Source organism: Ixodes scapularis, unplaced genomic scaffold, assembly GCF_016920785.2.
Source record: "Ixodes scapularis isolate PalLabHiFi unplaced genomic scaffold, ASM1692078v2 PGA_scaffold5__190_contigs__length_132052651, whole genome shotgun sequence".
NCBI classification, from domain to species: Eukaryota; Metazoa; Arthropoda; class Arachnida; order Ixodida; family Ixodidae; genus Ixodes; species Ixodes scapularis.
In genome coordinates, this window is record NW_024609880.1 from 32,449,618 (window position 1) to 32,521,706 (window position 72,089).

Here is a 72,089-nt window from a genome sequence, read left to right on the forward strand (position 1 = left end):
TCTTGTCGTTATTTTTTCCGAGAGGTTTTGCATTTGCTTTGAAATCACACAGTGCAGCATGCTTTATTTTATCTGGCAACATGCAGAAGAAGGCCTCAGTCCACAGTGGCGTTTCTGTGCCAGCGCTAAAATAGGATAATAATTGTATAACATTATACGTCTCTAAGAGCCAACAATAGTATTTGGACAGAAAATAAAGCTATTTGAACGTAATTTGTTAGCACATTCTCCTTGAGTTGCATAGTTATCATACCCGCAGCATGACTTTACAGTGTTGTAATGTGTTAATCAGGAGTAGTTTGCAAATAAGTCAAGTCTACCTAAGGAGAAACTGAAGTAAGGGTGAATGTTCGTTTATTAAGTTAGCTTTGAGTCTTGTAAGGCGACCACTTTCAGAGTAATGTTTCTCGCATAAAAGGAATAACTTTAGTAGCTTTTGGAAACAACACATATCGACATACGCTAGGGAGTTTCAACAAAAGTTGCTTTAGCTTTGGAATCGGCATTTGGCTCATTAAAACAAACACTCCACTTTCTTGACTCCTCTGAAGTTTTGTACACTGTGAATAAGCCCCCGTTATTGTGGCCAACACTGCAGGTCATCGTCAGAGCCATCAGTGTCTTATTCTGAGTAAGATATATCTATGAATCTATGACGATCCATCGAGAACATCGTGCATGATGGGGTTGACCTTCCTCAGTGCCGCTTTCTCATCAACCACGTGCCACACAAAATTCGCCAATTTCTCTGCAGTTACTTGATTAGTAGCTTCATCTAAAAGAGGTCCCAGTTGGGCCATCTTGAATTCCTTGTTAAGGCACGCAACATAACCCTTCATGTCCCCCATGCCAACTCGATCGGGTTTAGTTGGCAATGGTAAGACAGTGTGCCCGGCTGCAGCAGCAATCATGTCAATGCGATACTTTCCTCCGTCGCGCTTGGTTATGGTCACAATTTTCAACAGCTCGGCCTTGATCATGTCCGGACTCTAGGCCGTACCTTTTGCTGAGAGCCATGCCTGAATGTCTTTCTTGAGAGTTGACATCTTAGGCACTTTCTTCAGATTCACCGAATGGTGGGAAGCATTACACATTCCTACCACACTCGCTCGAGGTAGGACAGGTAGGAGCGTAGCGACAAACCACTTTTCATAGTGCTTTCCGTCCATCTTTTCATGGTAGCCACCACCTCTTTTTTTGCGCCGAAAACTTCCCCCGCGCCGTCAAGAAACCCGTTCTCGTTGCCAACATGGGTGGCGATCAGCCTCCCACATTTGACGCCGGAATTTTTCAACCCTGTGAAGAGTAAAGCCCCTTAAAGGCCGGTTCACACATACAGCGGAGCGCTTAGTAAGCGCTCCAAGGAGCGCTCATGTGGCGCTTCCTGGCGCGTGATGTAGCGCTCTGTTAGCGCTTCAGAAGCGCTTTGTTAGCGCTCTGTTAGCGCTCTCACGCCCCTTGTGCCGTGCTTGCTTCTGCGGAATAGCGCGTGCTCGGCGATTCCTTGGTTGTTCTATTTCCTTTGGCATTGAAAGAAGAGGAAGTAAAAGCCGCTCTCTAAGCAGAGGGTCGGGCCGGCGACCCGGAGTCATGGACTGTGAGTGACTAATTGATTGGGTACGACCTCATAGCTTTCAATTCGATAGGTGTGACGCTGGTTTCAAGGACACGCAGGTAAAAATAATCGCCTTCGAAAGAGCTCTGTGTCTCGGTTCCTCACCCTAGGAACAAGGTTCGGCGGGTACCCGTCGGTATCTCGGTGGCGAAAGATTTCGCGGACCCAAAAGGCTCTTCTGGGAGTTAAGCCGTCCACACAGATATGCACTAATCGCGTATGTAAGAGCATTTTTTGCATTTCTATTTCAGCATCCCACATGACCGCCATGGTGCTGCTGAGGCACACCCAACCACAGGGACCGAAACCGCAGTGTACCTGCTAATCCGCAGCACCGCGGTACAGGAAGCGCTAACGACGCGCTAACAGGGCGCTACTGAAGCGCTAACACGGCGCTACTGAAGCGCTAACAAGGCGCTACTGGAGTGCTAACTAGGCGCTACTGGAGCGCTAACAAGGCGCTAGTGGAGCGCTAACAAGGCGCTACTGGAGCGCTAACAAGGCGCTACTAAAGCGCTTACCACGCGCTATATTAGAACAAAGTCACGCGCTGGAAGTGCCACATGAGCGCTCCTTGGAGCGCTCACGTAGCGCTAACTTAGCGCTCCGCTGTATTTGTGAACAGGCCTTAATGTTCCAAAAGTAGCGCAAGCTGCATCGATGCACGAGGCGCGTGCAACGTGCAGCCCTTGGGAAGATGATCGCGGCATAGCGTAGCACTGAGCTAGATTTCAGACGCCATGTTCTTCTCAGAAGTGTCGCACGGCACGTGTCTCGAGCATTTCCACAACAATGAATGGAACCACTTCTCCCAGGATAGTGGGGCTTTAGTGTATAGGAGTCCGGAGCGCTTGACCTCACGCGCACTTATCACGGTGATGTCGGCACAGACTCTGGAGTGGGTGTGCCCGGCGTTCACTTACGTCTCGTCAGTGTAGAAAATTGGCCGCCCCTTCCTTCTAAACGCCTGTATCTGTTTCAGGTACTGGCACCACCACAGCACAATGTTCGCTGTCTTGATCAGAGGGCAGTTGCGAAAGCGGCACTTAAATATAAAGCCCAGCTTCTTGAGCATTCGGTAGAGGGTTGCTTCGGACACAGTGGGTAGCCCGTCGACATCGTTGAACCTCCGCTTAATTTTTGCAACCGTCGGAATTTTATTATCACGGAAAAACCTTCGAACCATTCTTCTCAAAACTCCCACGGCAAAATAGTCCCATTTTTTTTCGTCCCGCCGAGTTTTCTTTTTGGGACCACCTTGCTCCCCGCGTTCTATTTACTTTCCCACTTGTAGATAGCTCGCTTTTGCTGCAGCAGAAGTTGCAGCAAAACCGGGAGGTCACTTCCAGGGAGATCAGGATCTTTGTCCCGCCGAGTGCCTCACAACTGTGGGCTGACATGCTCCGAAAGGGACTCGACCCGGCAGCTGTTCCAGCAGAGCAGAACACCTACGCCTCCCCGGGCTCGAGCCTCCACCCGCAGCCAAAACCCCGATGGAAGGCAAGAAGCCAGCGCAGGCTGGAAGACCAACTCCCGAAAGAGACGCCCTACCGTTCTCATCCGCTGAATGACTATATTCGCGACTCCAAATAATTAGAGGTGGCGCCACTCATTTTCCAAGATGGCGGGTTTAGTGAGGGTCAGAGATGCGTGCCGCTGTTGAGCCTGTCTAGTGTGCTGGCTTCACTGAGCGACATGAATTATTTCTGGTAATACGAGGAAGCTAATGTTTTATAAGCGCATGTCACCTCTTTAACCTGAAAACAAGAGCGGTGTTTAGTGTATTAATTACGGAAGGATACGTGTTTCAGTTCTGGAGTGAAAGAGAAACTTACCTCTATTTTGGATTTAATTTCTCGATAGAGGTATTAATTTCGGATTCTTTCATGACTCAAGATGTGCCTCACATCTTAATTATTTACTTAGAACAGTTGTTCGCGGAAACTATTTTGTGACATACTGTTCGATCCGGGCTGATATTTGTAGTTCTGGAAAAAATCAGTGCTGATATCTGTGCGTTCTCGCCGTCTTTTTCTCGCTCACATAATTGTCATGGGAAATAATGACATTAATCCCAGCACAAGAATAAGAGAATAATCCAAATTTTTTAAAATATGTCCACGAAAAGCATGAACTAATAAACGCTGCTCTCACCCAAAGACGGAATCCAAGTAAGACAGCTGAAGCGTGTGTCTGTTTTTATAGCACCTCGTGACGCGTAGGACTTCATAATACATCCAGTGTTTGACTGTTTGTCTATCTTGATAACTATATCAGAGTTTTTCATATGCTGAAAAGAAAACAATTATACCTTTCTGGAAAGACTATTAGGGTTAAATAGCGTATTCTCGTGATCTTGGCGTTAATTGGAGGCATACACCGCCGCGATTAGTATTAATAATAATAATATTAAAATTAACCTATTTAAATAACTAATTCTTCAAGCTCTAATATAATTTGTTACTTATAATCTAATTTTAAACACGCGAAGAAGTATGACAATGAAAACTGTGGTAATTATCATCACTGGTTCCAATTGCTGCATTTTAATTACCAATAAAATAAAAGTAGTCTAAAATCAATGAAAAGATTCTAGCTAATGTGAAAAATCTATGTAAAATTACATTAATTGTGGGTAAAGTATATTGTTCTATCAAAGTCGCGACTTTCGACAGTCGGCGAAACGTCCAAAGTCGCCGCCAACATACTTCCAGACCAAATGCCCAAAAGTAAAAAACAAGCTTTTTTTTAATTAATAGTTTTTTCATAACACTTATTTACTTTTGTATTTGTTCGCCGTCGTTTTGCCATTCTCAGCCTTTCCAGTTCGAAGGAACGCCTACCTGCTTGCACGTCTGATCACTGCAGCACGTTTCGCTGGCTTTGGAAGCCGGTGAAACAGTAGTGAGTTTTAAGATTTCGTATACGAACGAACTCAAGCCCTGTGTGTTTGCGTTAGCTCTGCGTGTTCCACACTGCGCGTGCGCGGAGCCCAAAATTGCGGTCTTGGATGGCACACGGCGATGAGGCGCACGCACAACGTGGGGCACGCAACTCTAACCCATGCAAACGCACACCGTTTGCGTTTGATTCTATGCGCAATACTAAAACTCTCCAGTAAGGTACAATCCCATACCGGCTGCAGCACTACGTTGGGACAGTGAAGAGTGTTGTTTCCATTCGTAAACAAAATTTCGGGAGCCATGATCGCGAGCAGTTCCGCCATGGCCGCTGAGCAGAAGAATCGGAAGACCCTCACTAGAGCGCTTCCCGTTTCCGCCGTGGGAGGGCGAGCGTCGAGCTGGATACGCGAATAGGAACTGTCAGCAGTGCCAAGCGAGAATATACAGGTCGACATTGAGGGAGAGGAGGGTACGAGAGCGCGCGTGGACGTTAGAAGACTCCAAGCCTCGACTGAAATTATTAGTGGGTCGACCCAAAAGCTAGTTGTTTTTTTTTCTTTTTTTTTTTGTCGCTATTAGCGGCGAGATGGGCCGTTAATAGCGACCCATCTCGCCGTGGTGGCGTTCTCGTATGGTTATCTTTCGTGACGTCATCACCTCGCGAACAACAAGTTCGACGGTCTTTGTAATGAGCGTGATGGAAGCTTGAGATCATAGCGCTCTGAAACCAACACTGCCAACATCGTCCAAATTGGAGTTCTTGCATTCTTTTTATTTCTGGCGATGCGAAATCCTTTGCCGACGTCATAGTCAGCATCCGGCCAATTGTGGCAAGTCGACCACAGCGACGCTTTCAATCGCGCACTTCGCCAATACTCTGTCTCCAAACGCATTCGAACGCCGAATATGCAGATATCTCCGACAAAACATCCTTAGAGCTCGCGCTCGCGTGTCATGTCCGTAAAAAAACGCAGGCATCGATTCCCCGACGACGCGATGGTTCGACATTTACGTGTTTTTTTTTCGCTCTTCAGAGTACACTAGAACTGTTTACGGATTCAGCGACACGCAAACGGCTCGTCTGAAACTCGACTAAATGCTGCATACTACGAGCATTTCTGAGCGATTCAGTAGAAGTTTGTAATGAGAACATCGATACAGAGTGATGCTTCGCGCTCATCTCGCACTTCAATTTAGTTTTCTTTGCTCGCACGACAGTCACATTTCGAGCCGCTGATTATAGCCCTTTGCTCCTAGTTCTAAAACTGAAACGTAAAATGTGAACCTTTTTTTTTTTTTTTTTTTTGAAATGAATATTTTGGTCTAGAGTGGCGCGCACAAGTTAATGTAAGGAAAGTTTACTGTATTTTATTGTGAAGTCTACGTACACGATTTTATACTAGTTCGTGCCCCAACCGTTCCGTGTCCTTGTTGACGTCCCACGTCTCGCGAACTACAAACAGCAGAAAAGGGGCCGTGGTGTTGTGTTTCTGGTAATCTTGGTTGGAATCAACGGCTTGTTGCCTCCGCGGTGCTTCGAAGGCCTATGTATCGCACTTCCTTGGTCATTCGCAACGTAAAATCTTGTATATTCATTTTATTGCTCGCCCGCACTCGCACACGGCTGTCTACATAGGGTGCCGTTACTCTTCTGTAGACAGGTGCTTTAGGCGCTTCAAGATCTAGAAACGCAGCTGCCACAAGCTTAGACGCGAGTGGTGACCGAGTGCGTTATTTAGATTGCGTCTCATTTATTGTGTCGGGGGACGCTGGATTTAGCGTTCAGGTCCGATCACAAAAGGTTCTACAGCGGAGACCGAAACATGGCGCATGCCAATATTGTTCTTGGTGGGTGTCTGGGAAAAGGCTATGCGGGAGGCAAGTTTCGATCTGCTATCTTTGTGCAGGAGTTGTGGGGACCTCAGAACGCCGAGCTCCGGTTGCCTCTGATTGAGGGACAGTAGGTAGACCTCAAAGGAAGCTGCCTCGTGGTCTACCCACTATCCTTCAATGAGAACCAATCAGACCTCGGCGTTGTGACGGCACCACAACTCCTACAAAAGAAGCAGACGAACTTGCGCTCCACGTCGATCAACAAATCTTAAGACATATCGGTAGAGCATCTTGGGAATGAGGGAGAGCGTTTTTATTTTTTGGATAAATAATGGCCGACGGATTATAAACTACGTTGACATCAGCATAAAAATGAATTGCAAGAGCGAGACTTTATTTCGCGGGCGTGGCCATGGGCGGACACGTTCACTGAAACACGGAGACCTCCTCATGAGTACAGTGTTGATAGCGTACTTAATGCGAGGAGTCACACTTACCAGCAATGGGTCGTATGTAAATACCTATTGTCACGACCAGAAAATTCAAGCTTCGTAACGCACGCACCACAAAGTGGCCGACGTGTCGTAAACGACGCGTTCGAACTGAATCATTTGCGATCGTGACCTCCGGGGACCTTGATGCGCAATTTGCCAATCTTGCAGTTTACGACACATCGTGCGACCTTCAGATGTTTCGTCGTGGCGCATATGTGCTCCATTGGACAACCGGTTTGAAATTTTTTTACCTCTCGGGTCTGTAGCGGGTATTTCGACAAATCAGATGATTAACCACATTTTATGTACAGGGTGTCTCAAATAGCGGCGAGGCTGTTTAAATCAACCGCAAAACTCAGTTTCTTAACCTATCACGCTACATTTTTGTGCAGCGTTGCACACAAGTAGTACATTGTTTCTGTAAAATTTGCAAAGAGCGAACCTACCCGAGGAAAAAGTAAAAAAAAAAGCTTAACTCCTAAGAAATGCAGCGAAGCCACCGTACTTCAAACAAAAGAGCGCCCCATTGTTTGAAGGCCGGGGACTTCGCTGTGTTTCCATAAAAGTTAAGCCTTTTTTTTTTTTACTTTTTTTCTGAGGTAAGTTCGCTGCTTGCAGATTTTATAGAAACAATGCCCCACCTGCGAGCAACGCGCACAAAATCGTAGCGCGATAGGTTTAGAAACAGATTTTTCTATTGTATTTAAAGAGCCTGGCCGTTATTTTGAGACACCAGGTATTTGTATATATATATATATATTGAGAGAGAGAGAGTCCGGCCTTCGTCTTCCCGACGAAGGCCGGACTCCGGCCGACACGTCGAAGAATAAATCGTCCGTTTTTGCTGTTTCCACCAAGGTTTTTTTCCTTCTCAGTTATATATATATATATATATGTATATATATATATATATATATATATATATATATATATATATATATATATATATATATATATATATATATATATATATATAATTTTTAAATTTAATTCGTATCTGCAACGCTTTTTTTAAACTGGTTTTGGGCTTGGATTACCTATACGGTAACTTTCGTGCGATATTCAACAGTCATTGCACTATACTTTTTTACATTACGTCCAGACGGCAGTGACGCTTCACTTTAACGAATCCAATAAGGCAGCATCAAAAGTGCATCGTCACGGCGCTCGTTTCGTCCTTGTGCGTTAGATATCACCATCTTAACCAACCATGCGCAATAAATGCGCCAGATTCTGCGCGCTCTTTTGTTTTTTTCTTTTTTTTGCGTGGCTTATTGGTTTAGTCTATGATAGCAGCAAAAACACGACGAGTGCCTTCACGATGCCCCCATTACGTCTTGGCTGGATATACTCGAAGTCTGATCGAGGCTATAGCGTTGGTTGTGGTGAGACTTGACGTGAAAAGGCATAAATAACTGCCCGCGAACCGCACCACGGGGATGGTTCCGAAAGTCGTACTTTCGCTCCGCAGCGAATGAGATTGGAAATTAACAAATTAGGAGACGGAAAAAAAAAAAATCATGACGCGTAAATGTAAACCACGCGTTGCGTCTTTTTTTAGGTTGTGAATAAATACAGTAACGCGATAAAACATAATGCTATTACAAAGTTGTGTCATCTATAATGCGAAGAGCTAATATAAATCTAGAACATTATGCAACAGCGAGTTTGTTAGTGTCGTTATTGAAATATGCCATCTGAAATGACGAGGGCGTGAACGAAGCTACCACGAGCGATATGCTCGTTGTTGCTAAAATAGATTCGTTATAATGTGCACTACAGAGCAATGATCTCAAACTCATTTGAGTGTGGGGCCCACATTGCGCAAACCAGAAAGGTCGAGGGCCAACTTTAGACGAGTGTGGGGGGAAGGGGATTTAAAAGATATCAAGGAGGAAAGACCTCGTGCTCTATGCTTTATGATGAACTCATAATTTTTCGAGTAAACTTATTAGATTTGATTTGTTAATACGACACTCTGGGCCCTGGTCTGGTGTGATAACAAGAATTAAAATAACACCGCCCCTCCAACGTGCTGGCACTTTTAATACAACGGGAGAACAAGTGCACTGCCGTTCCTGCTCCATTCTCCCAGAAAATAACCGAGCTCAACATGTCTCTATAAGACAGTCAGTGAATTTGACAGGTCTTACTTTCCTGACGATTTTTATTACAACACTCTGAACAAATACTTATCTTTTAAACTTCTTTTTTTTTATTTCTATGGCGAGAGTTTTGAGGTTGTAGTTTTATCTTTGGCAGTTTCTCCTGCTGAACGAAAGTTCGCGGAGCCAAAATGCATCCATAGAGATCAGTGAATGCATCCTTCAAAGAAGTGCAGTCCAGTAGCGGAATTGTTGTACATGAAAAGAAAGCTGGGAAGCAAAAAACAAATAGAAACAAATGGCAATTGAACAGAGATAAATATGAACTATCTTAATACGTTAAAAGAGCAGAGCTACTTTCCGAGCGAAAATGAATTGGCGAAATGATGAGATTCCTATGGCGGATGTTATTTCTAGCGTTCGAAACATGTGAACGCGGGTTTCATAGCCGGTTGCCTGCGGTCGGCGTCCCAGCGAGTCGTGGTCGCATGCGGCCCGCGGGCCGTCTGTTTGAGACCCCTGCTATAGAAGTTATACTGGCGCTAGTGTGCTGTTGGAAATCGAAGCAGATAACTATTTCGAAAGTTGACTTCCGGTAATGTCTTGCTATGGGAAAAGGTTGAGTGCATTTTCGTCCCTGCACTTAATTTTGGGAAAGAATATCGCGAATAATTCGTACGTAATAGATAGTCTGGAGCAAAAATGTTGGTCGGGTTACGTCGTTTCTTTTTTTCCTTCAAATTGGTGGCATTGAATATGGTGCTAAAAGAACTTGATATCGGCATTTTTGCGCACTGTTGGATGCTGCTAGTGCAAACACGGCGTCGGCGCTTTTCAGCGTGGGAAATTTACGTACCAAACGAACGAAGGACATCTGTAAAACCAAATGGGACGGAGAGAACTACGCAGTGATCACTGAATAAGTAACTCCCTGTGCATGTAGACGATCAAAATAAATTGGAAGTCACGTAATATAGCCTTAAATGCAATAAGTACCGCTTTATACTTTCTGTCCATAAATATCTGCGAAGATGCTTGTTCTGCGTTCAAAACGTCACCTGCACGCTCCAAATTTTTGAAAATAAAAGACGGAAAAGATCTAGGGCCCATTAAAAGCTGTCCGGCCTAGATAATACTAAAAAGAAACACCTTTCATAGCCCACGTACTTTATACTTTGCCTTTTAAATGTTTTAACCGTTCGTAAAGATGCATGACGGGACCATATCCATATAGTGCAGGACGGGCATATTAGAAATATATAAGTGCAACCGGTATATTGGCGAACTTTGAACACACTCTACATTCCTTTCGATTGTTACATAGTTTAAAATAGTGGCTCTTTTTTACAGTCCTGCTATGGAATAGAGGTGTGGGCCTTAAATTGAGCGAAATTTAACAACGTACGCTGGTGAAGTAAAATATCGTAACAGCGATTACACGTTTACAATATTCATACAAGTACGTACGATTCGGTACAACCGAAATGACACAAGTGATCCATGTTATTTTCTAGCGAAGCGAGGAGATGCACGCGCGATTTTCCAAAGGAATGCGCAGGAGCACCGCAAAAGAAGACTAGTTGATGTCTGCTTTCATTTTCATCTCGGAAGTGGCATACACACCAGCGTTAGTTGAACCTCTAGCCTACGTTAAAATAACTCCGTCATTGTGTTACGAAGCCGGGGGTCTGTGGATTTAAGGGTGCTTCGGGCGATGTGAGCGAGACCCGCGAGCGAACACCCTTCAAAAATCAGTGACGTGCGCTTTTAAGGACAGTCCTGCCTCTGCACATCGTCAACAACGTCACCCTACGAATGGCGTCAGCATGATGTCAAGGAACAGCAATGTTTCACACTGATGGCTCCTTCATTTAAAATAGACTTTAGTTATCCCCCCCCCCCCCCCCCTCTACAGTGTCCTTTCACAATTCAATGGTGACTGGAACGAGTCTTCGACTGGAGTGTTTACTGCGTCATAAGAAGTAGTCCCTTGATTTCCGCCTCTTGACGTCGCAAAATTGTGATGATGTCGCCGGCTACGATCCTGGCGGTGCTACAGGAGTGGTACCACAGTGGGTGCCGCCGACACCTGTTCTGGTGCAAGTAGCTCTCTAGCTTGGCAGTCTACGGAAGCTTCGACAGCCGGCAGCTGGGATCTCGCGACGACGGCGACAATGCCGTACTCTCCTGCTTTTTTCTTTTTCCGAACTTTTGTTACCAATTGTTAGGATCGCGACCTCCGACAACGTGACACTTCAGATTTTGTGGCGTCATTTTTCACCATTTCGGGACCACTCTCGATGCGGGACGCGTTCCAGACACAAAAAAAATTCGAGCAAGCAAGATTCTTTTTTTTTTTTTTTTTTATTTAGTTGCTGTTGTTTTAAAAGGTTCTCTTGGTGCGATGAAACAGGCTGAGCGTAAACGGGGCCCTGTTTCGCCATCAGCATCCCGGGGACCTGACCTTCAAAGACTAAACGACCAACGCTCGAATTGCAACACCGTTTCCTCGAGCTCACCTCCTACCCGTGGTGGTGACGCAGGCACTGGGCAGCCGCTACAGCATAAATTAATCCGAAAGGTCTCGTCAAATGAACCACGCCAGGGGATTTGATGGCTTCATGAGGCTCACGGGGCTAGACTCAGCCTCTCCCCCCTCCCCGCACACACAAACAAACACTTATACGCACACACCGTCAGAACGCGCGGATGTAGTGCACGTGTTTTTACGCGATGGGGTCCGCGAACGCCCGGCTGATGACTCACCGCATAATTATTGCGCGTCGAAACAGGGCTTTCGATCCATTACTGCCTCGCTCTATCGCTTTTATGGATCCCCCCTCCCGTTCGTCGCCTCCTTTACTGCGTTCGCCCCTAAGCTGGCAGTGCGGTGGGAGCTACGCGCGCTCGAGGCACCAATCAAACGCCTCTATTTCATCACGTGACTACGCTCTTTATGCGTGCGCATACGAAAGGGAGCGTTATCACGTGACAAAATATACACGTTTGACTGGGCCAACACTCACGCAGCTTCCACCTCCCTGTCAGCTTAGGGGGGAACGGAGAACGACCCCTGCGGTAAAGGGACGACGTGTTGGTGCGTTTCAAGCCGCACTAACCCTAACCTTGGCCGCGGCGTCGTTTGGGGAACCGGGCCCGCAGTTGACCCCTGGAGTCACGTCTGCTCTGGAAGAACGTGTGCTCCTTCACGTGACTTGAATGCCGCGCGGCAGCCCGTGCGCCGCTAGATGCTCTGGTCCGCTGGATTTGGACTGGCTACTGGATTGTCGGCGGCGGTTGCGCTAATGGCATTATCGGGCTGGTGTTCCGACGCAGCACGACGCGATCTCGTCCCATACCACGTTTCACCTTACGATGGACGGCAGTGGACTCCACGAGACTTCCCGACCAATCCAATTCTGTGAATGTGTCGAGCGACCACGACCCCCGCGGCTTTTCCGAAATGTCCCCGTGGCACTCGGACGGTATTGGATAGGCTCCGATGGCCTATAGCGCTCGCTGCGGTCCACTGGAGGCTGAAAAGTAGTGTGGTCGTGTTTGCCTCGGCTCTTTGAGTAGGCTTTTCCTACAGAACGAGCAATCTGTTCGGAAAATGCTCGTTCACGCGGTTTACCATGCAGGGCAAATAACTTCGAGTCGTTGGTGTGTTTCAACGCTTCTCCGTTGGCAGCGTTTGTTGACAATATATTTGCGGGTCCGAATAGCATCTCGCAAACGTGGTCAACTTTTTTTTTGCGTATTTATTGGTTGTGTTTTGATCGGAGTGGTAAAAAGTCATGATTGGAAAAAATCAAATAAATGAGATTGGTATGCTTTAAATAAAATTTTTGTGACTTTAGTTTTTTTTTATTTTAATATTTCTTCGATTTAAATCACGTTAATTTGACTTCATTGACTGTAGCTCAACTAGTGACTGTTTATCGCTACATGTATTTATAGAAATGATAAATAGATTTTTCAACTGTCGGATCACTGATTACAATGCGGAAAAAGTAGTGTAAATTTAAAGTGCAGTTAAATTAACAATTTTTTTTTTGGTTTAACTCCAGCCATACTAGAAGAAAACAGCTTGTTTTTTCTAATTAGCTAAAAAGCCTTATTTGCTTTTTTCCGCGTTATGATATGCCTGCAATCAAATTACCTTTCTAGTTTTTGTTTCTTTTTTTTCACGTTCTGTTTCGCATGCACTAGGACGTCGTGTAACTGTTTTACAAGGCTTACGATAAATTGCGTGGCCGAATTGGTATAACTGAGTAATTTCTCGAAACGTGACGGCCGGATCCTTAAGTGAAGGCCTTACAAAGGCGGAGGAACGCACACTCCTCCGTCTTTACACCGAAACCCTGCTGTGCCAGGCAGTTTTAAAACACCTTGATTCTGCCTGTACAGAAAAAAAAAAAAAATGCCCGTATCGCGCGGAAAAGTTTTCGGGCATCTTCCACCTGGTGCGGGCATGCCAATCAACCACAAACCTCGCCTTAAAACCCAACCCCACCCGGGAACGACTGGGAGGTAGCCCTGCTCGGCTGCTCCCACCTGGCGAGCCAGAAGACTCTGGTCGACCGAACCCGAGCCGCGGCGGTCGCCAATGGGCTCCTGTATTGAGGAGCCTACCTAGCGTTTGTGAGAGGTGGCTCCCTCCTGCCCACCTTAAACTTCCTCCCTGATAGACCTGTAATAAAGTTTTTCAGACAGACAGAGTGTAACTGACTAACGAAGTGTAAGATAGAAAGAAAGCTGAATGATCCCATTTGCTTAAAAGAGCTGTGCATTTTACTAGAGTTCAGCCTGATAAAAATCTTTCTTGCGTGATAATTATGTCATTTAAATGCAAAACAAATGCACATATAAGGCACCAAAGCGGTAAATAAAAACTATTTTCGAAATTATTTTTGGGAAAGGTTTTATTTAAGTTATTGTAGTGAAACTGGTCTGATTTAAGTCGATTTAGATTAAGGTCTAAATAATGATTAAAATCCTCGTGATTATCGTGCTCCACTCTGGTTTTGATTACTGACAATTGTGAGGTGCCTGCGGGGGTCATTGTCACTCATCTTGTGTGGAGATGCCGCTCGAAACTTATCTTAAAAGAGGTCCGTGTTCTTTCGGTAATGATAGACCAGCATAAATGCGAGGGGTGTCCCACCCACAAGGCTCCTTACAGCACAGAAGATGGATCCTGCACTCTTTGCTAGCTTCGATTAAGTTGGTGGGTATCCGGAGACCCCATTTCAAGTAACCACGTGCCTATACCCGCACGAATCTTGTGTGAAACAAACTATAAAGTTTACATAAGTTCGCCTTATTCTTGCCGCTATCTCTGGTCCATTCTTTTGGTATTGGTGCTTCTTAAAGTACTCACTGTCGTATTTGTGCTAAACATATACTCTCTCCTTTTTTTTCTGACGCGCTGTCACATCACGCTTCGAAATACTTTAATACAAAAAATAATGAGGGTAATTAACGTTGACAAAACAAATATTAAAAAAAAATTTCTATGAAAGTTGTAGTGTGACAGTTTACGTTTTTATATGAGCCGTCTCGACTAAGGTGTCGCTTTGAAACTTGAAGTTTTTGGGGTTTTTTTAAGCTAGATTTTGTGATTTATCATGCAACTCTAAGCTAGATTTTGTGGTGCGCAAAAATAAGTAGGTGCTGATAGGACTGCATAAGAGGTAATTTCACAAATCCCTCTCCTGCTGCTTCTCTTTAAAGGGGTACGGAAACGAAATGTTTTTAACTTTTATTTCTTTGTTTAGATCTGGTCCATGCTTTGCCGGCCGTCCAGAAGCACTAGCCTAAACTAGTGTTTCTAGTTTGCCAGACAAAGAATTAAAAAAAGACTATTTTGAGAACGAAAGTTTTAAATTTAGTTTTCTTTTTAGCACAAAGCATTCTTTTCTCGCCGCCTAAAAACTAGGGCGCTGACGTCTAGGTTCCCTGAGAAAGGGTTCTTTGATGCTCTGTGCTACCAGATCCTCGCGCCCCAAATCTGCGACCGGGCACTCTATGGCTCCGTCGTCAACTTCCAGGCTTTTTGAGTCTAAAAGAGGCAGTGGCACAGCGCTCAAAGGGCAAATGTGCGTATGGGCCTTTCCTTTTGTTGTCGTTTGTAAGATAAACTTACAACGATCTGTTTGATGCGAGGGGTTTAAATATTTATAATGTGAACCCGTAGCATTAGATATGTCCAAGTCACAGACATTTGAAAAACAACAAAAAGCAAAAAAAAAAAAGAAAAAGAAACTGGTTCTAAGAAGGTAACTTGCAAAAATAACAAGACAAGCTTTAAAAAAAAAAAAAGGGGGGGGGGGGGGCTATGCATACGGCGTCATGCGTTTAGAAAGCGGCAGTTTTTTTTTTCTTTTTTGATTATTTTTGTTTACGCTCGCAACTCCTTAAAATGTTTCCGCAAAATTTATCGGGGAGATTAAATTCGTGCATAGTTTACGTGACGTCAATTCTTCAGCTGAATTTAGCGGGGGAAATTAATTCGTTTACGGTCACACCGTCGCGCCACCGACGGTATGGGCCCGGAACAGCTGCCGCTGTAAAAAGTATTCACTGTTTCCATTTTATCTGAGCGAACGCTCTTTCAAGAAAGAGCGGATAACCATCTTCGCAAAGCTCTCCACTCTTTCCAACTGACCAGAGCGAACGCCGGAAAAGGAGTTGTGTGGAGGAGATACACTGCTCTGTTGTGCAATCTCCCCACACTCTGGGTGACTCATAAGCCGTTGAGACGACAGTTTGTGACGCGCCCTCACGGCAAAACAGGGTTCATTTCGGGCAGACGGATTTTTGTCGAATATGGCAAACCGTCGTTGGCCGCCAGTAACTATAGGCATCCTGCGTTGCCCAGGAGGCGCTGCGAAAAACGACTTGTTAGGACTTGTTTTGGGTAGTACAAACTTGAGCGACTTAAACTGCTACACACATAGAAGCCTGCCTTCTCTGGCGGAGCACGATAACGAGGCAACTAGAAAATAACGAAAAATGTCGAAGAACGGGCCAAAGCTAGGACAATAAGAGCGTAAACCAAGGAACGCTGTATCACACGTCCCAAAGAAACATAAAGGGGAAGAAAAAATAAAAACGTCGGGACGCCAGATGTTTTAACGTGACCACTTAGAAATACGAGACGTGCACCCTAGCAGGGGTGGCATGAATCCGGAACTTTCGATTGTCTTCCGGCATTGAACGTATGTCGATTTCGGACGTCTAAAGGTGCTTTATCCGTTCTTCTGCACTACACAGAAGGAAACAAATCACGGCGAAGGCGCCAGAATATTAAGAGTCCCAACGAGGTGAGTTTATACTCCCCAAAACGAGGGCGCCAAAGTTTGTTCAAAGTTCATGGATGAGACCGTAACGCATCGACTTCAGTTAGGGCTTGGAATCCACCTTAACCACGGCGCTTACAAGAACTCGCGTCGACCGGTGACGACAGCTCATGTCGAATTATTACGATGCCACCCGCGTGACCCAGCGTGTGCCCTAGGTCGCAATGACTTCGCTGGTCTCGGTGATACCACCCAGGCCGGCGACGAGACGGTCTGGGTGGCATCATGAGAACGGGGGGGGGGGGGGGGGGGGGGGGATTTGATGGCCGTCGTATTCCTTCGCCATTCTTCTCCCTCTTTCATCACCGGCACTTTAGGATCTTGATCCCATTCGCTAGAGTTTACGAGAAAATCTCGATTTCGCTTGGAAATCTGAAACTATTTTCAAACGCCTTGATTCGCTTGGCAGGTGAATCAAGGCGTTTACATTGTACGATTAGATAGGCTAACTCGGTTTGGTGATCTACTGTCGAATCCTTGTAATTGCAGTCTAAAGTGGTTCACCGGGGGTGACAGTGCTTTTTATAGCGGCATCAATAATAGGCCAGGTGTTCGAGATGAGGGGAGGTGCATACTATTCTGCAAAAAAGAAGGAGTTCAACCATTACTTCCCATTTTGATTCACCGCGAAGCCCACCCTTCCCACCTAGCACAATGCAGAAAAGAAAGTATGTTTACATGTATCTGTATCTGTATACCGGAATGCCCTTTAGCCATGTTTGCAGAAACATCTCAGTGATATACGGTTGCAGAAAGGAGAAATGTACGTCAATATTTGTTATTTTGACCTTAAATAAGTGCATCTCAGTATCTGTATTTTTACCTCATCATTTTTTATTCGCGGATACATTTTAGAGTATCCCTGCCCAGCTCTGCATCTAACAAACTTCAACAATGAGCCACTTGAGCTCGAACGAATCTTGACACCGGTTTGAACCTGGACAGGCGTTGCGGAGGAATTTCCTTTGTCTTTCCCGCTGCGATTTTTGCTTCGGTCTGTCGCCCGTCTTTCTCCTGCTTCTGATTGGTCTCGCTGGAGTCCTTTGTACTCTGTCCGCGAGTCGAAGACACGGCCAAGTGGCCTCCCAAAGTGCGTCCACTTTGCGCCGAACGAGAGTGGTTACTTCCTCGGAGACGTGGTCGAGTCCGCGCACAAAGAGCACGGCTCCTTAAAGGCGCGGGGGATAGAGGGGAAAGGAAGCGACCAAGAGGGAGGCACAAAGCGAGGAAGCCACTGAAAGAAACCCACAAGACGCGAAGAGGGCCTCACTCCGACACAGAGACGAGACGACCAGCGGGGCACTGAACTGGATTGGACGGCCGCCCGTGCTAAGAGGTGGCCTGGAGGTGTCAGAACTCCGCTGCGCTGCGGATTTCTGCTTTCGATCATGCGATGTGCGGGAAGTCGGAGGTATAGAACTCGAAAGCTTCGATGAGTCGTAGACCTTTCTTTATTTCTTCCGCGAGGTTCGATGACTGGCGGATAATTGTTTCTGGAAACGAAGTTTCGTCCTAAAGAGCCGCGAGCTCAACGCATGTTTAATAGGGGAAAAAGCTACCACTGGCAATATTTTCTAGAGTGAAAAAAAAATATATTGAAAGTAAGCTAACTTGTTTTATTATAATGCGTTTTCAATGACGTCACTATAGTCGTAAACAGTTCGGATAAAAGCAGGGCGTCGCATATTATCTACTCGTTTAATGTTTCGAAACTAGGTCTTGGGCGTTTTTATAACAGAACGCACACACAAAAAATATCGCAATTGCATTGGCTGTAGGGCGAGCTGCTCGGGACAGGTCACTTTCGGCTTTTCGTAAGTGGCCAACGGCGACAGCGTATTCAAGTTGGGACATTTACATAATATTTAGAAACAATGACCCTCCACTAACGATGGTGCATAAATTAGGAAGAATAAAAAAAGGGGTCCTACGTTCTAGCGAACTTTTTTTTTTGGCAGGGGTACTTGACATAATTAGTCACACACTGATTTCAACATCAACTGCCTTATTCCTCCCCATAAGCATCATGCACCATTTACGAGGCAAACGGAGAGTTTGCTTTATTTCTTGTTAATTTAAGCTACCTAGCTAATTCTCTAAAACTCGTAATTGTTGTCTCGTTTGACAAATCGTTTGGAGCCAGGTGACGGAACGTCTGCGAATGAAATACGTTTCCAGTTTTGTTTTCAGACTAGACGTTTCACAAAATAGGATAGTGGCAGTTTTAATGCAAAAGCATTAATTGTCCCATGTTGTCTCTAACAGCGTTGTTTCTAACAGCGAAACGAGCCATAAATTCCCATTGTCTGCGACGCGTCATGTGGCTACATAGCAACGGCGTCATCGTTGCTAAGGAGCCAGGCGAACTGCTGGCTGCGCAGCGGGAGCAGAGACGCAGGTATGAGCTGGCCTGTCGTTACCACCTGCCGCTTAATCGCATGCTCGAGGACGACGCCGTCCTTGGCGTTGTCCTGGAGGTCGTCCTAGACGTCGCCCTCTAGGCGTTGTTCTTGACGTCGTCACAGACGGCGTCCTCAAGGTCGTCCTAGAAGTCGTCCCAGACGTCGTTCTTAACGTCGTCCTCTAGGTCGTCATCCTCGACGCCGTCCTCTAGGTCGTCATCCTCGACGTCGTCCTCTAGGTCGTCATCCTCGACGTCGTCCTCTAGGTCGTCATCCTCGACGTCGTTCTAGAGGTCGCCTTCGACGTCGTCCTAGCCATCGTCCTTAAGGTCGTCCCGGAGGTCGTCCTCAGCATTTTCCTAGACGTCGTCCTTGACGTCCTCCTCGACGCCGTCCTAGATGCCGCACTTGGAGTCGATCTCTAGGACGTCGTCCTCAAGGTGGTCCTAGAGGTCGTCATAGACGTCATTCTTGACGTCGCACTCGAGGCCCTCCAAGACGCGTCCTTGGTCTTGTCCTGGATATGCTTATGGCACCGCAGATGCTTCGTCACAGAAGCCGTGAAGCCTTTAATATGAGTAGAAACATTTCTCGAAAATGTTTCTCCCGCGGGACTATAATGCTTTCGCATTGCATGAAGTCGGACCACCACCCTCCAAAATAAGAGAAATCAATCTCGTCGTCATCTTCGATGTATATAGGGATACTCATCGCATCATCGTGTTCATTAAACGCGGCATCGCAGGCCTCCAATGTACGGGCTTCTGCCTTTCCGCAGTGCCACGGCTCTTCAGAGCCAAGTAAAGATATCAATATTATTTTTTCTACATGTAATTAGTCTTAAGTGTCCTCTTCCAAGTTTTAATTGTTGATTGCTGATTTTTTTACGTCACAACCCCGTTGAAATAAATAAGTAATTTCATCGCGCCAGCAGTAAATCAACCTCTTTCGATTCATGGCTTTCGACCCTCATGTTTAAATTATAAATGGCCAATACTGAACAACCGCTCACCTTGCCTATGTAGCGCACGTTACGCAGCACAGTTTAAACGATCTTACGCCGGAGCACGAACTGTTTTTATTGAAAGTGGCCCTAGTTAAATTTTAATTTACAATCTTAGATAGAGTCTGCAGTTCCACAAGCAACTCGTCATATCGAGTTGTAGTGCGGCAGCACTCAGCAAATAGGTTCCCTGTTCTTGTGATGTGCGTTGAGCTTACAAAAAAGAGTGAAAGGCAAAAATAGAGTAAGAAAGATAGAGAGAAAGAGAGAAAAAGAAAGGAGGCAAAAGAAGTACTCCCTAAAACTTACAGAAAAATTAAAGATCAGAAACAAAACCGCAAATCTTAACTGATGTGGATTTGAATGTTTTGCTTGCACTTCAGTTGCTCTCGTGTCAAAAAAGTTTAAATGCACAGTGGGCAAAGGTTTGCATCTTCAATATAAAATAGTATGCCCTTAAAAATATTTGTAAGAGATAAAAAAAAAAAACACGTTCAGCCTTTTCACTTCGGTGAAGAAGGAAGACCAGCGGTGCTGTACATTGGAAAGTAATGGCCGGCCGCAAGTCGGCAAGCCAGAGTGGAAAGGCTGCCGCCATCTATGAGCGACGGCGGCAACTAGATACGTGGCTTTCCGCCGTCGCTCATAGATGGCGGTAGGTGTCCAGACATCGGTGTCTTCCTTTCTTTGCGTGGGACATGATCCTGGGGACACTAACCCTTAAGAGCTCCGCTGTAAGAGCTAAATTCCGCGGGAACTTGACATTCTTATTTCGTATAAAAAAGAACGTATATACGCGCAGGGATATTTCTTGGGCAGTTACGTGAAACGCCTGCGGACCATTCTGCCATACCTACGCGTTGCTACACTAGCCAGAAGGATTTTGATATTTCATCAGAGTGCAACTCAGTAGTTATATTTCTCACTCTCGAATATTACAGCACGAGTTTGGCGGTCCTCAATCAGATACTCTCTTTTTTTTTTTTTTTCAGTACTATTTTTTAAAACTTGAAGTTCCCCTCTTGCAAACATATGGGGCTTTTACTTCGCAACTTCGAAATACTTCGTGATTTTTTTAATGTAGTTTATGTCATGTGTGAAATAGCTGCTAACAAAAAAAAAAAAAAAAAAAAAAACATGCCGATAGGCTAAAAAGAGATTTTACTTTTTTTCGTAACGCAATGCAAGGTTGCATTGTGTTTCTTAGCCCTATAATTCTATAGTTATTGACGAAAGGAAGATGGACGGATGTTTATTTCGTAATCCCGGCCTCCAGAATGCGGTCGTTGTCTTTTGTAGTGCTTTAACAATGCGGGCACGTTCGAGACTCACCAGACGCATACAGCATTATCGAAGGTAGGAAGCTCGCGCAGGAGGCGGGGTAAGCGAGGCTTCTTTCCGTCGTTCTCATCCAGTAAGAGTGAGTAATTACAAATATTACTGTCATTTGCCTTTCACTTATTACGCTTGCGCAATAAGAAATAACAATATTCGGTTTTCGAACTGTTTTTGAAGTTATAATTTGCTTCGATAATTTTCTACCAAAGATTGAACACTAGCGCTTGCTTGCAGTTGGCGTCCGAATGCCGGAGGATGAACGAAATAAACAATAATAGAAGCTGATGATCACTGGATTCCCGTGGCGACAGCTGGACATTAAAACTTCGAGGGAGTGTATTGGGGGAAAAGTTGGCGATGGCTTTCCATTTTTGTCCGACGTCTTTACGGTCAACCAAACTCTGATCATAAAGAGCTTCCATTTCACGTGGAGGTTTTTTACTTTGATATATATATATATATATATATTTTTTTTTTTGGGGGGGGGGGGGGGGGGGTAGGCTGTCTAGGCTGTGTCAAGTAGTTTTTGTGGGGGATATTTACGAGGGCGGATGGTTTTTATGTCTCACATTCGGAACAGTGATTTCTAAAGACATCTTTTCTTTTCGTGCACGGTTTTCTGAGTCTTCTGAACCACTCGTCGGTGGCGTATTATTCAGTCAGGTGTTCTTGAAAAGACGAATCTTCACGTGGTTTTTGGAAACTTCTTTTTTGCAAATATTTTAATTGAGAGAAAGGCGGCGCTATGGTTTCCTTAAGAGTTTTTTTGGTGGACCACCTTAAAATACGTGGTCAACGGTCCTAAAAGAAAACAATGTAATTAAAATTAAGAACTGCTCGAGAAGCATAAAGTTTGGTTCAATATCCAAAGCGGTGCCATTTCTAGACGGTCTGCAAAAAATCAAACTATGCATTTTTTCTCTGTATGTTAAAAGAGGGATACGTCGCCACGTGTACCACCATGGGTGAATTTGTTGTATACATTAAAAAGCTGATCAAAATAATTTTAAACATTTATTTCTTACCTGAAAATTTTGTTAAAATCATCATATATGGCTGAGACATGTACACGCTACTAAAATCGAGTAATGAAATACAATTTTTCGTTGATCACTCGAGAAGCAGCTACAAGTACGTTTTCCGTTACTGCGAATAAAAACGGCGCGCTAACTCAGCACGAAATTAGCGCGTTATTTTCTTATTATTTTGCATGTGTCGTTTTAATAAAGCAGTAGCCGCTTTCAATATTTGTTGTCGTTATCCATTCCTCATTTATAACGCGTTCATTCGGGCATAACCGTGGCTATACTGACGTACTTTGCGCACATTGTTTTATAATCTTCCAGTGTGTTGTCGTCGCACAATTGCAGGTGCCAGCTGGAGTGAGGTTGGGTGCTTGCATTGTAGACGTTTCCCTCCAGATGCCACTAAATATTGTACTCGACTTTTTATAAAAGTAGTAATAAACTACACAACTTGTTTTTCTCATAACAGCAACGGGTCGGTGATCTGTTACCGAAAATAGTTACCAAATAAAGGTGACTTGTTACCTGTAAAGAGTTATGTACAACTCTGATACTAATTTTCGGCAAACAAGAAGCCTTACGACGAAAATAATCCCTGAGTTGTAATTCTTGTCCAGCTCGCACCTTTGAATTTATTTGCATTATAAAAAAAGAAGCATTTACTTTTATTCATTTTAGAAATGTTTTTCTTTTTGTACCTCCAACTTTTTTTGAGGTGCTATAAAAACAGGAAAAAATAAAAACATAAGTGTGGAGTAGAACTTGCTGATATATTTGTTTTAAAAAAGCCAATTCTCAGACAAAACGCGCGAAACATTGTTTCATGTGCCAACAATTCACACTTCCGTAAGAGTGCGTGCATAGGAAGTGTGTGTGGGTTTCTTTTTTCCTCAGAAACATTATTCTGTCTTAGAGTTCACATAGCGCTCGGAGTTCTTGAAACCAAAAATTTACTATCCCAGAAGCCATTTTTCCTGGTGTAGCTACTTTACGCATTACGAACTTTAAACTACGCACCTGGATAGTGATACGATCGCAATATTCGTCTTGGTTGTTGATGGCAAAGAAGAGGCGTGGCGTAATACTTGTAGAAATGCGACAAACGATAAAACTATCCAGAGATTTGTTCTATTAATTTGTCCCATCGGCAATTAGAGTATTCTACGATGGTAATTTAAATGAAACCAGAAGTACTAATAAAACAACTTGTAGATAACTCCCTAGTATTCTGGGGAACATTATGGCTTGTTCGTGCACTTCTGCCGATCGCGGAAGCGCGAGTATCTTATAAAAGCAATATATTTACACCCTTTGTAAAAAAATAAATAAATACATGAGCTCATAATGTGGCGGGAGACTAATCGTGCCTCCGTCAGGCACAGGCCTAAGCATAATTATAATATGCACCGCGACTGGCTTCGTTGATCCTAACGTGGCACTCGATAAAGCGGTCGGCGCGCGTTCACATCAAGTAGCATCGAAAGAACTGGGCGCAACCTGAGCCTCTTTGAAACGGTCCATCGTAAAGTCGTAGTGCTATTGGAATGTTTTAGGTAAAGGCTTTTGCACATCCGGTAGGGTACGATGGGCCCTCCCATACGAACTGCGCATATGAGAGTTTTTTGTGATAGCGCATGCGCAGTTCGTACAGGAGGGCCCATCGTACTCTACCGGATGAGCTAAAACGGTACCCGGAAACTTTCTACCAAGGGCTCGACTGTAGAAGGGTTATATAGTTCGTTTCACGCTAAGACCGACCGGAGCCAAGGTTACGATCCGAAGGAACCAGCCAATCAACGACAAAAAGTGCAGTGTCGCGGCGCCCGTAGTCTTCGTTACTTTTTGCGATCACCGACTGTATTAATCACGCACGGCAAATGCGCCATGATCAGGCGCATTCACTGTCCGTGATTGGATTTGCCGGTAATCGTAATCAACGGCATAAAGACGTCGAGCCCTGCGGCAATGCATTTTTTGCGCAAATTGATTGACACCCTCGGGGAGTCGTATGCGGAGGGCAAGTTCGTCTGCTTCTTGCGCAGGGGGTAGCGGTGACGTCAGAACGCCGAGCCCTGATTGGCTGATTGCGACCCCCTATCTGAGCGTCGTCTGCTCCTTGGCAACGTCGTCTGCTCGCAACGTCGTCTGCGTCTCTCTTACCTTTCCTGCGACTTTCGGAAGTGCAGAGGCCAGATTCACGAAACGACCTCACGGCAAAATGTGCGTTAGACATAAGAACAAATTCGTATTCACGAAACAAAATTTTCGTTAGTTTTGCGCAGGTTACGACGAAATCCTACGTCAGCTCCGAAGCTACATGACTAAGCACTTCTTACGATCAAACCAACATGGCCGACAGCGTCGCGGTCGCGACGACCCACGGATGTTTATTTTTCTACGTGCGCTTCTCACGCGTCCCGACTTCAAGCAGCAAGAAACAAGTAAAACGTACTTGAAACAGACCATGACGAGCAAGAACGATGCATCCACAAACACCCGGGAAAAGCTCCAATGGCGACGATTCCACCATACGCGACCAAGCGACCACGGCAGTTAAGCCTAGCAGGCACTCCGCGACTCGGCGACCGTCTGCCCACGACCGGCTGGCGTGCTGAATGGAATATGCCCGCGCGATCCTTGTGAACCCTTCCCGTATTATACTTTGATCGCTAACCTCAGTTTTAGATTAAGAGGTCAATTTCTTCCTCTAGTTACCTCCTTGTTTCTCGAGGCAACGGTGACTCTCGCCGGTGAAAAAGTGGTGAATCTCCGACAGACGCAGGAAAGGTAAAGCAGCCATCGCTTTGACTAGCAGACGTAAAGCAGACGACGTTAACTGCGCCAACCCGCCGACGCCGTTAAAGAATGAGGGGTCTCGCCGCACACGAAAGGAGGGAAAAAGTATTTGGGAGGGAACTTGCGGACACTAACACGCTCACTCTCGCTTCTTAGCAAACAAACCTCGGCGCCTCGGGACACCTCGCCAGTGAGTCCTTTGACTTCCCTCCTTGATGCGCATCTGCTAGTTGTTAGACAAAAACAACGTACCGCTCGAGTTATTTCGTCTGCCCTCTCTGAATGGCGAAGCCGAGCTCGCTCGTAAAGACATGCACTTCCGAAAGTTGCAGGAAAGGCAAGACAGACGCAGACGACGTTGCGAGCAGACGACGTTGCAAAGGAGCAGACGTCGCTCAGATAGGGGGTCGCGATCAGCCAATCAGGGCTCGGCGTTCTGACGTCACCGCTACTTCCTTTCTCATGCGCAGAAGACGAAAATGAGCCCACTTGCGAGGCGTATAGCTTTAGATTACGTGGGACTTCATGTGAAACGGTGCATAGAATATTTACAGCCACTACTTCAGAACAACTAAAACTAAGGCAACCAAATAAAAAAAAAACTACATATTTCTTATTGTTAAACGCGCACACCTCTCTTACCTTTGAATATTTACGTAATTGAAAGAAATAAATAGTAGATCGCATTTGCACACTTGGTTTGTTCATAAGTCAGAGTGGGGTCGAACGCTAGAAGACGCGCAATCGCACAGACAAACTAAAAGCTCGTTGTCCACGGTGGACTTTCTATACTTTTAAGAGGAGTAACCGCGAAGAGCGCGCGAAAACCAAGATACCAAGATGCGCGTACGAGTCTACTTCGTACCAAGATAGACTCAGAGCCGTGGCCTCGTGTTTCTGGTGTTCGTTAGTTGTGGTCATCGGCTCGTAGCCTCCGATGCATTCTGAAGATGCATTCCCCTCCTCCACTCACTTCTTATTCGCCCTCCTTCTCCTCATCTGCCCACCGTTATGCCCCCCCCCCCCACCACCACTCGTCCACCAACATGACGGTCGCCAAAAAGCAAACCGCGCTCTTTTAGAAGACTGTCACTAATTTTCCGTATGGAAGGACCTTAGGCAGAACATGAGCACCGATTTCAAATCTCTCTCGCGAGCGTTGAGAACGACGTAAGTAGCGACGCCCTCAAGTGGTTTCGTTTGTGTGTGTCGGAAGATGCACCTTGATATTTGCAAAACAGTGCCTTTTCTTATCCCTGTGTGTAGAGCAAGTCAAAAGGTGATGTTATTATGACTGCTACGAGAACGAGTGAAAGCGCTAAATCTACTTTATCAGCGGTCGTTTTTTTTAATGCTTTAAAGCAAGTTTTAATTGATTACTATTATTTGTCGCTAATAATAATAAATTGGCTATACTTCGTTTCAGCTTAATTCTAGTCGCATCCGGCGTTATGGGGCTAATCGGATCAATCAGGAAGTATCCAAAGCGTAAGTCACCGGACCCTTCCTTTGTTTTTATGACACGGTGCCCTTTCTGTTTATAATTCATTCAGGAATAGGGGAACACGTACGGAAACATGACGAACGCCCAGACGGTGCCCTGTGAACGTTGTGTGAATGGTCCCATCAGCTTGTAACGTCGGCTGTGTCTGGACGTAAGGTAAAATGAAGTACAGAAAAATGTATTCAAAAACATTTTATATTCAAGTATTGATAAAATATTTGTTTTATTTAATACGCGTGATTGTGGGACACACAAAAAAAAAACGCCGACTGTTCTGACATGAAGTTGCAGGACATTCACACGATGTTGTTGTAGACATACACCGATAGGCTTTTTTTTTTATCTACGTACGTTTTGTTGCGTTTAGCTCGTTGCAGTACTCACAGAGTGGCCTGTTCGTAGCCCTAGCAAACCGAATGAGAAATTGGCAGCGTGATACATCTAAGAGGGGCGTGCCGCTTTTCCTTGACAGCATATTAGTGAATTTTCGTATTGCGTATAGCGTATAGGAGCAAACGTAAGCACTGCGCGTTTTCGTTAGCGTTGCGTGTTCTACACGGCGCTTAGAGTAACCCAAACCGCTGTTTCGATTGGCGCGTGCTGACGACGCGCATGCGCAGCGCGGAGCATGCAAACGGCAACGCAAACGCACAGAGCTAGCGCTTGCTCCTATTCGCAATACTATAACTCTCCACTCCCCTTGCCGCCAACGGCGCGCGCGCTTATTTATGGCAAACGAGGCGTTTTGCTCCTCGACGTTCCAGCCACCTCAGCTTCCGTGTCTTCCCGCGACCATCGTTCGTCGATCTGACGCCCGAGTAAAGGTTTCATACCTTAGTATTTGAAGCCGTACATGCGTCCAGCATTCCTGTGTTGGTTTCCCCCGATAATTCGACCCGCAAGTTTTAGCTGAATGTTCAAATTAAATTGGCTCCTCGCAGTCCGACCCGCAACGACAGTAACCCAGTGCCATGTTTTTCGTGTTTCTATGCCTAATATTCTTCCGTGTTGGACGACCGGTCTGGTTTCTATGAATCTACTTACACCAGCGTCGAGGAAGGATAAAATAAACATGTGAGAGGTACTTATCGCTCATATTTTTATCCTATTCCTCTCGGCTGGCTGGCGGTCTGATCTCTCGATACTGGAAATGAGATTGTCGCATCTGTGCTCTTCAGCGCATAGAGAAATTATATATTTTGTGTTTTATTTTTAGTGTAAGAGGGGTTAGCTTCGAATGTGGCCACGAACGTTTTGCGTAGCGTGATGCTCAGTATTTGATTAGAAACGACTGATGCAATTCTTGCTCTTCGTTCGCTGCTACACGGACTGTGCACACAAATGTTGTTTTGCTAGTAGTCCCAATGCGCTGCCAAAATCTTGTCGCACGCTTCCAATCGAACCAGAAATATTCAAACAAATTTGTAAGAGCTAGATAAAAGACAGGATCTGCTATTTCTTGAGCCCATTTTACCCACATTCCGTACGATTCACAAAATAGAATTATCGCAAGATAGACAATTTTACGTTTTTTAAAATTTTCTCGAGAAATTCGAAAATTTTGCTCTTCTTCAATAAAAATAGAGTCCGTAGAATTTATGCCAGCCTGTCGCAGTTGAACAGGCTTAGAGTTCAAAGCTTTTGACACTGATTTTAAAAAAAACAAAACAAATATCAAACATCTTTTACCCGGTTTAAGAGTTCAAAGTTTGAAATCAGATAGCCCGAATCTTTAAAACCAAAACAACAACAAAAAATCGGGAAACTAAAAACCCCGAAAACATGCTAAAATCAGTAATTGAATTAGAGGCCAGAAAACAACGCAGTTCTCTCTTTTTCACGCGGTTCCTTTCTGGCGTGACGCCGGAGTCTGATTGGATTTCGAGGGTTGCTTCGTTTCGGGTGCCTCGGTGAGACAAAAGCGCCTAGGCGTTGCTCGTGCGAGCTTTGGAGATATTTCCGGTGTCTCGAACTTCATAATCAACTTTACCGCTCTTCGCCGTGGGAGAGCGCCGCGATGCACGTCCTTTGACCGCAAACTCGATTAAGCTTGATTACTTTCGCTTCTTTGTTCCGTCTTTGTTTGTCGTCAGACTAAGCCTCACCGCCCTTCAAACTCCTCCTGCGTATACCACGAGTAGCGCTCCAATTGCCTTCTCCTTCCCACGGGAGATGCTTCCCCGTCCTTCCAGTCACCTTGAGGGGAAGCGCGCTTTACGGAAGTCCCGGGCGACCGAGCCGTGACGCTTCCTATACTTCGTTTCACCTTATGTGCGAGCGAAGGCATAGCTGGAAGAAGCGCGAGCTCAAAAGCTCCGTATGTCCGTCCTTTGCTCGAGCCAGTCAGCGCGACAGAAATTCAAACAGCGCTGGTCTCATGCTTCAAGCTTTGGCTTAGCTCGCAGATTAAGTAAAACGAAGTGTATATGACCTTCGCATTCAAGCCGTCAATTTTTATTTAAAACCTGATATGAACCATTTCAATTATCGCCTTCTGTATGCTGCCATCTTTGTTTACTCGCTGTGGAACGCGCTCTGGGCATGCGCAGTAGTTCTCTTCTGCAGTATTTCATACACCGCTCATGCGGAGCGCGTTCCACAGCAAGTAAACAAAGATGGCAGCGTACAGAAGGCGATTATTGAAATCTCATCATCATCTTCCGCCCACTTCCGTTCTTCAAAACTTGCCAAGGGTTGTAACGCTGCCGTGTGAGTTCAACCTTCCCAGACTAATATCTACCATTTTTTATTAGCTTCGTTTGTTTCTCGATTGGCGGAGAAAGAGGAAGAAAAATCTAAAAGCGTAACACCTGGGGAGGTCCATGCCCGCTTTGGTATTCTATGAAAAAGCACGATAGATTGTACTGAGCGAAATACAAAACTCACGCTGCAAAAATAAAATAAAAATAACATACAAGAATGCAATAAAAAATGAATCAAACAATAATTCTCTCTCTCTCTCTCTCTCTCTATATATATATATATATATATATATATAGAGAGAGAGAGAGAGAGAGAGAGAGAGATAGAAATGTTCGCAAAAGCTTTGCACACTAGTTTTGATATAAGAAAGCCCACACCTGGCAATATTTAAAGAAAAAAAAATATAGTAAAAAGCCGTTAGAATATTTTTTTTTCTATGACGCGTTTTTATAACGAAATTATACTCGGTGACAATGTAAAGAAAAAACGGGTAGTGGGACTTATCATATACACGCTTCTTGTCTCGATGATTCGTTGTTTTCGCGTTCTTAGTGTCCAATGCCGTGTTCTCAGTGGCTGCGAAACGGTAACAAAATGCTCGGATCTTACCCCGCCCCCGCGTCTTCTCATTAACCTCTCAATGACTCAGCCGTTTTTGTTAAAGAATGTTATTATACATTAGCGCCAAAAGTGCGAAGTTACGGCGCCCATTACCTTTATCCGTTTGCTATCCAAACAAGAAAAAACAAAAAAAACTACACGCGCAGAGAAAAAAAAAGGATCACGGAGCATTTACTACGTCTGATTAATTTAGTCGGTGACAGGACACGTGCAAAAAAGAGTACGACGAGCGCCGGGACGATCCACCATTTGTCGCTGCACGATTGACTTGGTCGGTTCACAGCTGCGCTCGGACCTAAAATTAGTGCGCCTTGAGCTTATTATTTGTTTTTTTCAACAGCACGGCTGGGTTCACGTGATTCAATGACCGCGTTTGCAATACAAGCTGGGCGGAGGAAGAGGAGGCGAAAGTGTTAGATGGTTCAAGACCGTCTCCGACTCTCCGGCCGCGTTCCTCCTCTCCACAACACGACGCATGCGTACTTGCGACCCATCTGCGGAGGAGGTGTTCCACCATGAAATTGGAAACTGCTCACCGTAGTTTGAGTCGTAACAACTCTTTTAAAGCTTTCTACTTGTAGTGAAATGGCGTATGAATCCCTCTGTGGTTTCCGTACAGTCACGTGTGAACCGTGTTCTTTTGTCGGTATTTTTTTTTTTCGGCGATCTAGTCGTACTTAATAGACGAGGTTGCTAAATACCTCGCGGACCTCTCGCACCTGCTTGCGTATTCGGCGTCACGTACCGGGCGACGCATCCTTCGGAGGAGAGCGACTCCGTCTATTATGCGTCGGCGTGCGAGGGTAGGCAGTCGGGTCACGATCTCCCGTCCGTCGTCGTCGCCTTCTCCCGACCCGTTGCCGTTTATCACCGTCCTTGGACGCACCATTCCTCGAGGCGCGTGTCTCTAATGGACGTTGCCGAGAAGAGAGGGAGAGAAAGTAACGGCGGATGTTTGCCTTCTCGAATACATATCTACGTGTGTGCTTTCTTGTTTCTCGTCTTGTTTTAGTTTTGAGGTCCGTGCGAGTGGAACTGGGTGTGTATCTGTATGTTCCTGGTTCAGGTTCTTTCGACTCCTTGTGTCGTAGATTCCTTATTGCCTTTTTTTCTGGGATTATTTTTTTTCTTAGTGCGAACGAAAAAATTCTTTTTGCTTTATTTTGTTTTATTTGTTTTGTTGGGTTGACTGTGTAAAAGGAAGAATCACTTTCGAACAGGCTGACACGTCGGTGATTTTTCTCATTTCGGTTTAACCGAGGTGCCCGCTTTTCTCGGCTCTTTCTTTGTTTGTTATATAAAGTAATTTGCTCGTTCTTGTTTGTGTGTTTTCCGGTAAGAAAGATTAAACGGGTCCATTTGTACCCTGACGGAAACAAAGTGCCGAGAGAACATTTGGGCTCGGATAGTATTAAGCCAAGTTAAACGATTAGAGTTCAAAATGGTTTCCAACTTTGAGATATTGATTGAGATCCCGTTTGCGAGGCGCTCTTAAATGGGGGACGTTGTACCTCCCGGCCGGGTCCGCAAATGCGGAAGAGACTCGCAATTAAATCCAGGTAGATTTATAGCGCACTTAACGTGAAAGCCCATCTCGCAGCCTAATAAAGGTATTTCAATCGCGTACGCGAACAATCTGCTTTAGTTTTATTTATTTCTTCTCTCGCGTGCCCCAACTTCAAGCGCAATCTTCCTTGACGCTTTTGCAAACACGTTAACTCAGGGTATATTGTGTTCATTTTGTTCGAGGAAATAAACCAGTAATAATTCCTAACTAGACGGTTTATTGAGTGCCGGAGACGGTAAGGAGCGGAACCTCGGGAATACTGAAAAGAATACACCCTTTGTCTCGTCTTTTTTTTTTTAAGAAATATTTTACGACCAGCCGCAGCCGTTCATTTTTGCCTAGTTCGGCGAACGTTTTACTGTTTACAACGCCGTAAGTTTCCGCACCGGCGCAGTGTCCGTGGAGACCCGGCGCGCACGGGCGCGCGCAAAGATAGAAATGCGATATAAAAATAACGACTGCCGATGTGAACGGAATCTCTAACGAGAACTGCTTCCTGTACCCTTTTGGTTCATTCTCCCTATCGCGGGAGAAAAAAAAAGGGAATCGGGGGAGGCGGGAGCGAAACTGAGAACGCGTTAGACCTGAGAAAAACGACGAAGTGCTTTATGTCCAGAGACGCTCTCTCGCCCGCTCGCGGTATCTTCGTGCGCGAAGGGAACCCGAGACAGTCTGGGTTTCGGCAAACGGGTTTGCTTCTTGGAAAGAGGGAAAAAAAAGGAGGAGAGAGACGCACGTATTTGAGCACGTCGCCGACTTCACGATGCGCCGTCACGTTCGTGTAGAACGGGCCAAAAATGCTACCGTTTTTTTTTTTATTCTTTGTGTCATCTCAGTGTGCGCGACGTATACGTTTTTTTTTTTTTTCCTCCGGAATAATGCGGCGTTCAAGGCGAGGAGGCGCCTTGCGATCGCGCCTTCTGCTTCGGCTTCGTGTCTCGTGATTTATGACGCGATCGCAGTGGGACCTACGCGCAACGTTTTGCTTCTTCAGAGACGCTGTTGCGAAGGGAGGCAGAAGTGGCTGTTGACGCTGCCAGCGCGAGCTCGTGTTAGGTCTATCCTCATATTCACCTTCGCGCGCTTCTTTTCTGCTTCTCGCTTCTAGACTTCTTCATTCTTCATCCCTATTCCGGGCTTAGGATGTTTCCTGTTTTAGGGAAAAAGACGGCGGCGCCCGGTACCGTCTGCACGACAGTCAGACGGGGATTCATCCATCATTTTTCGTTTTTCCCCGGTTTCGGTGTCGTTTCGCTTTTCTTCTTAGCTTTTTTGCATTTACTTGTTTGTTTGTGCAGGTCGTTTCGAGTGCCGGTGCAAACACGAGCAACTTCTGGTGGGGTTCGTGAACTCGACGACTCCCCAACGCGGCGTATGGTGAAGGGAGGTCTAGGTCGCCATGGAAACCCGCGGTCTCACGGCGGGCGGGCGGGCGTGCGTCTCGTCGCCGCACAGTGGATTTAGGAGACTTAACGACTTTCCGTTTTTCGTTTCTGGTTATTCGTGGCTTTCGGTATCGTGCGGTTTTATTCGTTTCGTCTATCGGTTTACTATTTCTGATTCGGGGCCTATAGCTACGTGGCTAGACTTGAACGCACGCATCTTTTATGCTCGGGAAGAACTTTCTGTGGCATTTTGGAAGAGTGCAGCAGAACGCGCTTAAAAAAAGTTTTATTTAGCACTCAATTTAAGTGAGGCCACGCGTTCTGTAGTGTTGACTGCATAGCCACAAAAAGTTTTCCGGGGTTTACATCTTTCCAGGGGCAGTCTCGAATGAAGCGATTTACAGCGCGCGTCCCTGGTTTTGAGAAAGTACGTCAGTGTTGCCCGACTGCGCTGGGCTGTGGAGTTTCTCGTCAGTGGGCTGTGGCAGCCTGCGTAGGTGCACTTCCGGACGCTGGTGGAGGCTAAATTGCTGCGTCATATTTTATCTTCTGTGTTCTATGGCAAATAGATTTTCTGTTTTTTCTTTTTTAAGAGTGCACTGTACTATTTTTGGCAACAAAAACAAAGAAAATAAAGCTGTTTTGGTGAGTCCATCCGCGATAGAAGAAATGCAACTGGAATGTTTGGTTCATTTTATGTTGATATTTTTTACGGCACCATACACTCAGCCGTGTCAATCTACGAAGGTCTTAACCGTGGAAAATATTTTACAACACAAGATATTTGAACTGCATGGATATTCCCAGCCCACAACATGAAATTCAACGTGTCTCATCAATCGAACAACATAAATTGTACGTACCCCACGGCGCCGCGTTATCCGAACAAGATTTGAGAAAGGTCTCAACTAACACAGCATATCCAACATATAGTGTCGACTACACTCTTAGAAAAAAGCTAGTAAGAAGCTAGTAACTGCAGCAGTTACTACCCCATCCTGAGCGTTACTACCTTTCACTAACTATTTACTACCTCAAACACGCGATAGGTAGTAAAACGTTAGCAGATGCAGCCATTGCTGCCTTTTTCTGACCGTTACTACCTTTTTACTAGCTATTTACTACCGCAAAGGCGCGGAGAAGATGGCGGCGCTTGCTTCATACCCGATTGCCAGCGTTAGCGACCTACTTGCTGTTTCGGATCGCGGGGGGAGGTATATACACGCAATCGTAGCGTCAAATATTCTATGAGAAGGCATGTTTAAGGGTTGGAGCTGACTTATAACGATCGCAGCCTCCGTAGCAGCACGACGTGGAAGCCCGCGCTGCAGCGAGCGCAGTAGCCATTGATGATGCAATGGTTATGCGGCTAACTTACTTTCTTTCCAGTTTGAATTCGATTATGAGCGTTTAGATTTTCATTTTCGTTTGACCTGAGATGAAAATAGCCACGTAGCACATACTCCAAACGTTTCCGAAAACAAATAAAAAGTTCATTCTCTTTTTTTAATAATTTTTTATATTTTTGTAAAACGAATGTTTTCCTTTCACAAGCGATGCTTGGCAACATTGTACGACAAGCCAGTTGGGGCCAGTCGGAGTTCGCAGGACGCTAATTTCTCCGATGTGAACCTGCCGTTTTTGCCTTGTGTCGTGTGCAGTTCTCGTGTTCCCGTATTAAAGTGCATAGTTAACGTTCGTGCGCTCGACGGGGCGAGTGTGTGCGTGGTGGACGTGGACTGCTCCGAGGATACTTCTAACGAGCCGGTGCCGCTGTCACTGGATTGGGTTTCGTCGTCCAAGAAGCTTTTCTCTGCCTCCTCCTCCTACTTGACACTGAGAACTTCTTCACGGTTTGTGTGTGCTCGGTGGTTGAATGATTCTGATTGAGCTGTCTTCGGTCGTGACAGTGCACTCTCACAACCGCTAATGTGCGTCGTAAATGGTGTATGTAGCTTAGGGACTAATGAAAAAAAAAACTGTTTTGGCATTTTACGAATCTTTCTGAATTTGCCTCAATCTTCCCCAAAAACGCGAGCATTTGTCAGTGTACTACAAAAATTAGGATGCGAGTTGCCCGCGGTATTAATTTTGCATGCATTTTTGTAGCGCAGCACGGCAAAAGAAATGCAGCCGCCGTCGTACTCACCGTCAATCACAGCCTTCGTTTGCCGCGGGAGACGGCAAGAAAGCACTCTCTTGCCGACGGCGACCGCATTCGTTTTAAAGGCTGAACCGCATGTAATCGATTTAGCGGGCGACGAGCTACAGATGGAGACAGCGACGAGCGACGGCGATTTCTCACGGTCACCCGTCGCGGCGTTCGGTTTTTTATTTTCTAGGAAACGTCGCTCATCGCCTTGGCCGCTTGTTCCCGTCGCTTTCATGCGGTTCGCCTCGTTGCGCAACTGACCTAGCGACTGCGAAGAACTGACCTGCTGATACACGACGGCAAGTTTGCGCACTCAAATGGTCAGTATAAAAGACTTGAGGGCAATCGAGGAATTTAGCGGGTAGTGGCCGACTGGAAGAAATTGCAAAAGTTAGAAGTGTTTATGAGGCCCACCCACTAGTGCCCCACTGGTTTCCTCTGTTTGACGCTTGTCTAAGACTTCCTGATCTTTAATATAGTGAAAGCAGCCAACATCCATACATAATCAAAATTATGTCTTTCATACACAACACACTTGAAATGTGCTTGCGTTAGGAATTTCTTTAAGTGCATGCCATGAAGAATTAGTACACTCCGTTCCCGCAAAAGTGTATACTGCCCAGAGTGAAGACATGAGTGCGATACGAGTGCGAGTACAGTCATTATGTTCATCAAGGACTGATCACCAGGGCCGGTTTTCTCGAAGAGATGGTAAACAAATTTTGGTAAACCACGGTGCCTAGGAAGGAAAAAGTACCTAGGTACTGTAATAAACGGCTGGATATGGAACAACAATATTATTTTTGATCGGGCAGTAAGATGCGAGTTCTATCGGTGAAACAAGCCCGTCATTTTGTTTATCCTCTTTTTCCGCTGGTTGTTATCGCTCTAGCATGGTATTTTAATTCAAAATATAGGAATGTTGTACTTGAAGACCAATTTATTTGCTTCAGATGGTACGAAGAAATTTTAGCTACTATGCTAGAGTTTGTCGACGAATATTCGAAAATGTAAGAAACATTTCCTTCAATATGTTTTGCCATAACCAACGCAGAACTTTCCCGTGTGCCTTCCAGTCTGGCAACGCCGGTGCAGTAGTCTGGTTTTTGTTCTTTGCGACGCACGTTTCTGCGATTCCTGCTGATCTTAACTGTTTGCCCTCTCTTTTGTTTGCCCAACCGATCCACCGGTGACGAAAAGCTAAGCTTCTCGTCACCGTTGAATTGCTGGCCACCGGGGATATGTAGAAACCTCGATGCTGCCGGCAAACTGTCGGCCACTTACACCGTGCTGTCGGCGCACTGCGAACAAAAAAAGTACAATGTCCTAGCTGTTCACCCGGAACAAAGACTTTATCGAGGATAACCCCTATTTTCCGCAGAGTAATCGCTGCTTACGTGTTGGCGTGCATAGTGTAACAAATTAAACGTGTTAGTATAAATATATACAAACACTCGTTCGCAAAACATTTTTTTACTCACCATAAAAACACTTGCAAGGCCGTCATATGTTTGGGATCCCGGACTGCTGAAGAGTAATGCGTTAGCAGAATGTTGATGTCGGTTAGTTTAGTAGTCCGTCTGAACTACCGCTTTGCTTGACGTGCTAATAGGTTGACGGTGCGTCATTAATATAACAGCCGGATTAGAATGAATGTTCAGCGGAACCAAGCAGAACTATTAGCCCTCATCAAGCGACGTCGCGGCCATTTTGCTTGTAGGTACTGCTCCTCCCACGGCGCCCCTGCTCTCCCAGTCACGTGACCTGGAATGTCCCCATCTAGGGACAATAGTTAACTTTAACCCACGGTTCGCGTTCGAGAAAACGAGCCCAGGAGAGCATCCATCCACCACCTCCATCATCATGTATATAACATTCACTGTGTGTATATAGAATTCGAACTTTAAATTGTGATTTTCCATGTATTAAAGGAAAAAAAAGAAAGCGGGCAGTGGCCGTGTGGGCTAAAGCGTCTCCGTTCGAAAGCTTGCGCTGGGAACCACCTCCTGGGTTCGATCCCCCCTGCCCCGCCCGTAAATTAGCGATTAGAGTGATTAAGGAAGCGTGTGTTTGTGTTGAATGCATTGTGTCGATTGTGTGCTAAAAATTAGGGTTTATATGTACCTACTTGCAAATGTGGAACAATTGAAATAAACTATGAATAATCGGCTTCCTTTTTTGTGTACGTTCAATTAGATGGTTACTAGGGCCACCTGGATTAGTCATTTCCAGTTTCAATTTTTGTTGCGCCTGCCACCTGGTGGTAAGTGGCATAACCCCGCACCTTTTCTTTTACCGGAAATCACGTGACTAGTTGCGTTTCCGGTCTTCCGTCGGGAGGTAGCAATAGTTACTAGCTAGAGGTAGTAAAATACATAAATTCTACTTTGAGGCTAGCAACAATTACTAGATTCTTGACCTAGTAACCGTTATTAGCTTGACCGTTACTACCTAAGGTTACTAGGTACCTAGTAACCTATGTGACAAGCGGTTACTAGCTCTTACCTCGTAAATACTACTAGCTTTTTTTAAAGAGTGTATAGTCACTTCACGACGATCGGACGGAATCCTGCGTGTTTTGGGACAGATGTAAAAGACAGGTGCTTTTTTTGCACAGCTTCAAAGCAAATGAACGAACTTGTCTATTCCGTATTCACACCCAGGACCCGACCATATCAGCTATTTTTCGCGAAGACCCGGAACACAAACCGGGAAGGTTTTTTGGAGGTTAAAGGAAATAATCTTCCAAGAACGTCGAACTGCCCGCGTCACAGGCTGCTTTACGTTCACTCTTTTCGTTCGTTTCCTGCGAAGGCCGACCAGGCTACGAGCCCTGGTATTCCCTGGTTCTCACAGCGGAAGATAACACACAACGGGCAAGCATCCTGAAGAGGCAAATAAAGTAAAAACTTCCCAGAAAAGCCGGTGAACTCCGAATGCAAAATGCAGCTGGGAAGTCCCGCTGACCGGGTTTCCACAGCTCAGGCAGGTGGCAGAAATTTCTGGCTGATAGGGTTCGCTGGGTTCGCAAAATGGCCGCGGCCAGGGCCGGTTTTCAAGGTAAACCCATTTTGGTAAATCACGGTGCCTAGGAAGGAAAAAGAACCTAGGTACTGTAAGAAACGACTGGATATAGAACAACTATAATTATTTTTGATTGGGCAGTAAGATGCGCCATCTATCGGTGAAACAAGCCAGTCATTTTGTTTATCTCTTTTTCCGCTGGGTGTTATCGATCTAGCATTGTATTTTAAGTCAAAATATAGTAATGCTCCACTTGAAGACCAATTTATTTGCTTCAGATGGTACGAAGAAATTTTAGCTTCTATGCTAGAGTTTGCCGACAAATATTTCCAAATGTAAGAAATCTTTCCTTCAATATGTTTCGCCAAAAACAACGCATAACTTTCTTGTGTCCTTTCCAGTCTGGCAACGCCGGTGTTGTAGTCTCGTTTTTGTTCCTTACGACGCACGTTTCTGCGATTCTTGCTGATCTCAACTGTTTGCCCTCTTTTCCTTTTGCCCAACCGATCCACCGGTGACGAGGAGCTAAGCTTCTCGTCACGGTTAAATTGCTGGCCACCGGGGATATGTAGAAACCCTCGATGCTGTCGGCATACTGTCGGCGCACTGCGAACAAAAATAAAAACACTTGCAAGGCTTATGTACCGTCGTATGTCTTGGATCCCGGACTGCTGAAGAGTGATGCGTTCGCGGAATGCTGCCGTCGGTTAGTTTAGTAGTCCCTCTGAAATACCGCTTTGCTTCACGTGCTAATAGGTTGACGGTGCGTCATTAATATAACAGCCGGACTGAAATGAATGTTGAGCAGAACCAAGCAGCGACGTCGCCGCCATTTTGCTGGTAGGTACTGCTCCTCCCTAGGCGCCCCTGCTCTCCCCAGTCACGTGACCTCGAATTCCCCCTTCTAGGGACAAAAGTTAACTTTAACCCACGGTTCGCGTTCGAGAAAACGGGCCCAGAAAGCTCTTTTTGCAAAGGTCTATTACGTCCATTTCTCGTAATCACTTCTGCGTAACGAATGTACCACACCGCAGGTTACGAAGTTAACTATGCTGCCGGAGTACTTGTTCTCTATAAAATATAGGAAAGTTCCATTTTTATAGTACAGCCTTACGATTATAAAACCCCTGTAAATCTAAAATTAAACCATTCTCTAAAGGAAAATACCAGCTCATAATATAAATAATTACACCGTGTGCCTAGAACGTCAAGATACTCGCTTAGAAAACAAGACAATCACAAGAACTATTTAATTGTTTTTAATGTAAAAATACGAGCATAACCAGGCTCGTTTTTTTTTTTCCTTTGAAGAACCAACCCACTAATCAAGTTGCTTGAGCACACATATCGCTACAGAAATGCCGTAACTATGCGCAACACATCATCTTTAAAGACCCCTAAGAAATTTATCCCAATCTATGGCACACCCGAGGTCGCGTCAGACGCAAAGAGGGCACTGTACAGGACCCCGGTGAGGGGAAACCTTCCCAGGCCACAAGCTCCGCAATAGTCGTCCCATGTCAGGTCCCAGACGCCTAGGCAACCCGCGTGAAGGGTCGCGTTGGACAACGCTGCCAGAACCCTTTCATACGTCTTGGGGTCGGTGTATGCCATCAGGAGGGACCCATCGACGGCAGTCACTCCGTACTTGGTGTCGCCCACCACGTCATATCCGGCATGGCACACGTCGTCCAGCGAAAACCTCCCGGCCCGGTTCGAGCCCGGAAAAGGCCTCCCCGGACCGAGCGCCATGTTTCCGGTGCCGTTGATGGGCATGGCGAAGGACCAGCCGGCCAGAGAGGTCATGTAGCACAGGTGGTACCTGCCGTCGCGTCGCAGCACGTTGTCCCTGGTCTCCCAGAGCACGCGCGGGTACTTGAACAGCAAGTCGGGCGTGAAGGGAGAGAAGGTCTTAGAAAAGGACGGCTGCTGAGACGCCGTGACGGGCGGCATAACCAGGATAGAATAGGGTGCCAGGAGCGCCACCAGCGCTGGCATGTCGAACCGCTCTCGCAGCTGCTGCTCAAAGGGTACCACGGTGCCCACCAGTTTTCCCGTCAGCCTGTACAGCTCCTTCATGAGCCTCAGCAGTTTGACGTGAAGCTGGGACTCCTGCACTGAAGGGTAGGTCCAGTACAGGAATACCCCCTGGAGATCGTAGGTCTTGAGCAAGCTAAGCACGTTCATGGCCAGCATCAGGGCTGACTTCTCGTCCCGGCAGGCAACTGAGAACTTGCCGTTGGACAGATCGTCGTCCCCGAGGGCCAGCCAGAAGCGGGTCGAGTACGTCCTCGGCGGGAGGTCGCCCAGGAACCGCAGCATCTCCGGGCTTCCGCTTACGTTGAACAAGGGGTCCAGGCCGAGGCAGCAGTAGACGAGGTCCGTGCAAAGCTCTGTGGGCAGCTCGGTGGCCAGCAGCGTCGTGGAGTTGCACGTACGCCGTCGGCCCGCCGGCTGGTCTCGATTGTGGTGTACCATGCACATGGAACGGGGTGCCGGATACTCCGACGCCTGCGTGGATGTGGTCGCCGACCAGGAATCATCGCGCACTATTTGAGCCACGGAGTCTTTGGCAGCTGCCTGCGAGATCCAAAACTGCTATTAGCGTCCTTAATTTAATGTGGCAAGTATATGCAATACGTTCTCTTTTTTTTTTAATACGTACATTTTTAGAGATTCTTTATATTTAGGATTTAAAAAAAAAAGAGAGTGGCAACAATAAACAAAAACACTTACGCTTCCTTTTTTTTATACAGGCAAGCCAAACACAGTAGTCACACACAAACGGCTGTGCATTTGAGCTACCTTGAAGCAGAGCTGACAATTCTTTATTTTTTTATTAAGATACTTTTCTTCTTCAAGATCAAATGTATACGCAAGCATTGACTCGAAATTATCTGTAAGGTTTCTTTTGTGGGGGATTTCTGATAAAGTGTAAACTGTCAAGTGTCACCAAAATCAAAGAACATCCAATTTTTTCAGGATTTTAAAAGGGCTGTTTAGAACTATTGTGGTATTTTTATTGTTACCTTTCATAAGAAAAGTCAAGATAATTTATTTTGTTTACTTTTAAATTCGAACGTCTTTGACGTACAACTGAGGAACAATACTTGGAGCTCTATAAGAGCAAAATGGGTTCAATACTATAAAGAGTGTTACGATGAGATTGTTGAATATGAATGACACTCGAAAAAACAATATTTTTTAAAAACTGTGAACAACCTATTTCAGGTTGACCCTCACCATACTCCGCTCACCCTCAAAAAGGCACTTCAAGGAAGAAAATATTTTTAAAGGACATAACTAGGACACGCAATTCTTAACATACTTTTTCCACGAAAAAAAAAAATTGCGCAATATTTGCGTTATTAGAAGCAATTTAGGTGCAAAAGGAGAAGGTCGCAGCCCCCTAATCCCCGCCCCGTGCTTTTATATCTCTGATTGGCTGGAGAGATGATTCACGTGTGAGTGGTTGGTTGTAAATTTGCATCTCCCTGCTGTAATAGTATCTTAGTCAACTATTTTTGTTATGTTTCAGAAGCAAATATTGAAGATGGAGTCATTATAGCTTTCAAATGTATTCTGAGATTGCTTCTCCCACTTTGGTTTGAAAGGTTAACAAACATGGCACCCGGTGTCTGCGGAGTGCTGAGCGAGTGAAACTCGTTGAACTCGTCAGTTGTTATGAGTACGAGTGGTTTTGAGTTCACAAAGGTGTTTAGAGGAATATATCCTCAACCGACGTAGTTCGCAACAGACAGCTGTCGCAAGTATTCGACTTCGGAAGCGCAGTGCGGACGCTTGTTCCCGCAGCGGGACTGGCCTAAGCCTCACGTTCCAGATCAGCAATTTTCATAGATCTGGCTTGAGTTCTTTCCTTGCGCGTGTTGATGCTGAATGAAGATGAATGTTTCCGCAATAGAAGCCCCACTGCTCTGTGGATTGTGCAACCGTCGGGATTGCGACCATGGTTTCAATAACGAGAGGATACCTGCACAGGTGAGAATTTGCGAGCCATTTAGGGTGGCAATCGGGCGTCCGGCTTACATAAAGTTTGTCTAGTTATGTTCCCGCCACTGCGCCTTGAAAGGCAAGCTTTTAAGTTTTACAGCGCCACTGGCCTACCAAAACGAATATTTTTACGTGTCGTTTTAATTGTTCGTCGTTACGCTCACCTAGTTTGCTCGAGAATGTCATGTGAATAATAATAATAATAATAACAAACGAGTAACGCTAAAAAAACTTCATATTCAATTCTACAATTTTTTTTTTTTAGTTTTCTTGGTCGCTTATTACGCTTACTGATAGACGTTGACAAACACTTGTATTGAAGCGTGTCTCGTGCACAATGGAACACTAGAACGCCACTTTCATGGTCGCGTCATCTGAGCGTTGCAGAAGTTCCTAGAAGGGGGACGAATAGCTGCCGGACGGACGCGAAAATGGACGCCGACGCGCAGCTTTCGTGTCTCCGTCTCACGGCATTGCAGGCGACAGTAGACGGCGGTCAAATAGCACACGATGCAGGAGGCTACCACTTGTCTGCTCGCACGACTAGCAGGTGGTGTTAGACTCCAGACTAGACGCACCAGATGGAGCGAAAGGGAGTCACTACTCGTGTTGGCCTGTTCGGTCGACCAGGTAAGCCAGTCCACTAGTAATGCGCGGGTCCACTGATTTGTGGGTGTGAGCCAGAGCGGACTATTACCTTCGCCTAAATTGCGTCTAACGGCGTAAATATTAATTTTTTTTTTTGTCGTGGAAAATTTATCTTAAATTTACGTGCCCCATCTGTGCCCTTTAAGACAAACCTTTTTTCCCTTGCACGGTCCCTTTAAGCTATAACTGCAGCCAAGGCTACACGCTCGAGCTAGCCCGCGCTTTAACCTTTGAGACATACATTTGTAGCGCGATCGCTCGTTCTGCGGAAGAACGCTTCAAAGCAGCGATTTCGAGCTCCCGTGGTTATGGCATTGACTGCTACCTGAGCTTAAGGGTGAACAAAGTATGGGGAGCTTTGGCATAGCATTACCGACGGCCACCGTGGGCAAGGAAACGCTCTCGGCGCGCACTGAAGAGCATGCTTGAAAATCACAGCATGAATTTCCGTTAGCAATACCACTCTGTGCTGTAGCCTGCGAAAACGCTGCGCTAAAACTCCCAAATGTCATGGTTGCGTCTCGCATGGAAGTTCCAGAGTAGATTCAGAAACACACCACAGGATGGACAACTACAAAAACCATAGCCCTCACAGGGGCCACAAACGTCACACCTCTTTCTTATCGAAGATACGTCGCGGTAGCATGCCGTGGGCCAGGCCTAACTGGCTGCCGTTAGAGCCATCGGCAGCGTGGTCGGTGGCCGCCGAGTCCCCTCGGGCGGCGTTGTCCGCCTCCAAGATGTCGAACTTGCCGCCTCGCTTCCGGGCCGTAACGCCCTGTTGGCAGAGAATACCGATATAAGTATATGCGCATGCTGGAATTTCATTAGGTGTGCCAGCATGGCGTACCAAATATAACCAGTACGCATGATTATGAATGGCATTGACAAGGCGAGATATCTGAACGTGTTATTTCGAGCTCAGGCTCAGAACAAGCTCTGAACTTAGAGCCTAATCGCGTGGAATAGACGTCTCGAAAGTGCCTTGGAGGCTCACCGTCAGCATGCTGTCGGCGGCAACGAACTCGTATGTCCTCCATTTAATATCCCGTATACGCAAGTTGCACTTAAGTTATTTCAGATTCTTTTTTAAATTAGTTATTCTCTACAGTGTAAAGGCGAGGAGCAAAAGACAAATGGTACACTTTTTATGATTAAACAAGGTATCATTACGAGTATAGTATGGCAGGTTTTATTGGACGAAATGTCACAGGAGTGCCCTCTCTGCCGTGTTGGTTTGACAGTGTGGAAGTGGTCCACCGATGCAAGCAATCAGAATGAATGAACACTAAAACTTCAAAACGACGTCACGAGCAACCCTGCATAGCTATGTTCGAAGCTCACGACCTCTGGTGTCGTAAATGTCTATCATTCAATCCCCCCCCCCCCCTTAAAATATAATAACAAAGAAAAAAATTGAGAATGGTTTCAAATGAGGTTTATTTAAAACTACCAACAACAGCAGATCATCAAAGTGTGAGTGGGTTGCCACTTGGACAAAGCATAGAAAGGCAGGAATCAAGAAAAAAAAAAAAGAAAAAAAAACTGGGGTTCGCCGAAAGTGAGGGATAGCGGGCGTGATTAGAAGAGATATCTGTAAACATTTGGCTTTTAATTGACTTTATATTGGAGCTCCTTGTTCACAACGCACACTTAGAACAAGCTGCAACCTTACATCAACCAAGAACAGCAGTTATGACATTATGGAATGCGCGTTTAGAAAAGGTCATGGCGTTCAGTAACGATAGGCCAAACAATGGCTATCAGTGATTGCTACCTACACTCAATTCCTATGTTTGCGATTATCTCTTCAGTTGTAAAAGAGGAAGCAGAAATTATTTTTCTTCAGTTCCAATGTTTTTCCAATGACATTTATAGACAATTGCAAGTATTGCGCCCGACCGGTGCCCCATGCGTACAAACACGTGCAGCATGCAAGTGAACATAGTTTTCTCAGGCTTGCATTTCCATGGGCTTTTGCGCACAAGCAGAGACATGGCGCTGGCCAGGTACCCTGCTTGCAATTGTGTATTAGCGGCGAGATGTTTCTGTGGCGCCCTCGTTTGGTTACCTTTCGTGACGTCATTAACTTGTGAACAACAAGTTTGATGTTGTTTGTAATGAGCATGGTGGAAGCCTCAAATCATAGGGCTCTCAAAGCAACACTGCCAACACCGTCATAATTGAAGTTCTTACATTCCTCTTATTTCCGTCGATGATACATCCTTTGCTGACGTCATAGTCAGCACTCGGCCAAATGTAATGAGCCGACCACAGCGACGCTTTCGATCGCTCACGTCGCCAATAAGAACATTCAATGGGCGCCATATTTAATGGCGCTGTTTAGAGCACATGCTCAGAACGAGATAATATAGGGTATAAGGTGTATTCACCGGACGCCATATTATAGGGAGCTGTTTAAAGCGCACGCTCAGAACGAGGTAACATAATTAGGCTACTAAGACGGGCAGTCTTGATGGTGTAGACTGCACGTTGCAAAATAACTGTGGAAGCTCGGCATCAGCACGTGCTCAGCAGTCGCGAACACAGCTATATCCGCCAGTAAATAACCCCATAGAGAGTATTTGTAGCGTCCAAGCGCTAAAGCCTCTTCATGTTTTAGATGTAGCGCAAGGTGCGTGGATGCACGAAGCATGTGTAAATTACAGCCCTTAGCATGATCTTAGCAGCACAGCGCTGCACTGAGCTAGATTTCAGACGACATGTTCTTTTTGGAAGTGGCGCGCGGCACGTGTCTCGATCATATCCACAACAATGAAGGGCGCCACTTTTCCCATAGTAGAGGGATGTTACCAAGCCCTAGGCAGCCTCATGTCTGGCGTGGCAAGTCACGCAGATGTGACGAATCACCGCGTGCTAGCCACGGCACTCAAGCGACAAACGCACACAATCTCGGACCGAACAGCTCGAAACGTGCAGTGACCAGCTTGGTAGCAGGACCGTCATTTCGGACAGTCTCCTTTGTTGAGTATCTTTTCTTTTTTTTTAATTGTTGTAATAAATATTGTTTTGTACTTAGAACAATAAACGTATTCCTGTCGACCACAAATTGATGACCCGAAACATACACCACTTCCAAAGACCATCCTTTGCTGTACCAAGGTATCCAGCAACCAGTTTTTTTCGCCATGGCAAATGCTGGAGTTCCTGCTGCTGCGGAACTGTCACCTGTCCACCTCCTCCTGCCTCCATACTATCCAGTACATCCAAAAGATCTGGTTCACCCAGGGCCCGTTTCCTCGAACGCGAACCGTGGTTTAAAGTTAACTATTGTCCCTAGAAGGGAGAATTCTAGGTCACGTGACTGGGAGAGCAGGAACGCCGTCAGGTGACTGGGAGAGCACTGCGACGTCAAGGACCATCGCATTGACTTCGACAACGCATGCATCGTTGACGTTGAGACAAATCCTCGTAAAAGACTGTTCCTAGAATCAGGGCATATTCAAACAACGCCACAGAACATCAACAGATCTCTAGGGGCCTTACCATCCGCCTATGTGAATGGGCTTCGTCACATTATTGAAAAAGGCAGAACCGTAGAAGAAGAAGACCAGACACACGCCGTAGAAGAAAAAGAAAAGGGCACTGCTTCTCAACGGCCATAGCCGTTGTCGCCCCTGAAGGAGAGGCCGAATTGGCCTTGAAACGTTGGGTCCTTACAGAAGGGCTTGGTTGGTGTTCGAATTTTTTAATATTAAGTCCACAATCGCAACCTACCGTAAACGGGCGCTCCCATAAAGCATTGGCTTAAGGTGATCTTTACGGTGAATCTTCCTGGTTGCCGACGTAGCGTACCTAATACTAAAGGCCGATTTTCTCCGACACCTTAATGTCCTAGTGGACAAGCAGCGGTTGTGCCTTGTGGATGCCACGACTCACTTAGTAGTCCAAGGCATACCATCCACCTCACGGAACTGGCAACATTGCACTCCAGCCCTAACAAAGTTCTAAGATCTTCTCCAGCGGTTCGCCATGTTTACACGGTCTGCCACCGTTCGCCAACCAGTGAAACACGATCATGATGTCTGGGGAGATCGGCTCATAATTTTGAAGGCTGAGTTCAAGCATATGCTTGAGCTCGGTGCAGGCAGGGCTTGGTTGAATCAATGAGTATCACTCCTCCATGTGGTGCAAAAGAAATCCCCAGAGGTTTGGCGGCCTTGCGGTGACTACCGCACAGTGAACAATTCAACCGTTCTAGACCGATATCCTCTACCATACATTACGGATTTCATTGCATCGCTGGAAGGGACGCCCATTATTTCAAAAGTTGATTTCGTGAAAGCATACCACCAGATCCTTGTGGAGGCATCCAGCATACAGACGACAGTGAAGACAGCCATCATCACATGTTTTGGTCTCTGAGTTTGTCGGGATGCCCTTTGGCCTTCGTAACGCAGCCCAGACATATCAGAGGTTCGTCGACAGCGCTACCCGTGGGCTGACGTTTTGTTTCGCGTACGACGGCGACATCCTAGCGCCCAGCAGTGACGCCGAGCAACTTCTCGAACATCTGGAAATCTTGTTCCAGCGCCTAGCGGAGTACGGGCTCCTAATCGACAAAGCCAAACACGAGTTTGGCGCATCTCAGCTGGAGCTTTTTGGCCACCACTTTGACTCCAAGGGCATCCGCCCACTTCCATTAAAGGTAAATGCTGTCAAGAACTTCCGTGCGCCAACATCGCGCAGGAAGCTTAGCGAGTTCCTAAAAGAATCCACAGTTTTTTTGTTTTGTCTTGTTTTTTGCGGTGTGCATTCTGCACTATTGAGATTACCGGTCTTAGCAGCCTAGCAATGTGCTGCATCTCAGACATCATCTTGTTCGCGCGTGTGCGTCTGGTGTCGGACTAACGACGACGACAACCAACAGACAGTCTCGAGAACAACGCGCGAGGAAATCACTGCAATGGAACTGATGGCCTAGCCCAACTAGCTGCCGATGCCCGGTCTGTTGCAAGTGCACATCTCCTGTGGATACTTGTACATAGATTAAAGAGCACTAGTAACGTCTCTAATAATGTCTAGCAATATCCCATCCTCGTCGCCATTGCTAGACATTATTAGAGACGTTACTAGTGCTCTTTAATCTATGTACAAGTATTTACAGGAGATGTGCTCTTGCAACAGACCGGGCATCGGCAGCTAGTTGGGCTAGGCCATCAGTTCCATTGCAGTGATTTCCTCGCGCGTTGTTCTCGAGACTGTCTGTTGGTTGTCGTCGTCGTTAGTCCGACACCAGACGCACACGCGCGAACAAGATGATGTCTGAGATGCAGCATTCCTCCCTCCTTAAGGTGAATATCGGTCAACAGGTTTCTTGGGTCTTGTCGACCGCCGAACAGCTGGGACGGCCTCGTCTTCCGCTGCGTCAGGCTGCGCTGGTGCGGCTGCATCTTGATGGGGTGGTTCAGGCGTCTTGCTCACCGGTGGCGTCTTGCTCACCGGTGGTGCAGGTGCCGTGCTCTCTCTTGGACGAATTTGGTCCATGTGCCGTTTCAGCTCTCCTGCTGACGTCTTGACCGTGATCATGCAGGAACCCGTTGTTTCTTTAACTGTCCCCGGAAGCCACTTTTCCCCTTCCCCAAAGTTGCGTGCCCAGACGGAGTCGCCAGGGCAAAGCTTACTCGCAGTATCTCCCTCTGAGCAGAGAGGAAAAGAGACAGGAGGCGGAAGGCAGGTATCCAGGCGGGAGCGGATTTGGTATCCTAAAAGCCGCTGGGACGGAGATCTTGCATCCTCCAATGGCGTCCTACGGTAGTTGAATAGCACCTTTGCGAGGCGCATAGACAAACTACCGGTCTGAAGTTTTTTGAGACCCTCCTTGATGGTGCGTACGGCTCTCTCCGCGAGGCCGTTCGATTGTGGGTGGTACGGAGCTGTGCGCAAGTGTTTCACGTTGTTGTTGGACAAAAACATGGCAAACGCTTCGGATGTAAACTGAGTGCCATTGTCACTCACGATGGTTCTCGGTATGCCAAACCGGCTAAAAATCTCGCGTAATGCCGTGATTGTGGACTCGGTCGTGGCATGTTGCATAGCGATTGCCTCTATCCACTTCGAGTGCGAATCCACCGCAACCAAGATCATCGCACCGTTTACTGGACCAGCGAAATCCAGGTGAACACGCGACCAGTTCTCCTGAGTCAAAGGCCAATTAACAGGAGTCTTCGCCGGCGGCATCGACCTTGCTTGTACACAGGTGTGGCAATTGCTCGCCAGACGTTCGATCTCACCGTCAAGTCCAGGCCACCACACGATTGTACGTGCGACAGACTTCATTGCTGAGGCACCCTGGTGCGTCTCGTGCAGAAGCTGCAGCATCTGGTCTCGTGCGGGCTCAGGAACAATGACTCGGTGGCCCCAGTAGATAAGACCTTGGACTACGGTCATTTCTAGCCTCCTAGTAAAATACGCTTGCATGCGTGGATCAGACACTTTCCTCTCCCGAGGCCAACCTCTGAGAATGTAGGACTTCACCGTACGGAGGACCTCATCCTTCAAGGTCAGTTGGCGGAGCACTTGTGACGAAAGATGAGTATTGTCGAGCTGTTGAAGCGAATGGACATACTCAGGTAGCTCATCGGTTGCTTCCTCGGAAGTCTCCAGTGGAAGTCGACTGAGTGCGTCGGCGTTTTGGTTGTCTGGCCCAGGCTTATACTCTATCCTGTAGTTGTAAGCTCCCAGCAGCAAAGACCAGCGCTGAATCCGAGCCGCGGCCATGACTGGTGTCGGGCGGTCCTCACGAAACAGTCCAACCAAAGGCTTCTGATCTGTGACTAAAATAAACGATCGACCAAGCAGATAGTCGCGGAACCTAGACACTCCGAACACCAACGCCAATGCTTCACGCTCGAGTTGAGAGTAGTTTCTCTCGGCCTTTGACAGTCTTCGGGATCGGAACCCAATTGGCTTGTCTATGTTTCCAACGCGATGCGACAACACCGCTCCTATTCCGCACGGCGATGCGTCGCACTCCAGGCGCAATGGCTTCGCTGGGTCGAAGTGCGTGAGCATCTTTGCTTGTCGCAGTGCTTGTTTTGACTTCTCGAACGATTCTTGCTGCTCGGGACCCCAGGTCCAGCGGCGATCCTTGGCTAGAAGGTCGTAGAGTGGAGCGAGCAAAGTAGCCATGTTCGGAAGAAACTTGCTGTAGTATGTTAGAAGCCCGATGTAGGAACGTAATTCGCTTACGTTCTTAGGACTTGGAGCCTTCATCACAGCATCCAGGTTCTTCTCCAGAGGCTGCAGTCCGTCGCTGCTGATCTTGTGTCCCAAGTAGAAGACTTCTGGCATCCGGAAGGTGCACTTGTCATTCCTTAACTTGACGCCGTTTTCTCGGAAGCACCTCAGAACCACCTTGAGGCTCTTTCCACCATCTTCTTTCTTTTCTGCCACCAGGACATCATCCAAATACGCCTGCACGCCTGGAATACCCTTCAGCATAGTCTCCATAGTACGCTGAAAAATAGCGGGCGCGGAAGACACTCCAAACGGCAGACGGTTGTAACAAAACAATCCTCGATGGGTATTGATGACCGTCAGTTTCTTAGCCTCTTCGTCAAGGGGAATCTGATTGTAAGCGTCGCGAAGATCCAGCGTGCTGTACACGTCTCCCTCGTTGAGAGCGGCGAAGAGGTCATCAATCACAGGTAGCGGATATTGCTCTGTAACGCATGCCGCGTTCACGGTTAGCTTGTAATCGCCGCAAATTCTGACTGACCCGTCCTTCTTCGTAACCGGCACGATCGGGGTTGCCCACTCTGAGTGTGAAACCGGAGACAGAACGCCGTTCTTCACTAGCCTGTCGAGCTCGTCAGAAACCTTGTCCCTCATAGCATACGAAAGAGGTCTAGCCCTGAAGAACTTTGGAACCGACCCCTCCTTGACATACAAGCGGGCGGGTGGAATCTCAAACAGTCCTAGCGTTGGCTCAAATACCTCTTCGTACTCGGTCAAGATTTTATCCAGATCCTCCCCTTTACATTGGCTTTTCGCGTTTGACACACTGAGAACAGGAGTCCCCAAGTTGTTTAGTGCTTGGATCAGGTCTCGGCCACACAAACATGGTCCTGGCCGGCGAAGTACAGTCATCGACGCTGTGACAGTCTTGTCGGCATACGAAACAGGAAGCGTGAGCTCACCGGCAATCGGCAGTGGCCCCAAGTAGCAAGACAACTTTAGGGTTGATTTCTCCAGTCTTGGCCAACTCTCCCTGTGCTGGTTGTAAACGTCCCAGGATATCACGCACACAGGTGATCCCGTGTCGATCTCCATGATAATGTCGACTCCGCCCCAACAGAACTTGCGCCGAACTGGACCGACGATCTTGTTCTCCTCGATCGGATTTTGTTTCAGGGACAGCAGGTCTAGCACAATGTGAGCTCGTTGGGGGAATGCGCCCTAAACATCGGCCTTAAATATGGTGTCTAGTGAATACATCCTGCACCTTTTTTTCAAAATTACCCAATCACGAAGGAGCTTGCACCAGTGGAGTTGCACTCGCTGCACGTGCTGTCTCCTGCGGCAATAAAGAGTTTTAGAATAGGGGGCCCCAAAGCTTGGGGGCCCCAAGGAAATAGGGGTTGAACACTGCGCATGCTCAGACTCCAAGCTCCGTTTGGGGTTTGGGGATGGCGCTCGCGCCCAACGCAAAATTCGAGAACTAGCGTGGGGCCCCGATGTTGCTTGTGGCCGGGTTGCATCGGCAAATATCGCGGCGCCGTTTCCGCCCGCTTCGGAGCAAATTCGTCATGGTCGCTGCAGTATTCGCCAAGTTCATTTCCAATAAAATGGTGCAACCGGCTTTCGCTTTGCTTTATCTCGCTCAAGTAACAAAGAATGAACGGTGGGCTGGCCCCCTTTTAAAAATCGTCCCTGCATCTGGCCGTTTCTAAGCCTTAAGAGGCGCAGTAACCGTTGACATGGACACGTGTTGCTACTCCGTGGCTCCGAGTGGATTTCGTTCGTGTCACGATACCTGCAGCTTGACAACAAGTATTTCAAGACTTCAAAGTCGCTCCAGCTTAGATCTAAATAGAGCGGCTGCTAGCACAGTGTGCTCGCCCGCGTTCGTCTCATTTTCGGCATAGTTGAAGACCTAAATCTTCGGTGACAGACGGTCAAAGCGCACTCGAACGCCCCAAAAATTCGAGAACAAACGCCAAATTAGAGCGCTACGCATTGGATTGTTTCGGCTGAATAGAGCCAACAACATTTATAGTGATTTTAGATTGTTTCTTGTTTTAGCCGGCTTGATTGAGATCTACTTTACCTATTATTTGTAAATAGAACGTGCTTGCTAAGCGCACATAATTGACGTTTTCTTTAATATATATATTTTTTTTTTTAGGGGGATCGGTGGCCGAGTGGTCTAGCGCACACCAGCTCGGAGCACGTGGAGCGAAAGCTCGCGCTGCAGAACCCAGGGATCCTGGGTTCGAGCCCCACCCCTGCCCGTTTCGATCTGGATGAGCATCGTACCGGCGTGCGGTCGTGTATCACTACTGCGTGATGCACGTTAAAGACCCCAGGCTAGCGGCTGTACCGCACTGGCTAAATTTCTCATCTACAGCTGGGAGACTCGTCGCCCCTGTGAGGCAGACCAAGTTCTAGGCTGTATAAACACACACACAACCCAATTTGTTTTAAATATTTTTCTTTCTTGATTATTACACTTGTTAGCCGCATTGACGCTGCAAGCGGTAAACGTGAGCGCGCTGCGCTGCGATGCGAAACCCCTAGTCTATATGCCGTCGACGCCAACCCTGTTGCGTTTGGGCCCCCCAATTTCTCAGGGGAGCCCAAAAGTCGGGGCCCCCCCTATTCTAAAACTCCATAATAACACTTCAAAAGCTAAAACCCCAAATCCGTGGCACTTTGACGGCGTGTTGATTTGTATCTTATTTTGGTTATTTCAATCGAATCTTTTATACATTTAAATCGAGCTCGTGCAGCTTGTGTACCCCCGTTCCCAGCATTCGCCTTGATGTTTAAATAGTCTAGCAAAATGTCTATTCTCATGTCTTCCCATCCCCGCAGGCGCAGATTCATCGCCATGAAAACCGAGCAAAGCACACGCCATGGGCACGTACACTGAAAATTGCACCGGCATGTCGTGTTCGGTAATTGCCACGACAATTTCAGAAAAATAAAATGAAAGCCGTTTAACGCCGAATTAGAGCACAGCTCTTGATGAGGAGGAGGGGAAGGTACGAAGAGGGGGCTATGCACCTCCTCCTCTCCTGCTCGGCTCCCATTTAGAGGAAAATTTTCCGTTAAATTTAGCGGAAAAAATTTCCCGCTAAATTTAGTAGGGAAATTTTTCCGCTAGATTTAGCGGGGAACTTTTTCCGCTAAATTTGGCGGGGAATTTTTCCCGCTAAATTTTCCGGGGAAAAGTTTCCCGCTAAATAAGGCGGGGAAATTTTTCCGCTAGATCGGGAAATTTTTACCGTTAAATTTAGCGGGGAACTTCTTCCGCTAAATTTAGGGGGAAAAATTTCTGCTAAATTTAGTGGGGAACTTTCCCCGCTAGTTTTAGCGGGGAAAATTTAGCGGCGAAAAGGAGAGCCGGGAGGTAAGCCACTCAAACATCACCCAACGATGCCGTGGACGGGTATAGGGTTTGATCAAGCTTTGACGTCAGGGAGGCCCGAACAAATCTGGCCGGCTTTGAGTGAAGCCTCAACAGGATGCTGAGGCTTCACTCAAACGAGCTTAAGGAAGGCTTAATATCCGCAGCAAAAAGGTACCTATACTGTATACTTTGGAGTAGCAGAAGGTAGAATTTGAAACACAGTTTTTTTTTTTTCGAAATGGGTTTTAGTCACATTTCATGGTTCTGGGTGTTGCGTGGGGTCTTGGGACATCACAGTCCCTGCATTTCCTTTTAGGAGTAGGCATAAAACTAAGCAAAAAGCGTAGTAAAAAAGCCTAAATGCTACCCAAAGCTATCACTTCACATGCCAAAAATAGCACCAAGAATGAAAGAGCGCACGAGAAAGGCTTAATCACTTCGTTCACATCCTTTACGTTTTCTGTCCAGTATGGGGAGGCGGCGCACCTTAGTTGTGATGGCTGGCAACTGGCGACTGGAGAGGCATTATCAGTATAAAGGAGACCATGGCTAGGCAAAGGCATGCACTGCTGTGGCCGCCAGTGATTATTCCCTACTGGCAATGTGGGCAATCAAAAGCGTCACAGTGGTCGGTCTGCCGCAATTGGCCGAATGCCGACTATGATGTCAACAAAGGATTTCTCATCGACGTAATTTAGATTAATGTAAGAAATTCTATTATGAAGGACTTGACGGTATTGCCTTCAAAGTGCATTGATTCCAAGCTTCTAGCAAGCTTATTACAAACACCATCCAACTTGTTGTTCGCGAGATGATGACGACAGGAGAGGGAACCATTGAAGTGCGCAACCATGTCGCCGCCAAAAAGGGGCATTCACAGGACGCCCTATTTGAGGGCGATGTTTAGAGCTCATGTTCAAAATGAGCTCACATAATTACGCTGCTAAGAACAGCAAACTTGAGGGTACGGAGTGCCTGTTGCAAAAGAACTGTAGAAGCTCGCTGTCAGCACGCGTTCAGCAGCCGCTCACACAGCTATTGCCGCCAGAGGACACTTCTTATTGGCGACGTGAGCGATCGAAAGCGTCACTGTGGTTGGCCTTCCACGATTGGTCGAACGTTGGCTATGACATCAGCAAAGGATTTTTCATCGAAAGAAATAAGATTAAAGTAAGCACTTCAATTTTAACGGTGATGTCAGTGTTGCTTTCAGAGCGCAATTATTTCAGGCTTCAATCATGCTCATTACAAACACCATCGAATTTGTTGTTCGCACGGTAATGACGTCATGAGAGGTAACCATAGGAGGGCGCCACCAGAACATCTCGCCGCCAATAGGATGTTTTCATTGACGTAAGTATGTCCACCATTTTGTGTTTAGGAGCTGCGTGACGTATGCGAAAGGCGATCGTTTAAAAGATTCCTCTGGCACCACCAAATACGTGGTACATTGGGGCCAATACGTTTCATCGCGGTATCAACAGATATTTAGCAAATTAATTCAGATATAATGGTAGGTTGCATCAACCGCCTTGGTCCAAGCAGCCGCTGAGACAACCAACAACAAAATGGCGGACTGAGGTAAGGTGACAACGCCTGTCATCGCCAGTTCAAAAAACGCGAGGCTTGTCGAGTCTCCAGCATCTTATTATCGCACCGCAGCCAATAGGTGGTATTGACTAGCGGCGATAGCTGGACTCGCTGCTACTGATGACGTGTTGACGGCAAGTTTCCACAACACTTCTAACACAAACATTATTGCGCACAATCAAGACTGTCTTCTTTGAGATACCGTAAATAAGAACTCATCCCGAGCATTCGCTGTGGGCAGTCACCTCAAATATGGGGTCCAGTGAATACCACCTATTGAGTAGACTACTCGCATAAATCCATCACAGCGCGCGGCAATGCTGACGGCAATGCTGAGTCAAGCTAGGTGGCGCTTTGTGAACAAACTACCGTAAATTACCTATAGATGCCGCCCCCCCCCCCCCCCTTGTTCCCCCTCTCCAGGGATTATTTTCGTCATTCTTGTCCAGCTCGCTTGCACCTTTGCATTTAATTGCATTATAATCATAACATTAAATTGCAAGCTTCACCGTTGTTGGTGTACGACTGGTGGCAGCTGATAAAACCCGCTTTTTCTACTAACGTCTAACCCCTGGTTAGCTCAGTTGGTAGAGCGCTCCACTTGTAATGGAGAGGTCCCGGGTTCAATATCCGGACCAGGCGGATTTTTTCGGTCGCGCACCAGTCACCTAGCGGTGTTTGGAGGTTTATGTTTGTCCTTTGTCCCCCCTTGTTCCCCCTCTCCAGGGATTATTTTCGTCATTCTTGTCCAGCTCACTTGCACCTTTGCATTTAATTGCATTATAATCATAACATTAAATTGCAAGCTTCACCCTTGTTGGTGTACGACTGGTGGCGGCTGATAAAACCCGCTTTCTCTACTAACGTCTAACCCCTGGTTAGCTCAGAGAGGTCCCGGGTTAATTGCATTATGATCAGCCCACCCCTATTTTTTGTATGATTTGATATATTTTTAAATACCGAAAAACAGCCCATTCCCGGTAATCATAGGGTTGGGATCAATGATGGCCTCGGCGAAAGTGCGGCTAGTTATATCATGGCGGGATATAGGCGAACCTTGCTGAATGGGAGGTACAGGATGTCACAAAAGAAAATTTACACGGTCTTTTTTAACGCAAAAATAAACTAGGCATCACCGAACGCTCATTCTCCGCCCAAAGGTAGAGCTACAGGTCACAACCAGATGCCAAAGTTTGAGCCCAATCCGATAACTTAATCAAAAGTTATAAGCGATTTTCTGAAAATTACAATGGGAAAATGGCGGCCGACGGAGTTTTCAAACACATGGGGCCCTATGGCACCAGAAATCGAAAATGGGCAAAAATGGGCTCCATTTTCCCATTGAAATTTTCAGAAAATTCCTTATAACTTTTTATTAAGTTATCGGATCGGGCTGAAACTTTGGCGTATGGTTGTGACCTCTAGCTCTACCTTTGGGCGGAGAATGAGCGTTCTGCGATGCCTAGTTTATTTTTGCGGTAAAAAAGACCGTGTAAATTTTCTTTTGTGACACCCTGCACAGTCATTTTTGCTTCGTCGGCCCTCGCCACCATAACAAGCGTTGAAGAATATTTTAATCTTTTCTTGATTGTACATCGAAAATTAGCCCACTCCACACCTTCACCCGACTTTCTCTTGATGTTAGGTGGGTTATCTCTCGGGATTTTAGCTAGTGAGGGGGGGGGGAGGAAGGGGGGTGCAGGCCTTGCGGTTCTTGGTGATATCGCTGCAGCCGAGCTCACCTTGAGCAGCATGAGGTCATGGAAGGAGGAGTTGTCTGTCATGCGGGTCTGGAGCAGCACGACCAGGGCGAACATTACTACGAGGGTGGTCATGACGCACATGACCGACGTCGGGTTCTCCAGCCTTGAGCGAGGCGGAGGCTGAGGTGCTGCGCCCCCGCTGGCCGTCACGCTGCCTAGGGCGGACGTCGTCGGCGCTATTCCGATGACCGTGTTTGTTGGGGACTCCGAAGAAACGGTCTCCATGGCTTCTTGGGTTGCGCAGGCAGCCTTCGACTGTCGTAAAACAAAAAGAACGAGGCTGGACCAGAGATACTCCTAATGGTTCTGCATCATCGTCTACGCGTTCGGTCCTTTTGCGCGCTGTGACTAAGCGCGTGCTAAAGCACTCCCCGCTCGCGCTTTTAGCGTGGCGAAGGCTACCTCGCGCTGGCACGCAAAGCAAATGTTTATAGTCGGTTTCACACATAGTATAAACAAATTGGTTTTGGGTATGTTTATGCTGCCTTGAAGTTAGTCTGCCTTACAGCGTGCGAATTTTCTCTCAGCTGGAGATCAGCAATTTAGCCAGTAAAGTATAACCGGCTAGCCTGAGTTCTTTAACGTGCACCACCATAGCCTCCTCTATACTGGCAAAACCTGGCAGATCTCCACGAGACGCGGACGCCGAAAGTGTAAAGGTAGAGCGCCAGACAAGAGGCATGTAATGCGGCGCCCCGCTGCGGCGAGACGCCGAAACACACTTCTCCCGAGCGATGGAATATCCGCTCGTGCTCATCACGTTCCTCGCGCTACCGCTTCTTTTCTCGTCGAGTTTGAAAACCACGTTTCGGGTCCCCGCCGCTGCAAATGCTGTGCGCTGACGTCCAGGTTTCCCTAAAGCCCCTTGATAAAAGCGTTTTTACAAGTACCGCCAACCATTGTTGTGGAAGCGCGCGAGACACGTGCCATGAGCGGGTGCTCCGCTGCCATTCGCTTCCAAGGCCGGCTCATTTCAGTACTGCGCCGCCATTTGCTTCCAAGGGCCGCTCGAGACATGGGCCTCGTGCACTCGCGCATTTGGCGCTACTTGCACGACAAGCGCCAACACATCAAGGGGCTTTAGGTTTCCCGAGAAATGCTCTGTGCTACCAGATCCTCGCGCTCCAGATCTGCGACCGGGCTCTCTATGGCTCCGCCGTCAAACTGTCAGGCTTTGGGCTTGTAAACATAGACGAGGCTATGGTGTAATACACCATTTCAAAGTGCTTCAAGTCCTCAACCCAGCGTGCAATCTCCTCAGCCCAGCACGCGCATGTTCGTCGCATCGGAAAGCGAGCAGATCACGCGCCATGTGCTCGAACACTGAAAATGGAACCTGCCAGGAACCCTTCTTAGGAAAGGTAGATAGACTAATTCGAAAAGAAGGCCCTTTTAACACTCTCTGAAAATACTGTAAAGTGGCGTGCGCAAAATACACCATAAAAATTTACAGGTAGACGCTTATGATTCGCCTTTAATAGGGAGTTTTAGAATAGCGCACGCTAAAGCTTTGCGTGCGCAAAGAATAGCGTCGTCGCCACTGCGCACGCTCCGAACGCAAACCACGTTTCGCGCTTTGCGTGCGCAATTTTAGCGTGCGCTATTTCTCGGAAATAGCGTGCGTACGCAAAGAGTCTTTGGTTGCGCTTCTCCAAGGAGGATTCGTGATGAGAAGTTGGCTTAAGCCAAGACGAGCAGAGTTAAAAAAAAATGGCGGCTTTCAGGATGATGTCGGCGGCTGCTTTGGCGGCGTCGTGAGTGCGACGTCGGCGGCATTCTCGCGACTGCAATTTTCAATACGGGACGACAATGTACTCGGTTTGGCAGCGATCACCGGCAACTTGATGCTTGCGACGCGCGAACATTTCACGGCGAAGGAACGATGTGCGAAGGTCAGTACACGAGACCTCTCTTGCCGAGGCGACGCAAGCGGACATGACCGGTCAACCACTCGCGTCGCGTTCTCATGTTTAAACAAATTAAAATGCTACTCTGGACCAAAAAACTCGTTTTCTTCTGAAGTTACATCACTTCGTGTGTGAAATAAAAATTTTTACTGTATCTTGGTGGCGTCGCAAGCGCGAGATGCTTGGGCTTTTGCGTCGCGGCGGAGAAACGCTATTCTAAAACTTTCTCGCGCCGTGTGCGCTAATACAAGCGCTAAATTTAGCGCTAGCGTGCGCTAAAATTGCGTACGTTATTCTAAAACTCCCTAATAACGAATTCACACTACCGTAAAGGTACCTTTATAGCTAAGGGACCTTTGTTCTATTATCGATCTTCCGCGCGTGGCGTGTGCTCACGACCGCGGTGTAAGATGCACTCTTCAGGTGAGGACACGGCGGGGCTGAACGCGCGGCGCGAGGAATCGGATAGTGTTCGTTCGACGCGCATCCGAAAGGCTGCATCATTCCGCTGCCACCGTCCCCGCGGCTGACAGTGTAACCAGCGGCCAAACGGCGAAACTGTATGAGAGCGAAAAAAGTTATCACGTTGTCATGACACCCCGGTGCACTGTGGTCTTTCTGCACGTGCAACAACCTCGCAGGAGCTCTGCGCGTGTGGAGCATGAGGCGGCACGAGCCGTCTTGTACTTGCCCACGGGTCGAAGAGTCACCTGCCGGCGCCGCTTCAAATCATAGTGAGAGAGAGTGAAGAGTGAATCAAAGCGAACTTTATTGGGCACGTCGCGAGGAGCGCGCTCTCCTCACCTGAAGAGTATTATCTTACACCGTGCTCACGACCCAAGGGCACGGGCTGATTCGCCGTTAGCAAAGGGATTTATGTTAAAGGGAAACTGAAGCGGTTCTGTATTGGAGAAAAAACACTTTAATGGCCTTCATTCTACCTCCAGAATCAGGAATAGCGAGATTATTTTTCAATTTGGTAAACGGAGGCTTCAGAAATTAATTTTTAAAGTACCGCCGAAGCCCCTCCTTCCCAGGGCGTGACGTCACACTAGGAGTTGTCGGAATCTCTGCTCTCGCGCATCTTCAGTGACTGTCAAAGCTATGCGCGCGCACTCTTGCTATTTTCAAAAAGGTCAGAAAGAGACGTCACGACTGCCGTCATTGCGGAAAAATATACTTGACAAGCTTGCCATTGCACGCGCTGCCCACACGAGCGACACACGCTTGGCGGCCCAAAGATCCTAGTATGACGTCACGACTGGTCGGAGGTTTTTCGCGTTTTGTCGCTTTTAGTTGCATCTTCAGGGAAAACGAATGTGATATTCAGATTCACGGGATAAAAATACGCCAGAATTCACCTCTAACTCGTTTTTTTCAAGAAGTGTTTCAGCTTCCCTTTAAAGATACCCTTATGTTGACCGTCTAAATAGGGTATAAAGCGTGTTTCACATGCAGCGATTTTGGCCCTAGAGCGGCGCGATTTCTGCAGTCCCGGCGCTCTGGCCAGTCGCAGGGGTTGAGCGGCACGAGCGCCGCGACGGCAGAAATCGCGCCGCTCTAGGGCCAAAATCGCTGCATGTGAAACACGCTTAAAGCCTGATTCACATGGTGCGATTTTCTCCTGCGAAATCGGTGAAGCGATGAACCGCACATGCGAAATTTCGCGTTTCCTTTCACATTGATTGAGAACATATGCGATTTTTCGCACTTGCGAAGCACATGGTTGGAACCCTTGAATTCGTTTGACGATACTAATTTCGATATTTAACAAAATTATAAAATTTTCAGATTTATTTATTACCTTCTGGTAAAAAGTACGCCGTATACTAATATTTAGGGCCGATTCAGACGTTTGCATCGACTGCATTCGCATCAACGAAAACGACGAAAACAACGAGCAGGACGAACGCGACAAGGACACCGGGAAAGTCACAGCTCATAACTGCTTGAGCAAGCTAGTTGTTGCGTTGCTTGGCATGTCGCGCAAGGCGAACAGTTGTCCCGGTGGCTTCGTCACGTGGACGATGTTCCATATTGAAAGATGGCAAGTAGCAGCGCGTCTTGACTTTAATAGAGCATGATGGCCGCTGATGACGACGAGTTCAGACTGCTCTGTAAAAAGGAATACCTACTTCTGCGGAAAAAAAAAACTCCTGCTCCTAGACGGCAGCCCGCGGTGATGGCGGGTCAGGCCGTGCTGGCAAAACAGAGCCAAAGAATCAGAGTTTTACTCATTGGTAAGTCGACTTGTGCTTTTCTGCGAGCAGGTTTCTGGAATACTTTTTCTCTGCAGACCCTTTTTATGCTGCACAGTGACCCGGAGCAGTTTCAAAGATATTACCGGATATTGCGGAACGCCTTTGAAAGACTCCACACTCGCCTGGAAACAAAGCTTACGAAGCAATATGTCGTCATAGAGCCCATTTCGTCGCGGGTGCGGCTTGCTATCACTTTGAGGTAAAATGGTATTCTCTTTAAACTTCACTGTTTGGAGTGAATACGAGGTGCAATTAAACTGGTTTATATGGCGAACTCATTACTAGTTTCTCGGCTTCCAGACATTGATGTACACAGCAATGTTTTGTTTTTATTCAGGTACCTGTCATCGGCAACGTCAATGCAGGATCTTGCACTGCAATTCAAGGTTGGAGTGTCAACAGGGGCATCCATCGTGCATGAGAGATGTCCGCATATATGAAAGGTGCTTCGCCCAAAACACATAAAGGTAAGCAAAGAAATCTGATTTCGTTTTTGGTAACTTGTGGAAAAGAGGACGGTTTCACATGGAGCGATTTTAGTTGCGATTTCGCAGTTGCGACGGCGCTGTTGCGGCAAACAGGCAGGTTCAATGCGATTATGAAATAATCGGAGCTGCGTCAATTGTCAAACATCTTTCGAGACGTCACCAGCGCCGCTGCGACGGTACGAAAAGACAGCAAATAAAAACGCGCCTCATCCAAAACCAACCGTATCCTTAGTGTCGCATGCATGCTGTGAAAGAGTCGCTGGCGTCTCGTAATGAAAAAAGCACTTGAAAATGGAGGTGGTATTCCGGTCGTGTGGTATTCACTGGGGGCCATAGCTTGCGCCGGTTGCTGTTGAGAGCACGTGCTGTTGGTGAATTTGCACAACGCTTCTGCAACGTATATTTCACACCGTCAAGATTGTTTATCTTTGCCAGCAGTACGTAGCAGTTCTTTTTGAGCTCTAGCTGCGAACAATGCGCGCCAATACGGCGTCCACTAAATACCGCCTTTAAAGATGTAGATCATGACGAACAACAAGAGTCACAGTGGTGGTCTTGGGAAATTGATGAATTCAAGTCCCCCCCCCCCCCCCCCCCCCTGCTCCGGTGTACTCTTTCTACACACTACCAAACCACGGAATCATCCAGAATTCTAAATCAGGGGGTGTTGCAATTATTCGGGGGGGGGGGGGGGGGGCTGTTGGGAGGGGGTGGCCTTAGGTCTAGATGCATTGGTCAAGAAATTCTGAGGGGTGTCGCCCCCAACCTGAAGATAAATAAGGGGGTGTTAGAAGGGGCTGGCTTTAGGTTTATATACATTGCTTAAGACATCCTGGGGGGGGGGGGGGGGGTGTCACACCCCATTTGGAGATAATTATGGGAGTCGGGTGTACAAATCACTGCAGCTAACTCGTCCTTTGCAGCTGCTCCTAACTATTTCCAGCCGAAATATCTAAATGAATCATGTTGAAAGCTGTACTGTCAAAAATGGTTTCTCAAAAAGTTTACACAACAGAGAGCCATTGCTTTATGATTCTAGGGACGAACTTGGGAAGAGAGGGCTGCAGACCTGAAGATGTTGAGGGCCCCAATGCTATTACTGCGCCACCTTCGAAAGACGGGGTCACACATTACGCATCCTACGAATACAGTTTGCAGACAAATAGTAATTTGAGGCACCGCAGCATCTCTGCTTCTTTATGTCGCACGGCAACCAATGAAAGGAGCAGCCTGTCACGCGGCTTATGAAACACAGATGCGTCAGTGAGTCGCGTTCGATCGATGTCTGCAGACTGTTTTTTGTCTTTTGTATAAGCAGTCTGACACCGGCCTGACTTGGGCATAATATGATAGCTTACAAAAGTATGTGGTGTGTGCCTGGAGCTGGGCTAGTTGGCTAAACATGCTTCTGAGTTTCCAGCTGAACGTAGAAAAAAAGGAGCGAGGGAGAAAAAAAAAACAGACACACAGCTTTTCAGATCCAGTTACAAAAGTATTCGCAATTGTTAAGCGTCAACAAGTATTTCTCATATTTGAGGATGCATTTATTACCAGTATTACTATAGGTAAAGATTACATGAACGGCTTTTAAATAACAACGTAAAACCATGTGTGAACTAATTGTGCTGTACTTCTAGCTCCCATCAAGAATCACAGACCAAGGGAAATTGCCAAGGGCTTTGAGACAGGGCGGAAGTTTCCTCATTGTGTGGGGAACGTTGACGGAAAACACGGACATATCGAAGCCCTTGCCGATTCTTGAATCCTGTACTATAACTACAAGGTGCTGTTTATGGGTCTACAAATTTACTTTAACACATATCATGTTTTGGAAGAGCGCATGAAGTGACGTAACATTCGGCTTTTCAGGGTAACCTACTCTGTAGTGCTGATGGCCGTCGTGGACAGCAAGTCGAGGTTTATGGCCACAGACGCTGGAGCGTATGGCCACCAAAGTGATGGTGGCGTCTTCAAGGCATCAAAGGCTAAGACAGTGCCTCAGTCAAGCTGCCTTGAATTGTCCACCACCAAATCTGCTGCCATCTTCCCATGTTATCGCCGCGTCCGTCTTCGTTGGAGACGAGGCATTTCAACTGAGGTCGGACTTTCCGAGGCCCTGTCCTGGTTGATACCTCAGCGATTATCTAAAAATATTCAAATATCGACTGCGTAGAGCGAGATATCCTTTAGAATTGTTGCACTTGCATTATAATAACAAAAATCACAGTGTTGTCTTTGTCCCATTTCCAGAAGGTGCGTCCAGAACGCATTCGAAATTTTGGCTACTAGATTTTGCATCTTCCGCAGGCCAATCGACCTCCTCCCAGACCACGCCACTGGAGTCGTCCGCGCAGCTTGTGTACTGCACAACTACCTACAAGACGACAAGTTGCACATGCTAAATGCCAATGCTGATTGAAGTCGACCACTTCGGCAACATCGTTGATGGCCAGTGGCGCAAGGAGGTCTCTCAACAGACAAACGCGTTGCTCCACCTACCAAGGCTGAGATCGCGGCACGTCGACCAATCTGTCCGAAAATGCAACATAGTGGCCACCGCAGTGAGAGACCTGTACCGCAGGTACTTGGTAAAGGAAGCTGCAGTGTCATGGCAAAGGAACCGCGCTGGACTGAAATCCTAAGTAGTGTCAGCGGTATGGTGACAAATCACGAAGTTTTCAAGTTTTTGTGTGTGAGGATCGCCTGACCTATTTCCGGTGGAACAGGGAGCCGAGGCCACCATTACAACAATATTCTGCCGCTGCGAGTTCGCTACTTTTGAACGGGCGCTCTGGTGAGAGATGGCTTCCGTGTGAGGCCCACTAGGACTTTGAACAGGGAAAGTGAAACATTTGTATTGTACCAAGACCGGTGCTACTGGAGGGGGATGAAATTAGGGACTCTCCCTGTTCATGTACGCTATTAATGTGCTTAACTAGGGGTGGACATAATTTATACTCTGCCGCCCGTAAAGGAGTGACACAGTACTCTGAGATCCTTGGTTGGATAAGTGGGACGAGTGTTTTCAGTGCACGTTCTGCAAGATCCTGAGCTGAGGCGCAGTCCTTAAAGGGAAGCCGGAACACTTCTTTAAAAAAAAAAAAAAAAGAGATAGAGCTTGATTCTAGCGTAGTTTTATCCCGTGGATATGAATATCGCGTTCGTTTTCCCCGAAGATGTAACCTAACGCGAGAAAACACGAAAAACACCCGACCCGTCGTGGCGTCATAAGAGGGCCTTTCGGCCGCTAAGCTCGTGACACTCGAGGGCCGCGCATGCAATCCCTAGCTTGACAGGTGTATTCCCCCGTACTGGCACAAGTGTTAACATCCTTTTCTGCCCTTCTTAAAAAAAAAAGAAAGCAAGAGTACGCGTGCATAGCTGTGGTGGACGCTGCTGGAAGGAGGATTCCGAGAACTCCTTTTATGGCGACACGCTCCTGGAAGGAGGGCCTTCGGTGGTACTCTGAAAATGATTTTCTGCAACCTCCATGCCCCATATTATAAAAGAAATAATTTCGATATTCGAGATCCTGGAGGTGAAATGAAGACGACTTAAGTGTGTTTCCTCAAATACAAAACCGCTTCAGCTTCCTTTTAACTTGGTGTGTGAGAGTTATTTGAGTAGTCTTCGGAAGTATGTGCATTTAGGTGGTTCAGGTAAATCTGCAACGTGCTGGAGGTAGTGTAGTGTTGAGAGGGAGTGTGCTTGTACACGCCGAAGAAGCGTAGCATCTGCCCTCTCTGCAGTGTGGGGTGGGCTGTAGGAGGTTATGTGGTTACGACGAAACTATAACAGAAGGCACGGCGAGTTTCCTTCTCGTCGTGCCTTGCGTTGTAGCTTCCGGGTCACGTAGGGGTCGATTTCGTCTGGCCATTGACAAGGGGTACTCGGATCGTCGGTGGCGTGCGTAGATGAGTCGGCGGCCTTGCAACACCGGCGCACAATGCAAATATTTGCCTTGTGGCGCCGGTGCACCCCATGACTCCAGCAACGTGTTATGTTCCTCTTTATTCATATTTGATGTCTGCCAAAAAGGTGAGCCTGTACTTGATTTTTTTTTTCTTTTGTAATTGCATCTTTTTTGTCTTTTGTTAGTTGTTATCTTTCAACATTTAAAGCCAGCAATAAAAAAATGATTTCTGAATCACCCCTGCATCATGTCATCTCTCTAGTTCATTTCCACCCCGGACCTGTTGCCTGCAAATCAGTCAATTTTTTTGTAGAAAATGGGTTCTGGTCTTTGCCCCTTTTACGGACAAACTGGCGGACACTTTTTGTGGCAGGTAGAGCCCAAAGTAGATCGACAGAGTACTGGCTGATTCCCCACAGGGTAAGGTGCTATTTTACTGTTTTCGTTGGACCTACGCTGCCCAATCGGGTCTTTACAAAACACAGAATTCGTTTTATCGGCCGACTTTCATGAAATGAACGACACGCTGGACGTGCAAAACACATTCTGTACTTCCTCAGTGTAGGCCAGCATGAACAAGCTAACAAAAATGTTAAGCTTTTTTTTTTTAATTCAAAACAATATTAGCGATTGCGGACATGACAAAAACACTGAAGATAAAGGAAACGACATTAATAAAAAAAAACACAGGTTTTCAGATGCAAAAAAAAAAAGCCAAAACAATCATGTTGGTGAAATAATCGCAAACTATGCACAAAACCAAATTGTCACAGGATTTCTATGACAAATGTCACGCGTGGCACGTGTGACATTTGCGTAGGGGACTCATTGAAAAGTAGAAAGACCCTTTCTTGAAATCTGTTTGGGGATCTGACACGAAGGTCTGTCCAGAAACCGAGAATCGCTGATCGGCACTTTGTAATTAAAGCCATTTTTCACGCGTGTCGCTCGCGTAGCACGCGTCCAGCGCGTTTACATATCAAGTTAGTTATTCTCATTATACGTAAAAGTGTGAAGCTCGATTTTTATCATATGGCTTTAATAACAAGGTTCTGTTCAGCGTTTCTCAGTTTTTAGACAGACCTTCGCGTCATCTGCAAACAGATTTGAAGAAAGGATCGTTCTTCTATGCCACGAGTCCCTTACGCAAAGTAATCGAACAGAAGCGTCAATTGTTATCGCCTGCAATTTTACAAAGGAAGCAACCACAACCCTCTCGTGGTACGCAAACGCCAGTTCGTTTTAATGCCGTACTGAAGCTTACATCCCCCGGCGAAAAATATTCACATGGAAGAAGCACATCCGCCGCCCCACCCCCGCAGCGAATTTTGAAGACGACGACGTAGGTGACGCATTTTTCGTATTTTTGATTCCCACGTTGCTATGACCACCGTGACGTCTTTCACGAGCCGCGTTTGATTGGCTGTCCGTCTCCTTCGCAAGAGCGGCCGTTCGCAAGGAAAGTTTGGCAAAATACGGAGTTGCGAATTAGTCGAATTCGCACCGCAACTGCGTTGTGCCGCAAGAACGGCGTCGCAATTGCGAAATCGCAGGCGAATTCGCACCATGTGAATCAGGCATTAGAGGGGAACGCGAAAGCCGAGCAAGTGTGTCTGCGTTACACAGTCAGTAGCGTTTCTGGCTCTCTGCGGTAGAGTCGTAAATTCGAACCCCGCCCAAAATTCTTCAAATTTTTTCTTCAAGGAAAACGTAATACTATTTGAAGTGAAACCATTTGGGACATGCGGTGACCTTTATTTAGCATTACATGTCATGTTTCACTCACTTTCATTCCACATGTGACGTAACGTTTCACGTGAGCGTTGTGGGTTGTTTGAAATTTCCGTGTGAGGTCATGTGGTTGTGACGTCATGCCCCTATCGACCAATCAGGATTTTCTTGTCTTACCTACGCCGACACCAGCGTTTCTGCGACGCGATGTCCTTAATGATCCCGCGTTAAAATGGCAAGTCTATCGATTGCATACAATGTCTTGGAAGTATGCGTCGGTGTTTTTTGAGCACGCAATTTCGCATTCACTTTAGAAGTAATACAATTAATTACCTGGTGGGTTAGTTGGTTGAGACATGGCCTCCGAGCGCAGCCCCAGCGCGCGAAAATCTCAGAGGCCATGGTTGAGCATAGTAACATATATAGCAGAAAGACGAGGACAAGTCCCTCTTTTAAGGTCTGTTCACACGATGCATCTTTTAGGCGCGCAACAGTTTCGCGACACTCAAGTTTCGCGAAATGTGCTCGTTCACACGTACCGCTTCACGTGCAACAACGATGACGTTTAGACTCGCAAAAATAGTTCGGGTGTTGACCATAAAGTGGCGCTTCAGTTGAAAGCCAACATCATCATAATCACCATTAGCCATTCAGCGTCGTGTTCTCCATCTCCCGCCACATTCTAAGAGTCAAAACGCAGGCGAGCTGGTGAACAATCATAATTAAGAAATAAAACCTTAAGACAAGGAAACAAAAAGGGGCATACACACCGCCGTCTTAAAACCAGCACAGCATGCAGCTGTCATTTACTTCCATTTACTTAATTTCCTCCTAAATTGTCATTTACTAGTTGTTGAATTGTCATTTACTGCCATTTACTTTATTTACTGTTGAATATGTATAATTTGGATGAAGGTTGACAAAGAAGAAGACTGTTGTGGAAGCAAATGAGAGCTGTACGCTGTGCTGGTCTTGAGACGGTACTGTGTACGTCCCTTTTTGTTTCATTGTCTCAAGGTTTTATTTCTGAATTATGACTAAAATAGACGTGAATTATCATCATCACCAATTACGTCTTCGTCCATCGCTGGATTTTTTTTTCCGATATGCTAATCATTTTTCCTTCAGTGGTGCTAGACGTGCTTGCGGAAGCGCCGGCAGTATCCATCGTTCGTGGTTTCGGTTTTTTTCGGATTTGGCTCGGCTACAACACCGGCAGTGAAGTGGTCTTCTCAAACAGCTCGCTCCCCCCTCAAAGGCCACGTGAGAACGTTTCTGAGCGGCCTTTGGCGGCGCCCTCAGAGTGATTGACAGGACTCGGCAAAGTTTCAGAAAAAGCTCGCTCGAGAAGCGAGGTGTGCGCGCAACTTTTTTAAGATGCGCGCGTCCTTTTCGGACTCGTTCAGACGGCGCAACCATTTCGCGAAACTACGTTTCGCGACACTAGATGCTCGAGAAAAATGCATCGTGTGAACGGGCCTTTAATGCGAAAGCATTAACTTTCCCATAGCGCGAGCCGACGTCATCAGTTTGAAGCGCAAAAACGACACCAAGTTTCCCTGATGTAAAAAGTCCCATTGGCTCGCGCGCGGCGACGAGGTACAAGGCGACGAGGCGACGAGGTGTACCTCAAGCTTTTTGTCATCGTCTTTCCGTTATATATGTTACTATATCGCTTGAGAAGGTTGGCGAGAGAACCTGCCGCCACAGCTCTCTTTTCTATCCAGTATGTTCCGCCATTTTCACTAGGGCTGGGCAATTGATCGATTAACCTTCCGATTAATCGATTAATGCTTTAATCGCGATCAATTTTTGTAACCAGTTAATCGGTTAAAATGAGGCGAACAAAAGTAAATAAATATACGTTTTTTTCCTTTCTCCTGCTGCCGTTCCCTCTAAAACGAACATACAAACTTGCTCCTTGTTCACCTCGTAGGAAACACCCAACAAACAAATCATTCGTCGTGAGTCACGCGGGATTGGAAGAAAAAATCGAAAACAGAAGCAGAATGAAAGCAGGCTTTACGGAAGTCCGGTGACCTCGGTCATGAATTTGGACGTTATAGCTACGCGCTCTTTTTGAGCACGCGCAGCAGCTTTTTTTTTTTTTTTTTGAAGGCACGCAAGCATGTTGGCTTACGGGTTTGCAGCGACAAAGCTAGAGCTCTTCCGAAGGCTGCCTTGATCCCCATTGTGGGTTATGCTCTGTCCTTGCGGTCGCTACAACGTGACCTCGCTCGTCTCTCCGCTCGTTCAGCGTGGTGCAAAGCCGGCCGTGGTCGTGGCTTGCTTCAGTATTCGACCCTGTGTTTTATTTGTGTGGTTGGAATTTCTCTCTCGGCGTCGCTTTTGCCTCTTGACGCAACGACCTTGGCGGACCTGCACTGCCCGTGGCAAAGTGCTTCCAGATGTTCCCCCGTTCTCTCGTCGTCTTTGACGAGTTGGCGCCGCGCGCAGCCGGATTGGCTCGTTTCCCTTTTCCCCGTAAAAAGGGGCCTTTCCTTCGCCGGGGATTTTTTGTTTGTTGAAAGCTTCAAGGACGTCGTGGAATTAGAGCGTGCGGGTAAAGTTACATGAACGACGAAGATGTTTCATCCTGTTTTTGTCCTTCATGTACTACTCCTATAACACCTTCAGGGACGTCCTCGACGGATCGACGCTCCCCAATTATCCCCGTCTCCCTTGCCCCCGTCTTTCCTCTTCCCTTCATGTCGCGCCGCAGTCACTTGTTTGAGAAGTATCTCATCACAACACCCTGCGCAGGCATGGACGAATATAGGAGTATGAAGGGCAACCTTTCAGGGAAATTCGGGTTTAAAGTAAACTCCGCGGGCGAAGTTTTTGACTTAAAGAAAGTTCACTGCCTCATCTGCAAAAAAGCTTTCGCATATAGCGGAAGTGTAAGCTCGCTTCAATACCATCTCAGAGCTAAGCACCCAAGCATCTCGCTGCAACAAGAATCATCTGCAAAAAAGCAGACGACTATCGACGTTTTCTCTTCGAGGCCGGTTTCTCTGAAGAAAGAAGAAACTATTGCACAAGCCCTTACATCTTGGCTTGTTTCTTCTAGCCGGCCTCTCAACATTGTGGAAGATCACGGACTAGCGAAAGTTCTTCAGATTGCCTTGGATTCTCCGTCTTACCAGCCGCCGTCCCGTCGTGCAGTGAGTGCCAAGGTGGATGCCCTGTATACCTCGAGACGGGAGCGTCTTCAAGCAGAACTCTCGGCAGCCAGCTTCATCAGCTTAACAGCGGACTTCTGGACCTCCATCGCCAATGACGGCTACCTCGGGATAACGGCGCATTGGATCGACGACGACTGGATGCTTCGATCGGCAACATTGCAGGTGAGAAACGTACCTGAGCGCCATACAGCGGAACAATGTGCCAGTGAGGTATTGGAGACTGCTACAGATTGGGGAATCGTTGAAAAGGTAAAAGCTGTCTGTACCGATAACGCCCGCAACATCTGTCTTGGGGTGGAGAGAGCAAATTTTCAGAGTCTGAAGTGCGCAGCTCACACGCTTCAGCTGTGCGTCCACAAGGCGCTCAGCGTGACGGGTGTGGAGCGACTGCTAGCCGCCTGTCGTCGTACTGTGGGTCACTTTAAGCACAGCTCGAACAACCAGGCCGTCCTTTCAAAACATGCCGCTGAACTCGGAGCACCTAAGAAGAAGCTTCAGCAGGACATCGCAACACGGTGGAACAGCACGTACATAATGATAACCAGCCTGCTTGAACTGAAGGAGCCTTTGCGCCGCTCCGTGGAGGACAGCAGTACCATTAAATCGTCGATTCCCCACCTCACAGACGTCGATTGGGACATGTTGGAGCAGCTTCGGGAAGTTTTGAAGCCCCTGCTCGACATTACTGAGCTCCTTGGAGGGGACAAGTACGTTACTCGGTCTGTACTTATTCCAGCCTTAAAACTGCTAAAGAATAAAATGAAGACGAATGACTGTGACCCTGCCTTCATCTGCCGCTTCAAGGCCATGCTGGTGGACTCTATCGATGAGAGGCCTCGCGCGTGGCCGCAATACAACGACTATGAACTGGCTACGTGTCTCGATCCTCGTTTCAAGAGCCTCGCATGCATCGAAAAAGATCGCCGCGAACTTGTGTGGGAAAGGCTTTCCCAGCTAACACATGCGTCTTCGGACGATTCTACTGATCTAACGCCCAAGAAAAAAAGAAAATACGTTTTCTCGGAGGAAAATGAAGAACCCACCATCTCCTGCCAATTGTCGCTTTATCGATCGATGGCCGAGCTGACGGACGATGAACTGGACCCACTACAGTGGTGGCGAGCTCAGGGCTCCCTGTTTCCTCAAATTGTGCCAATTGTGAAGAGTGTGATGTGTGTCCCAGTCACCTGAACGCCCTGCGAGCGTCTGTTCAGCGCAGCAGGGATGATCGTCAACAAACAAAGAAACTCGCTCCTGCCGGAAAATGTCAACAAACTTCTTTGCCTCCGCAGCTGGGGTTGTGATCTGTGAGTGCGTTACATCAACGTTTATTCTCAATTAAGTTTGTATATATGCGCCGTTTATCATACAATAAAACAAATTGTAAGGACAAAATGTCTACTTTTGCTTTTTACTAAAGTCAACCGATTAATCGATTAATTAATCGATTAAAGGGTAGCGATTAATCGGGTTAAAATTTTTAATCGACGCCCAGCCCTAATTTTCACTCGAGTTGCCAATAGGTAATAAACAGAGAGGTTCGGTTCTACTCACACTGCAAATAAAAACCAGGCATCCAGACTACTGAAATCAAACACAAGCGAAGATTGCTGCTCGAGCTCGTAGTTCTATCTGCCTCTACTCCGCGATGCTTGGCTCTATTACCTTGAATACAAGGTTGGCGCTTTTCAAGAGATTAATTTGCGCTTACAGTTTTTATCTCGTTCCGATCAAATGTCAAATGTACTAATGATCTGGAGGTATGATCCCCGAAACGCCCGTTGCGCGAACTTGCAGATAGTACAGGAGGCCATGTTGGAGTTCACGTTGGAGGCCATGTGAAGCAACGTTACAATGTGGAGGTCCATGGTAAGCCCAATAAACGGAGCAAAGTCCAGTTTAGAGAGTTTAGTAGATCGCCTCCGATACGACATCGTATCGTTACCGGGTATGACCATACCCGATAACGATACGATGTATGCGCAAAGGGGGCGGCATTGTATCGGGTATCGTTACCGGCGCGGACGAAGCGGTGAAATCTCGTGTCCAGATCATAAATTGCAAAATAGATTTCACACAGTGCCGTGCTTTTACACAATGTCACTAGAAGCGCTTCTTGTTTCAATTGCGGAGCTCCCTATTCGCGAATGCTTTGTGGCCG

The 72,089-nt window shown here is 46.8% G+C and overlaps 1 protein-coding gene across 1 annotated transcript; it reads right to left on the reverse strand.

Annotated features, from left to right (window-relative positions):
* Positions 1-39,250: 39,250 nt before the first annotated feature.
* On the reverse strand, positions 39,251-56,524 carry LOC121047364. The gene is made up of 3 exons (XM_040502541.1): positions 56,423-56,524; positions 43,107-43,271; positions 39,251-40,414 (listed from the first exon to the last, which is right to left on the reverse strand). The coding sequence occupies exons 1-3, from the start codon at positions 56,522-56,524 to the stop codon at positions 39,251-39,253; spliced, it is 1,431 nt and encodes a 476-aa protein (XP_040358475.1).
* Positions 56,525-72,089: the final 15,565 nt, after the last annotated feature.

Coding starts and splice junctions, on each gene's coding strand:
- LOC121047364 (XM_040502541.1), bottom strand. CDS start 56,524: ATGTGCGTCATGACCACCCTCGTAGTAATGTTCGCCCTGGTCGTGCTG. Junction 43,272..56,422: donor ATGACCTCATGCTGCTCAAG/GTGAGCTCGGCT, acceptor CTCTGCCAACAG/GGCGTTACGGCCCGGAAGCG. Junction 40,415..43,106: donor GTATCTTCGATAAGAAAGAG/GTGTGACGTTTG, acceptor TGGATCTCGCAG/GCAGCTGCCAAAGACTCCGT.